At 37.6% G+C, this 58,835-nt stretch overlaps 1 protein-coding gene and 1 long non-coding RNA gene across 9 annotated transcripts; both read right to left on the bottom strand.

Annotated features, from left to right (window-relative positions):
- Positions 1-11,198: 11,198 nt before the first annotated feature.
- On the bottom strand, positions 11,199-46,609 carry LOC107318348. Of its 4 annotated transcripts, XR_004308339.1 has the most exons (6): positions 46,401-46,609; positions 35,216-35,282; positions 23,531-23,603; positions 18,183-18,274; positions 16,247-16,317; positions 11,199-15,031 (listed from the first exon to the last, which is right to left on the bottom strand). It is a non-coding gene; the product is annotated as an uncharacterized LOC107318348 (long non-coding RNA). The 4 variants fall into 4 exon arrangements; XR_001557324.2 differs by lacking the exons at positions 35,216-35,282; positions 46,401-46,609 and adding an exon at positions 27,155-27,366 and having other exon boundaries at positions 23,531-26,652; XR_004308341.1 differs by lacking the exons at positions 35,216-35,282; positions 46,401-46,609 and adding an exon at positions 27,155-27,366 and having other exon boundaries at positions 23,531-26,586.
- Positions 46,610-47,217: 608 nt separating this feature from the next.
- On the bottom strand, positions 47,218-58,555 carry ZBBX (zinc finger B-box domain containing). 5 transcript variants are annotated; one of them, XM_015872063.2, is made up of 17 exons: positions 58,400-58,555; positions 58,081-58,260; positions 57,466-57,553; positions 56,242-56,355; positions 55,850-55,937; positions 55,162-55,210; positions 54,916-55,025; positions 53,289-53,453; positions 52,850-53,009; positions 52,125-52,245; positions 51,863-51,957; positions 51,576-51,679; positions 50,998-51,253; positions 49,975-50,124; positions 49,108-49,344; positions 48,320-48,458; positions 47,218-47,442 (listed from the first exon to the last, which is right to left on the bottom strand). In XM_015872063.2, exons 3-17 carry the CDS (start codon positions 57,531-57,533, stop codon positions 47,367-47,369), a joined length of 1,932 nt encoding a protein of 643 aa, XP_015727549.1. In that variant the 5' UTR covers positions 57,534-57,553; positions 58,081-58,260; positions 58,400-58,555; the 3' UTR covers positions 47,218-47,366. The 5 variants fall into 5 exon arrangements, with proteins under 5 accessions (XP_015727549.1, XP_015727547.1, XP_015727548.1 ...); XM_015872061.2 differs by having other exon boundaries at positions 57,466-57,548; XM_015872062.2 differs by having other exon boundaries at positions 57,466-57,548; positions 58,406-58,555.
- Between the last annotated feature and the right edge of the window lie 280 nt (positions 58,556-58,835).

The following is a 58,835-nucleotide window of genomic DNA, read 5'->3' as shown; positions in this document are numbered from 1 at the left end:
GCATATGTATGGTAGTTCAAAAATAGCACTGCAGTGAAGGTAATTGAATGGAATTAGGGTGTTTTTCAACTTCAGTAACTGAAGTAGGCATAAAGGAAGCCCTCAGACTCCGTACGCTTTCCCGCATGGTGGCCTTTGGTTTGCTTCATGTCTTAGAAATTCTACAGGGAAGACAGCCAAAGCGAAAACGACAGTTACTCAGCTTTTACATTACAGTTCAGTTGGATTTAAGTCTTGCCCTTTATTTTTGTGGCAGGAAAATAAAAGGGATGACATGCAGGAGGATTCTCTATACTGTCATGAGTGTACTTGTGAGCTCGTTTTTATAGTGCTGGACTCAAAGGATGCAGTGTTCCTCCCCAGGAACAGAGCATATTGAATTGTGTAACAGCAGACACTGCTGTTTTAAATTGTTCTAAGGTCACTGAATGGAAACATACTGGCTGCAAATCTTGCTCTAGGTTTCATCTTGGCAACATCATGTCATGGTGTCAGAGTACACAAATGGGGAGGGAACCACCATCAACAAAGGGCATCTGATGCCTGCTCTGATAAAATGAACATCAACAAGTAAAACCATTAAAGTTTAAGCACCCCGATACTGACCTGTTTTCAATTTATAATCTCTTGGAATACAGTAGCTCTAAAAATCAGATGGCTAATAGAATATTTTCTGCCATTTTGCATATTTTGAAATACATATTAAATGTATTTATTAATTCTATAGTTGGCAAGTCAAAGCTGCTATTCCCACCAAAGAATTCATGTTAACAGAGCAAAATACACCACATATTTGCTTACATTTCTGAATGTCAGCACTACTCTCACAGAATACTGTTGATTAACTCTTAATTGCACACTATTAAAAATGCCACCGCTGGATGAAAATTTCTGAAAAATAAGATGTTATTGAATAGACGTGTTAGCGCTGCTCCAACTACAGTGGTTTGGTAATGATGCAAAAAATTGATAGCATTACAGAGAGAGGTTTCACTGTGGCTAAAAGCAGTAATTTGAAACAGAACCACAATCTGCCATTTTATGTATCAGTTCAAAGACTAAAAGTGGCCCCATTTAAAAATACCTTTTTTCTTAAAAAAAATTAAACGGTCCTCAAGGTATTTTGCCTTTAGCATTTGAAATCTTTATGTCCCTCTTTAATAAACAGGTAGATGAAAAGTTTTAACCTCTCTCTCCTTTATCCATAACAAGCACAAATGGACTTCCTGGTGATAGCCTTATTATAGATGAAGGGAAAACCATCCAAACAAGATCTGAAAGTAAACTCCAAAGGAAAGAACAGTGTATGCATGTACCTTTGATTGGAAAAAACTGCAATGTAAACTCATCATAACAAATAGATATTTGTACATCGAGTTAATGTGAACAGTACACACTACTCCTGCAAGCTGCATATTTCAATTCATTAGGTTAACTCAGTGCTGTTGGCATGATTACAAACTAAAATCCCAATGACAATAAAGGAACCAACCAAATCCAGCCTTTGGATTTGCAGTCCCTTGACACATTGAAGTTTCTGAACCTGCTTAACTTCATAAACTAACTCAAAATTTCTTCCTATTAATGAATTTTGATTCCATGCATGCCAGCCAATGGGCCTGCCACAAAAGTTAAGAAATTAGAAGAAAACTGGAGAGAAAAAAAGGCTTTTAAAAGTATTTCCATTAATATTTTTCAATGTTAAGTTCACAGAGCTCTTTCAGAACTCTGTATCTTCATCAGAACCACAAAAGAAAATAAAAAAACATTGGCGAGATATCACTGAATTTGTCTCAATTCTTCAAATTCTTTAAGGAACAGAGCCACTTAGAAGAGGTCTTAGTCAAGTATGTGCCTTGCTGCTTTCTATTACTGAAATTACTAAGTAGCTCATCTGGTAATGTCATCTGCACATTCACTGCACATAGAAACCACAGTAATTCTAGTTTTTGTTAAGATAAGGGTTTGCTTAAGATCATAGGGTGTCTTACTGGTAATTAGATATTGATAAACATTTAATTTTTTGAAATGAGCTATATTTGATATAGGTACCGTATTCATATTTTGTGAATTGTTGTAGGACCCATTCTACTATCTTGCTTCTCTGTGAAAGATTATAATTTTAATGTACTTCTCAAAGATATATCCTGCATGTATATGCACATCTGTACATAAATAAGAATACATAAATATACACAGATAATGTAGACTCACATATAAACACTTTGTCTTTGATCATCCCAAGAATCAATAGGACTGCAGATGGACAACTCTCCAGGTGAAAATAAAATAACAAAATGAGCAAGAATGGCAAAAATATTTTTGCACATCTGCAAAATACAGCATATAATATTCCTCAACACAAATAAATATACAGCTCTCAGGCGTTTTTATTCTTTTTTTCTTTTTTTTTCAAAGTTGGTTTTTCAGCTGAGCCCTGGAATTGTGCTCACCAAAGTTCCTGACAAACCAAGAAAGTGTAATTCCATTTTATTCCCTATCCAACAGAGCTTATATTCAATCTTCTTTTCTTATTTCAATACAACATAATTGGTTGTGCATGCATATGAACAGTTGCTATTTAAATGCTTGTGGAGAGCTCAATTTCTGGCTCTTTTAATTGCCTGAGGCCATTGGCTAAGAAGATCTAAGGAGTCGTGTATGAGTACATAATTTATTTTATCTGCCCAGAATGAACCCTCCGGTCTCCTTTGTGATAGTGGTGTTGTTTGTCATTGCTCCATAATTCACCAGCGTCATTAATTGTATACATGCACAGTACCCTCTGTGAGGCATGTGTTCGCATACCCTTGTCTCTCCTTTTATTAGCTGCATAATGCCGGGCCTCCTGGCATTAGGGATTAGGAAACATGTCTTACTGATGGATTGCTGGGTCCCACCTGTATATGCTCATCCATAGTTCATAATTCTGCCAAATGTGACTTCTGCTGTGCTGTAACTCACAAACCATTTAGCACAGTCCTTAATGACAATTTCAATATTCCCACACCAACATTACATCAGCCTATTTGTACAATTCCTTCTGCACAGCAGTGATGCTGTACATGCACTGACAGTGTGCATCAATTCCAGGGATTGTACTTAAAACACTCTTCCCACTGAGAACAACAAGTTAACCAAGGAGGATTCACAGGTGTTGGGACAGATTTCATTTCATGTTTTTCTCAGGGAAAGTTAAGGTAACCTACTTCATTATCCTTCACCTCACTCCAGTTCTTGCAATTATTGCCACAAGAATAACATTTCCAATTTGAAGTTTCAGTATATTCAGTGAAATATACCACTCTACTCTGAATGCATTAATCATTTCACATTGTGGCTTACAGTTTCCCCACAGAAAAGGAGGCTGTAATCAAGAGGCAAAGATAAAACAGAGCCAGAAATGAGACAAGGGATACCAGAAAAGGTCAGAGAAGCCCTGCACAAAAAGCTGCTTCATCTTTCTTACCTGGCTCTCACCTATACTCCCCATCACCACACTGGAGAAAGAAATTCATGGTTCTGATTAGGAAAAAAAAAAAAAAAAAAAAAAAAAAAAAGCACAAAACAGCCACGATGCTACAGCTGTCCATTGTTAGTCCTGTTAAAGCTGGTATCAAACCCCATCAGCTGTGAAGACTTTGCTATAGGGCTTCACAGGTTCCCAGATCATAAAGCAGCACAGCCACGAGAAGAGAGAAGTGAAGGGTTATCTTGTCATTCCTTGAAATTTAATCTTATCTAGGGATTTTCTGTTTTGATGATATAAGTTCAACATGGAAAACTCCATTATCTTCACAACATGTACTAAATTTAACTGTGTCTCCAAAAGATTAAAAGGAGACATCAGCTAAAGAGCATCTGCTTTTTATCTTTGTCTCTGAGTTTGTAACCTGAGACTCATGTTCATATATAAAGCTGCAGAAACAGCGACAAACTCCTTTTTCCCTTATTGAGGTAAATGGCTTTTTTTTCTGTGCTACAAGTACAATTAATACTGAATCCTACAGCACCCTGCCTATTGCATGCATGGTCAGTAGGCATTAAGGGACTGAAAAGTTAACAGATGGGGGTGTGGGAGGAAGACAGCTTAAAACTTTATCTCTTCTGGTCTCTCCACACAGACCACTCCAAACAGCATTTATATGTATGAAGTGTTTTTCTGCTACTTTTATTTCACCCTCTGCTCCTCTGGTTTAGGCAAAAGCAGTGAATTATATCTTTCGCTAATAACAAAATTCAGTTTCCAGCCAGCTGCAGCCCAAGCTCTCTGTCTTTGCTTCAGCTTGCTCTATGAGGTCCAGAAATTCAGAAAAGAATATAGACTACACATTGATCAAGAAGAAACAAAGCCAACAAGAAAATAACAAACCAAACCATGAGCAATGAGAACTTGAACAAAAAGATTTGGTTCTGAATGGAGGCGGTGTTCTCCTTCAAGGCTTGTTTTCATGATGTTTTTTGTTTTTTTTTAAGCAGAATTCACAGTACTCCTTTTTTCCATTTCTTCTTACAAAATATTTTAGGTTCCCAAAATTGAGCAACTGAAATAAAAATTAATTAAACACTGGAATGAAGTGAGGTTATTGGGCTTCATAAATCCCTTCCTCTGGGACAGAAGCTTCAGTCCAAAAACATCCAAGGGAAAAAAGCCTATCTCGACAATGTTTTTCTATTAAGCTACTTATCGTTAAATCTTTTCAGGGTGGAAGGAAATCATAACATTAAATGCAACTCTTGGGTATAGTTTAGTAATTTTATGGGAAATACGAGAAGAGCACATGCTCAGTCATGTGCAACAGACTTTGCAGTCTCTTCAAAACTATTGAAAGATTCTACAAATTTAAGAAATTAAGTCGCTTTTGGGAAAATGAAAAGAATTTTTGTGTTGGGGTTATTCATATTTTGTACTGTATTCATGATGGTACTCATGAGAGACTTTGTCCATTACAGATTATAGAACAAAAACGATGAGTTGTCAGCCAACCTGACCTCCAGCACTGACAAGATTTCCCTAAATTAACACATCATTTAATGCCATGTAACAATCTCTATAACAAAAGACATATTTGGGTCCAGGTCCAAGTGCACAACTGTTAAAAAGGACTTGTGCATTCCTGTATGTACTCACACATCATGGTCAATTAGTTTTACTCACTTAGCTGCCATTCCAGCACTTCTGACCCTAATCCTAGGATTAGGGGTAGGGTTAGGGAAGGGAAAGTTGTGGAGCCATCACTTTGACCCTAACTGTAGTCCCAACTCAATCTGGATCTGTACACACATCATATAAATCCTCCTCCACCTTGTGATGGGATCTATTCCAAAGTCACTCTATTAATTTCATTAAGATTTGAGTTACGACTCATCAGCTAGGCCTTGCTATCAATTTCAGAAAACACATAACAGCATATCTTTTTTACTCCCTGAACTACACTCACTATTTTAATCTAGAGTTCTAATTGATTCCACTTTTAATGGAGGTGATAAAGCATTCAGAATTGTCACAGTGCCACAAGATAAGCAGCCCTGCCAATATACAAGGGAAACAGCACAACCACTGGATGGGAAAATGATTACAGGTACATTAGAATGATCTTTTGCCACATTGATCTGTAATTTTATGTTATCTCTTAATCTCTGAAGCGTATGCTTTGAATTATATCCACATGAATACTATCCTGGGTGATTATTCTTCAAATTTCCTCTCAAGTTACAGTCGACATAGCAGCAAGCAATCCATTTTGTTACTGTAAGTATGATGGACAAAATTTGATACTGAAAAAGAAAGGGATGTAAGTGGAGGTGTGCTATCAGGGCTAATACTGTTTCCTGTTGTGTAAGAGGGAAGAACAGTTTCCATCCTTTTGCAGCAAGCGTCATGTTTGGCAACAACAAACAAAAATCCCTTTGAAAATATATACTCTTCTTCCAGGGCTTAAAGTTGTAGTGCAAGTCAAAAGTAACACTGACTTAGTGAGGCTCCATTCACTGCCATCTGAATTCAGAGACACTTCCATCAGTCGCTTGAAACTAGTGAGTTTTTATAACAATTGGCAAACGCAATTCCAGTAGGGCAGGAAAGTGAAATGAACAGAACATTCTCTAATCCTTCATTATCCATAATTGTGTCAGCTTCTGAAATGGGATGTTTCCACTTGCTTCAGCACCTGCTAGACTAGAAACCTGCCCTTTGCATCAGTCATAGAGTGTAACTTTGCTAACCTTTCCATTCATCTATTCCATGGATCATTTGAGAAGCACTCAAAAATTAACAAACATTTCAGTGTTTCAGAGAGAACTTACCTCTTCTCAGTGATTTGTGTCCTGTGAGGCAAAGATTAATTCCTCCAATGAATAAAATAATGTCCTAGTAAATTCACTACTGAATACCATCCAACAATCCAATACATACAGCGCACCCATTTCCTGGTTGAAATGAGAAGACCATCCTGGTCACGTGTGCTCCAGCTTTCAGTTATAGGATTTGAAGAAGCTTGGAAGGTAGAGTTGAATGAAAGGTACTCCTGTTTATACTTACATGCTTTTATGATCACTCACCACAATATTTCAGACTTCCACCAACAGACTTTGTTTTGCTTGTCTTCTGCCCAGTGGGCAAGTCAAGCATTATCTATTGGCAATTGAATCGCAAAAAGATGATGGGAAAAGATTAATTTACATCTTTCAAAATCTCTTCCTTTTCTATAATATCATCGACTTCTCTCCAACCAATCACAGCCCAGCAGTTTCTCAAAACTCCCAGAAACTCACAATTCTGTCATCTAAATAGCAAATGCTACTGACAGATTTGCTGATATGACAACAGTATTTAGAAATATACATCCAGTTATGCTCTCTTACCAACATCAGCACTAAACGCTGGTTTAAGTTTCAACCATAAGGAAGAACCCAGTAAATTTGCGTGGCCTTTTGTGGGTCTTGTTACAAGATACTGAGCAGAGGTGATGAAGACCTTAGAGATAAATGTACTCCTACCAAATGAGAGGAAAAAAGCAATTGCACAATTGATAGTACAAGTGTTCAGCTTAGAGTCTGCAATACACATCTTACTGAGTGTTAAGGAAGTTCCGTGGGAGAGCAAGCACACAAAATGTTATTATTGTGAAAAAGTATCAATTTGAGTTGATATCAATCAACTACAAGCTTGCAGATTTGTAGGAAATGTAGTTTAATTAACATTGGTTCTCCTGAATTTCCTTATTCCAGAACATTCCCAGCCACTATGGAAAATTAATTAAGTCTTAAATCTTGTGGTTCTTTCTTTAGCACTTGTTGCATGGCAACATTCATTTGTATGTATGAGCTTCTTTTTCCAAATGGCTTTATAATAGTCTTCCCCAAAAGATGAGCCTTAAGATGGATATTTGCACATTTTGGCTTAGCTTTGTTGGATTTTTCACTCATTGGATGTGAATTATTTATAGAAAAGAGTCTACAAAGCTCTGGTTGGTTCTAGGAATCAGAAAAATCAATCAGTCATGGCAGAGGATTTCACTCTTTCTCATGTAAGGAGGAATGGATTGACACACAGAAACAAACATACTTTGGAATAGCTCTCCTATCTTCCCTGCAAATGTTTATTGTTGAGGTTTAAAAATCTGACTGTAATAAAAGGAGAAACAACCTGCTCCTTATTTCATATGTAGATTATATCACAAGTTCATGTTCCCTGGATGATAAGATTTCTGACTGTGGATTGGTAAAAGCTGAAGGGATAACTCATAGAACAAAACCTGTTTCTTGACTAATGTGAGCTAAATTATATATACTGAGGATAAATAATAGTGAAGGATACTATAGGCTTTAGCCACTGAAATCTTTAAATTATGATTAGACATCATTGTAAGGTTCCATTCCATTTGCAAGATATGAAATTGATGCCTGAATCACTCAGTTTGGAGGGCTCCATTCCAGCAGCCCTTTAATAAAAAATAAAAATCCCACAACATTTTTGATCTACTAACCCTTCCTTAGCAGGAACTAGCTAAGAAAAAAAAAAAAAAAAAAAAAAAAAAAGCAGACTTGAGCTCTGATTAAAATCAGCGTGAAACCAAACTCCAGTTCTCATTATGCTGTGATTTATGATGGGTAAAAGTCAGTAGATTTCATTCTACTGATTATCGTTGAAGTACCACATTTAAAGACAACCACAGATTGATGGGGTATTCAGCTCTCCACTCTTCTCTCTAGTCTTCTTTTTGAGAAGCTTCTACATAAACAACAGTTTGGTGCTTGATTTTCAAAGAAGAAAAATGAAATAACCTGATAGTTCATAAGAAGTAAACTGAAATAATAAGGAAATAATTATTAATTTTTTAGGCTGAAAGGATATCACTAAATTCAGATGAAAGCAAGCTTTCCTAGCAGAGCACGTGAAAGTTTGGAGTTTTAATTCTGGCTTTGCAACAAAAATGCTGAGGAGTAACATCAACAGCATCCAAAAAGTTCTGTTCTCCTGCCACAGATTCATTTCAAACCCAATTTTTTCATGACATCACCTGGGGAAATGTTTAAATTCCACATAGTATCAAAAAGTTCAGAGTAACATTTGAAGTCTGTTTAGATTTTACACAAATAATTAATAAAGTGAGGATTAAGTAATTAAACGTGGGATTAAAATTAGGAACAACCACAAAATCAAACCAATAAACTATGAGAAATACACTGTACTCAAGCTCCTTTACCCAATTTTATATTAAAAAATACATTTTGATTTGGTTCGTTATTTTGCCATTTTGTAGTTGAAACAGTACCACCATTTTTGTCAACCAGTGTACTCATTAGACTCAGAACAGTTAGTTCTAATCTTTATTCCCCTTAGTAGACATTAATAAGAAGCACAGGACCTTTTCCATGTACTGTGAAGACGTTAACAACTGACCATAACACCCTTAAATTTTAAGCTATACAAAAGCTTCTTTTACAAAGACCAAAATACATTTCAGACTTCAAGAGAACATTACATTCCCACTGCCTGGAAACCCATGAGCATCAATACCAGAAATATGATTTTAGACATAAAAAATGTAGTATTTCAAGGCAAAATAGGTTTCATAAAGCAATGAAGAAATGCCAAATGATACACAGACAGAGCGGTGAACAAACCACCAGATCCTCACGTCTCATTTTTTGATACCAACTTCACCACCTCATTCCTTATACTGCATGTTCAAAAATATAATCTAATTTTTTAATTCAAACTATCAAGATTTCAGTTTAGTTTATAAACAGCAAAAATAATCATACCCTTCCTCAGCCCAGTAAACACCTGCAAGGTAATACTGTGCTTAAAAGCGGTGTTCTTTAGAGTGCACCTTTCTGTTTAGCTCTGGCCAAAAAGAAACCAGCTCGCACTCCAAGAGTGCTCCACAATGGTTAACCCATATCACAGTGTGTATGGCGGGCAGATTCATTTTACAAGTACTCTCCTGAAGGGAATCTGGGACTCTTGAATTGCACCCATGGTTTCCTCACTGATAAGAACCTGCTAGAACTCAGGGTAGATTAGACTAATCTCTCATGAAGGAAAAAAAATAATATTTTAAAAAGCAACCTTTTCAAATAAATTGCAAAAATAATAATTTTATTGTTTTCCTTTTATGGTCAAGTCTTTTTTTTCTAACGTTAATCTTTTTGCCTCAGTGAAAACAACAGGGATTATTACTTTGCATAATCATTATTTCCCTCTAAAATAATGTTTCCTTAGCATCTGAGTGAACAGAAATTGTTTGCACTAACAAAACTGCTGTATCCAGAGGACAAAGAAACCACTACACTCTCTCTTCTGCAAACATTTCTATTCAAAAAAGATAAATTATACACCAAAGTGCCATTGTAGCACTGCAATCTGGCAGCATACGTTCTTAGCAAGTAGCCCATTCCCAAAAGGAGCCAGGCTCAAAATGGAAAACTCTAATGGAGATGAAAATGCCTATTTTTCCAAGATCCAGGCTGCAAACCCAGTGTTCTCCTGCTCTCCTTAACATTGCTCAATCAAAGATTTCATATCAAATTCCAGTTTCATAAGAATACTTGAGGATGCTCAGGCAAAAAAATTCTGCTTTCATATGATTCACAACTATGCTTTCCCATTTCGTTTTTTGCATTATTCCAGAACAACCAAGACTTTCAAAAGTGCAGCAAAGAAAGCATGCCTAGTCATGTAATGCAACTGCTTTTTGTCTCAATGAAGCTCTCATCATCCAGGAACCTGCTCTTTTTGCTGGTCTCTGGTACAGAATTAATCACAGCACTGAGGAAACCCAAACACATTCATTCAAACAATTTTTACTTTTGTCCTTCCTGTCTAGAGTAATATATTCACACTGGAGATGAATTATATTTTGTTTAGTGTACAGAGAATACATACAACTGAAATATGAGCATAACCATATTCAAACACTCAAATCCAGTGTGAATGGGAATCGCTGCTGGGAACATCTTGCTTTTAAGTTTTCTTTGTATTTCAACCATTTCACCAATTCTGTAATACCTCCGTAGTTTTCAAAGTGACATGGAAACAAGCTCAGCAGTACTCAAGTGGCATCGCTCTCAAAATGAGAGAGCATCATACTCATATATCATTCATGGCAACATACTGAGAGCAGCTGGGAATGCCATGCTAACAGTTTGCTTTGGATGAAGTAGTGCAATTGGAGTGGCATACTCAGGATACATTACCCTCATAATCATAGATGGAGACAGAGCTATCTGGTATGCAAGTCATTTAGAGCATTGGTGACCAAAAGGGTGGCTGATGTAGATCATCCTGTGGCCAACAACTTGTCCAGTGCTTATGAAATTCATAGAACTGTATGGCATGTGCCAAAGCAATTACTTTGTGTTAATCAGTATGCTGAAAGCCAGAAAGGCACTGATTTGGAGACCATCAAAACCTGTTGTATTCTTTGTGAATTATTTATCTATTGAATGCAGCCATCAGCTACTGATAGCTTACAAAAGGAAAACATGAGACAGCCAATGAAGAAGTCCCCTATGCTCTTTGCTACTCCTAATGCTAAAGAGTCACGAAAGTCAAGTGCTTGTTTTGATATTCACTCATCCAAAACCATGGAACCTACTCACACTGGAGACGTTCACTTACCGAAGACCTTTCAATCTAAAGTTCCCTGAAAACATTCAAAGGAAAGCAACACAGATGCAAACATACAAAATTCACAAAGTGGGAGAATAAGATTCATTTCCTGTACTTAGAGAAAGTCTGTGATAATTTATGCTTCTCATTTCACACATTTGTGTGGCACAAACAGCTCCTGGAAAAGGTATAAGAATAAGGAGAGACCTCCTACCTAAACACAGGATACATATTCCATGACAAAATAAAAAGTTAGAATAGATTGCAACAAAAGAACAGGAGTTCTAAGAATTTGTAAGTGGGAAGGACAAAACAAAAGTCATGCAAGATAAGAACAGAGAATCAAGAAGAGTCAAACTTGGTAGATACAAAAAGGCAAAGACAAGTTATAGGTCCCCAGTGGCATAACAAATTACCAAGTAGCAGGTAAAAAACTAACGTTGAGAAATACTTATTCATCTCTATAATGGGAACAACTTCAGGCAAGGACAATAATCACAAAGCAGGGAAGTGCTCCTTAATTAAATGGAAGCAAATAAGAATTGTTCAAGGGAAGGCTTGCCAAGGTTGTTTGGCAGGAGGAGATATGCAATGCTCTTTGTACTGGGAATGTTTTTGTATGGTGAGCTTAAAAGAAGTTTGTCAAGGCTCCTGGCTGAACAGGTAACAGTTTGGCAATCATTTCAAATCTAGGTTATCCACACATATTAAGTTGTTATAAAGATAAAATACAAAGCAATAGCATACTGCAGGCAACTATAAGGCCCTTTGGTGTTTGCAAGCAGTTCCATGTTGTACCTCTCACCATGAGGTCATCACATCAGACTCTCTGCTTGCCTATCTCCTCCTGACCTCATCAACTCCCACGTACAGTACACAGCTGCAAGAATAGATACATATAGGGAACTTCCCAGTCCCTGTGTATATCCTAATAATTAAATTCTCTTCTAAAACATCAAGATAAATCCCATCTTCCTAGACAGGGAGACTGAAACCAGTTCTTGCCTTCATGAGAAAAAAAAATCCTTTCATTATCATTGGAAAGCTTTTCTCCATAGACATATTCTTGCAGATACATCCTTCTCCAAGCAGGACTGGGATCCAGCCCATCAGGGACACAGGAACCACCACCTTCAGACACATTCCTGCATGTTTCGAGAGCACAGACAGCTACCAAGGTAACAAAAGGGTCACCTCTGGAGACAGGCAGCATCCCAACTGGGGCACAGATCATAGTTTTGAATTCAATTGTTTGGAATTTAAAAACTTTTGTCAGGGTTGGGGATTCTTGTCACATACAGACTTATTAGATTTGACACTTTTGGGGTTTCTCCATCTCTGCAGTTTTAAAAGGCTTAATCAATTGAAGACACTAGAAACAAAATAAGGAAAAAAAAAAATAAGGAAGAAAAAAAAAACAATTTGCATTCAAATTGACAATTTATATGCCAAGTTTCAGCATGATTGAAATTAAACAGACTGAGTTATGAACTCCTGAATAACTCTGTGTACAGTGTAAACTACAATGAATCCTTAATGGCAACGCCATAAAGATGATTCAGTAAATACGACACTGGAAATGAGAGAAATAGGAGAATAGGAGAAATGCTTAAGAAATGGATGGAAACTATAAGTTAATTTGAAGCAAGCACTGAAAACTATAATGAAACTGCACTGCAAATTTATTATGCTCTTTTAATCATAACAGTAGGTATGCACACATATAAACATAATAAAATACAACAAAATCAGAAGACAAAAGAATTAAAGACTTCCATGGAAGTTAAACAATTCATCTTCCTGCATGAAAATTTCATTTTCTACTTTAAAATATACAGCCTACCAAAAAAATCCAGCAATGACTGGAAACAGACCAATTTCCAGAAATGAGTGTTTTACATTTTCAAGCATACTTCTGTTAATTAAAAAATTAATTGGCCTTGAAAATACCAAAAGTGAGTATCGTTTTTATTCCCCTTGCAAACTTATTGATATTTTTAATCAAACCATATTCCCTGCACTGAGAAAAAGCTGCGATAACATTGTTAGCAGCACCTCAATCTCCTTGTGAGAGAAGCAGAAGGGTGCTGGTGGAGACCCTCAGAAGACCTCACCCCCATGGTGGAAGATGTGCATGTATGTGATTAACAACAGTGTCACCATGTACTTTTTCACTCTGTAAACTTTTTAGGCCATTTTACCCATCCATTTTAATCACCTCCCGGATCATAGCACCTAAAAGGTCTGAGATGAACTTTGAGTACTCTTTTCTGAGCATCTTCATACAAAGGTGATTCTCTTGGAAAACCACTAAGTACAAGAGGGATTTTTGGACATTATCTCAATGTTATTCTTCCCAAAGTTATATTTTTAATTCCCATCTTGCCTCTTCTTCACAGCAGACAGGACATTTTCTCCCTCAGTTTAGAAATGCATGTAACCATCAGCCTCACCTCATTCATTCAAATCACGTGTTGCTTATGAGAAGTCATCTGGGTTGAATCTAACCTTTAGCAACCTGTAAGGTAAAGAACTTCAAACCTACAGTTCTAACAGTGAGAAAAATAACAACACATGCTCCCCATGCTTTTTCTATTCCCTTGCTCTCTCTCAAACACAAACTAGATCCTACAAATTTTGAACAACCTGAGATGCACGTCTGCTTAGAGAAGTTTATTTTCACGTATCTATGGCTCCTTTCAGAATTGGGGGAACTCAAACATCTGGTTATCTTGGCCAAGGTTCTCAGCATCCTGCTGCCAAGCTGTGCTCAAGTCAGTGGCCCATGGGTTTTCACCAGGCATTCTTCTGCTAGCATGGGAAAAAAAAAAAAAAAGCAGCCAAACTGCAGGTTATACTTCTGTACTGCTTTGTGCAAGCACTGGTTTCAGTGTTTTCCTGTGCTATTATTAGGTTGCCCTGCTTCACACTGCAAGTCCTCCCACCGCTCCCAGCAGGATGCCAGTTGCTGGCAAGCAACGAGAGCCTGAAGGCTGTGCATCTGTTCAGAGACTGACAAGTAGCACTGCGAGTTAAAAAGCCTATAAATTTGCAGCAGGAGGTTTAGCTGAGACAAATAAAACCCCTGCTTTCCTTTGTTTTCAAGCACCAGGTCATGTTATGCCTCTGCTTGGCTGCAGGGAGCTGCTCCCCATCCAAGCAGTGCCCCTCTGATGAACACAACTGTCAAAGAAGACTTTGGACATCCAGTTTTCTCACCCAGGCATAGATTCCTCTGGATACATCTTACTATTTCCTTGAATGTCTGCTGGCCAAACATACAGAATAGGGCTTGTATCAGTGCTTTTCCAGCAAATGAATGGGTCTGGCCCATAGGCCAGAGATTCCACTGGTACCAACAGACACAAATCAGCTGCTGAAGTTGCTGATGGGACCTGGCTGTGTTTTACAGACAAGCCCACACACAACTGAAGTAAGCCAATTGCAAGAGGGCCAGTGAACTATATCAGCACAAAATTGCAGTATCTTTAGGAAAAGGAATATGTTACACAGTGGCTTCTATTCCCTATGGCACAAAGTGACATGAATTTCACATTAAAAGAAATAGCTGATGGAAAGGCTCAAAAAATGTAAATGCGGTTACTGACTTCCTCCAAAGCAGCAGCTCGCAATTATGCCCAGATCTCCAGCCTTAGTGCTCGCTAGATGGGAAACAGAAGGTCCTTAATTTCTCTCCATGTCTTAAATAGCACATAAAGCCAGATGAAATCCTCAGCATAGCACTGAGGTCTCAATTCTGAAGGTAGAAGATAATTCAGTTATTGAAAGGCCCTTTCTTCAGTCCATGAGTTCTTGTATTTTTCTTCACAGTCTCCCTTGGTCCCACAGGAGGTAGGAGGTGAGCCAACAGCTGCGTGGTTCTGAGATGCCTGCCAAGTTAAAGCACAGCACCTACAAAGAACAAAGAAGAAGCTGAATACATTTTTGCCACCAATCTGAATAGTCTTCCATACAATGAACATATTACATTTTGGCTCCGCATAAACAGATGCTAGTGTTATAGAGCTGTCAGCATACAATTTAACTAACACTTTTTAAGCTCAAGTCACATTAGCTTCTTCATCAAGGAAGAAAATATGGATTCTATGGATTACAGACTCCTACCTGTGGAAACCATGTGTCCTACAGCCAAAATCAAGTTATGAAAAAGGAAATAAAGCTCAGCCAGAAACAAGAAACAGTCTCCAAGGACAGAAACTGAACAATTGAAAATACACGTCCTTAATATGTCAAAATTGAACCACCTTGTGTCACATCTATGTTCATTCTGAATGGTAAATAAGGGAAAACAGTACTTAGAAGAACTATCTAATTCTTTACTCTCTTGCCCTTTGCTGCTAAGTCTTTTCGGGGTAAGAGAGCAAAGGCTGTGAGCTTTAACACTAAATACAGATAATACAACCAAAATAACTGTCTCCAGCAAATTTATTTTTTTTATTACAGTTTTAATCTTTTTTTTCTTTGTCTAAAAGTTTTATGAACATTTCTTGTTCAAGACCATCTCTCAAGATCCTCATTTTAAACCAATCAAAAATAGACAAAGTCAAAGTCAGCACTTCAGAAATCAACATCCCTCTGAGACGAATGATGGCAATTCATATTTCTTTTGTAGAGCTATTATTTCTATCACATGTAGACTGTAATCTTGTCTGTATTAAGGAAATGCTTCCAAATCCCTTACTGGCATTGTTTTCTGTTCCATCTAATCTGATATTAGGGACACTTGGATGAGAAGTACCCACAAAGCTATTACCACCTGTGTTTAAAGCAGAGTCTCATTCTCTTTTCATAGACCAAACAAAGAGAGAGGTGAGAATGTAAGTGGTGGGTGACTGCCTTGTGATTAATGGGGTCAAAAATTAATGCAGCACAAAAGCAAAGACAAGGAATTTGTGCATATGAAGTACAACATCCAACTCAAACTCACACAAACTGTCAAAAACATATTAAGTGAAGGAAACAAGAGGAGGGGAGGGAATGGAAATAGCTAAGAAACCTCTTTCCTCTGCAGCATCATGGCCATCACTAAAGGCATAGGAAAATGCAATTAAGAACACAAACAGCCAGCTTCTGTGTGTAGCATAACTAACACAGTACAAATCTGACCTTTAACTGGTCCCATTCAGGCCAAGTCCTCCCACTCTGCAGAAGCCTGCAAGTAACCAATGGATTTCACTCTGTGTACAGAGAATATATAAGAAGGCTCTCGTGCCTCAAAAAAGTTATTACAAATAAAATCTTAAGTAATGACTAAATTCCAACCCACTATGATACAGTGAGAGACGCTGTTTTCTAGAGCGTTTTCAGACAGTTAAATATAGGCATTCATTTGCAGCATACACCTGCAAAACTTAGCAATGCACTCATGCCACCTATTGGCAAATTACACAAAACTCACAGCTGAGTTTTCTGATGAGTACAGACTATTTTGGCTATGAAGTACTGTGTTCATCACAGATAATAAATATTAAAAAAATAAAGCTACTTGCAATTACAGTAGTTCATTTCTGTGGGCAATGCACTTCTCCTTTGAATAAGTATATCACTGGCTATCGAAAAGATTCACGTAGAAATAAGTAATAAGATCATAGAGCATACCACTGTTGGTAAGCAACACTTTGCAGAGAACCTGATGCTAAACTTCATCTCCCCCCTCCTCCTACCCAGCTGCTGTGGAAGACTATGAGATGGTGAGGATTTAGAAAGCAATCTCCCAAGTAAATATTCCTGTGCTAGAACATTTATTCTCAGCCAAAAAAAAATATGGGTGCTTCATCTATGGATTAAAACGTCACTCAGGTGGCATTCAGGATGGTTTGCTTACTTCCAAATGCTTACATTGTCTAAAAGAGGATATGGATTCACATGTGCATTATAATAAGCTTGTCAAATACAGCAGGGCTCCTCAATCAATAGTTTACAAGAATAGTTTCTTGTAAAGTAAAACACAGCATCTCATCAGCTTTGTGAGTTCTGACATTAAAATGGCAATAAAGAGCACAACAGGAAATATTTACTGTTGTTAGCAGAGCAAGAGATAAGCTTTCATTACCTAATGTTAGAAACTGAGACCATTTTTCCCTTTTAAAGAACATGTTTCCAGTCTAAAAGGTTGATATAAGAATTCAATATATTTATCAGCATGCGTTTTATGAAAATATCACAGACCAGGAATGCATCAGGTTACTGGAGTTTTTGTTTTGTGTTTTTTTTCATTTCAACTGAAAACTGAAGTGAGGCTGGCTTAAAACCAAATGCTGTGTAGCTGGCTTCACTCTCAGTTCCTTTCATCTTTAATAGAAGCATTTCCTTCTGCATAGGATGGTCACCCATTTAATTATATGGTGGGGAAAAAAAAAAAAAAAGAAAAAAAAAAGAAAAAAAAAAAGCAAAGGAAAACTCAGCTGTGGAGATAAATCTCAATAGAAATGTAATGAGTACTCCTGCCAAGAATCATTTACAAAACTTCCTATTCAACACTAACCATCAGAAATGGGACATCCAAAAATCCATCTGTGAATCTGGAGATAAGAAGCTGTTATTCAGTACCCAAAGTATTCTGCTACTGGCCAGAAGTAAATCCACCACTTCAAATTAGCGTTAACAAGATCTACGATAGCATTTTGAACTGCAACAATTAGAGTCCCCTAAGCTGGTGAACTCACTGCCTTTGGGTCCTCAGATCTGCCCTCCTTTGTGAGCTTAATATCATTCATTAGGTTCTGAGTGGAGAAAGGCAGAAATGGGGGCACAAACTCAGCCATCCTGATGCTATTATTCAAACAACACAAAGAGTGTAAGCCCAATAGAGCTATAAAAATACTCAGTGAGATAAGCGTGCCAAGGCTCTCCCTCGTAGCTGGATTTTTCCCTTTTGTAAGCGATAAGCTAAAACAAGTCAGACCAAAAAGTCCGGAGAATCCAGACTGATAACCACATATTAAAATGTTTACAAGATGAAACCACAGCAGAGAATTCTAATGATGAACGCTGTGGAAAAGAACAGAAGTGTTAGCCTTTTAAATTCTATTTTAATACCTACTTTCCCAACTGCCAGATGCTTTGCTACAGGTCCACTGTAGACTGCAGAATGGTTATTCTCTGGTCTTTTCTAGAACTTGCAGGCCCCTAGGGCTCAAGGAAAGGGAGAAATCATTGTCTTTCCAGCTGAAGATATTTGGAAAAGACTCTTCAGTTTCTGTCAGCAAAGGTTCTAGGGGGAGAAAAGCCAGCATTCCCATCACTTCGGGATTATGAGCCTTTCCTGAGGACAGTGAGAGCCAAGCTGACTGTTGCAGGCTGGGAAGCACCCTCTGAGCCAGGCCCTGCTGCACCCTGGCTGCATGCAAACATTCATAGGCAGCACTGAAAGCACATTTTGTGGACTATTTTAGACAACACACTGCAGAGACCTAAGTGCACAGAGTTGTGTGTGAAATATTGATCTCATCCTCACAAGAGTGAAGGAAGCATGGGGATGGCTGAGGTAGATCCGCTCGCTGACTCTCTACCTGCTGCTATTTATGCAGTGAGGAAGCAAAAGGAAGCATAAACATTAAAAGGATAATAACAAGAAAATCACTCATCCAGTGTGCACATAAAAACACACAGCTTGAGAGAACGATTCGTTCATCCAGTTCTGACCCTCAGCACAAAATCACAGCAGCAGCCTTCAGCCTTCTGCCCAGAGGGCAGCACTGATGTATGTCAGCTGCAGCTGAAGACAAGCAAAGCAGCAGCCCCTACCACTTTTCAAGAAAGCAAGTACTTCCATTGACCCAAATGATCAGTGTATGTTATGATCCACCATGCAGCTCTGAAGCTAAACATTTTGGCATAGCAATGCTCAGAATCACCAAACAAATGTCTCCTTTCCCCACCCACACATCCCTCAAATGCTCTCTTGCTCTGTAATCCAAAAGACAGCTCAGTTCAGTCTCATCTCATATTATCCTATATCTAGAATAAACCCCTCTGAAACACAAGTCAAAATCACCAGGGATCACACATGGCTCTGTAACTTGCAGGAAAGCTTACATGCCAGGTAATGTGATGTGGATCAACGACAACTAAGCTGCAGACAAAATGAGATTTTTCTGCCTGATACACAGAACTCATGGTTGCCTTGGAAAGACACTCTATGAAATCTATGATCACATACATCAGGATTAAACTGAGGAGAAAAAGCTTGCTACCAGTGCAATGCTTTGTGTGTAGTTTAACAAATGACAGCTCTCTAATGGCAGATATAGGGTGCATCAGGTTCCCTAGCAGCACCATGTCTCACCTTCCACTGATATAAAACACAAGCAATATTACAAAACCAATCCAAGCAGGCTCTCAGGAGAACAAGTACTATTCAAATGTAATCAAGGCAATAAGAAATTGTCTCCGTGGTGCCTGTTGGCACATACTCATAACGCACCGCTCAAACACACTGACATATACACTGATTTGGTTCTTTTAGGCAGGTTAAGATGGTTGCTCTGAAAGTACAAGAGGGCCTTTAGGTTAATATGATTAAAATTAATTTTTACTGTGTTGGGTGAAGAAGTTGTGTGTGACAACGAAAAGCCATTCAAATCGCCATCCTCCAGAGTGGCATTTTAGAGGTAATATCGCTGAGCAAATGTATGCCCACTCATGCAGTGCTACCCACCATACTCCATAAATTAAAATTAATTAAGCTGAAGCACCATCTTTATCGGGAACTGAATTTGCATCTGTAAATTTAAGACGAGTAATTGTGCAATATTTTTGTCAAACAGTTCCATTACCCTTTAATTGACTTGTGGCACCTTTCACACCTCTCACACTTCTTTAAGGGAAAACTGAAAATGTATAAAAATGCTTTAAGAAGTCATGGTGGGGGAAGCTGCGTGTTTCTAATCAGATATGACTCAACACTGCAGAGATATTCAGGGGATTTCCTATTTTCTAGGAGTTCAATTTCTCTAAATTTAGTCGGTAAAAGTAAGATCAAATATCAGTAACATTCACCAGCCTTAGTATTCTACTGGCAAAAGTACTGACTGCAAGACATTTAAGGGATAATGACACAATAGAGTTGAAAAAATAGCAGCCTCTAAGCTAGATAATTCTGTATGTGGATAGACAGATGAAATAAGATTTCAGACCATTAAATGATCTGGAAAGTGACAGGAAAGGTTAAAGTAAAGAAAGCAATGATCTGTTTTCTTGCCAATAAAAAAAAAAAAAAAAAAAAGCAAAAAAAAAAAAGCACTGATTTCAGAAAGAATCACAGATTAATGTCCAGGAAAGGGGAATAAGGGAATGCCTGAAGGAAAACACTGAAAGGTTGAGTGTGTGGTCAGCAGGGATGCCACTACATCAACTGATCAACTGAACAGGTCCTCCTCCATTTCCAACTGCATTGTACTGTCCCACACTGTGCTGCATGGTGAGGAAGACCAGGAACCTATTTGGCTATAAAACAGGGAAAGAAAACACTTTACAAAGCATGGGAATAAATCATTTAGATACAGGAAGGAAATAAAGGAGAATGACAAAAATAGGAAGAAAGATTAAAGTTCTGTGTTTACAGCAACATGAATGTTAGCACAAAATTGATTAAAATATAAAACCTTAAGAAGAGGTAAAAACAAAATTCAAAGTTCTCCAGCAGTTTCTGTGGAAATCGTCCATTTTCTTCACATGTACAAGAGCAAAAGAGACTGACAGTGGGTGAGCAGAGTGCAGTGCACACAGCCTATGGCCCAGGGCAACAGATTTCCATGCAGCAGATGACCCCAGCATTCCTCTCACACTTGTAATACAGTAACACAGAGCACAAAACGTACCTAGGGGGCAAACAGTTTACTTTTTATTACCTTCTGTTTAAAGGCAGCAGGTGCGTTTCTTCCCTTCCACCTTTTATTAGACTATTGAATTTTATGTGATTACTTAATTGCAATTAAAAGGTACATTTCTCACCCCAGTGTAACCTCCACCTTGTTACATCCACTCCTCCAGCAGCCTTTAGTTTAAACATCATCTCACTCACCTTCTCAGGAAGAACAAACAGAGGACACAGTTCCTTTCTAGCCATGTTCTGAGCACTTAGTTTCACTGAACTGCTCTGATAGCAACAATTTTCTTAGCGGTTGCCGCACGGAGTGTACCTGTTTCATCACTTTTCAAATGCCACTTCCTGTCTGCAGTGCTATTTTCAGTTTCTTTTACACTGCAAGCCTTGATATTTATGAATAATGCCTCTAAAAATGCCTCAGGGTAACCAAAAGATTTCCATTAATTATCTCAGTAAGAACTGAAGAAAGAAGAGCAAATATATTAACTGAATGGAACCACACAATCAAAAAGGCCTTCCCACCACTGCAGCTTCAAAAGGTCTTACAAAAAGCCTATCAAAATTAATTTGAGATGGAATTTAAAAGAGGAATAGGGTAGATGGAAAAAGCAGAGAATAGCTTCTTTACTTCAGCATTTATACAACCTTATTCTTTTTTACTGGGAGTCTTTACACAGACATTTCTTTTCAATTTCCTGAAATAATTTTTGTATTATTTCAGAACGTAAAATTTGAAATAGAAAAATAAGGTTCTTGACTTCATAAGCCATTCCATAGAGCCCCCTTAGTTTATTGGGAAATAGCTTGTGACAACAATTCTATTAATTGAAAATAGAAGGAAAAAAAAAAGAATCAAAGTTAAACACTGAATCACCCTGTTTGAGTCATCCAGTTCCAGAGGTTCTGCCTTCTTTTGTATCACCTGTATGATCATTAGATCTGGTTGAAAAGTACACAGAACAACTCAGCGATGTACTGAAAATATTCAAGACACAAATTCTTCCTTAAATAGCATTGCCGTTTTGACCCATAGTGTAGAGCAGTGAAATGACAAGGCAAGTCCAACAGACAACTACTAAAGCAATGCCAGAAGACAGGCACCTCTCCTACTGAGGTCACCGACCATAAAGACTGAAGCTCAACTGGACTAAACATCTTAAATGGCTTAACAGATGTTGCAACATCATAGTCTTTGACAGAATTAAAGAAAATAATAATTCTGTGCATAAGTACTTATCTTCCACACAATATTTTCCATACAGCGATCTCTAAGAACTCTAGTGAAAATAGCAAAAAAAAAAGTTATTTCTTTTTAACTTAATACAATTAATATATCATTCCAGTTATTAAAATCATGTGAATTTTAGACTGCACAAGGGGTTCTAAAGCAATCATTAGAAATTATATAGTGTCACATGTTGGATAAAACCTTTTGCATTCTTCTGAAGAGAAAAAAGAATGTATTTAGTCTGAGTGCATAGATCTAATATCATAGAAAACTAACATTCCTTTTATCTTTCCAGCATTCCTCCCCCCTCCCCCCCCCCCCAACCCCCACTAATATGATTTATAAACAAAACAGATTTAAAATAAAGCAAGTACACATCCTAAAGATTACTTTGATAATGCTAATATGCCCTTTAAAATTGGGTCCAGCTGGGAAATTGAAAAGGTGACAAGTGGAACCAACTTGTATTAGGTTGGCACAATACCAGCCACTGGCATGGCCTAAATGACAGTTACAGCATCTGGAAAGGGCTTGATAAGGAAATCCTGTTAGAGTGCACTGCTAGATTTTTATTTTGTTTTTTTGCTTTTCCTTTTTAAATTACATCTTATATGATTTTAGTTTTGCCATCTCCTCATCTTATAAAAAAAGTGTTTGTTTCTTCCTAATTGAAATACTGTTTTGATTAAGCAAATGCTTATGAAATGGCTTCCAGCACTTCTTTTTGGTAGAAAGAAATTCTAATGTGAGCTAATCTGATCACTGGAAGATATTTGGCTGGGCATCCTTCCAGTCAGAAGTTTAAAATTGATTATGGCTGTTCACAAGTATTTTCCTACTGATGTAAGTTCCTTAAATGGCCTCTGACCTCAATCCCCTCGGTTTCACTGGAAGTATTCTATCATATCAACTGTGTCTGCTGATGTTTTAAAGAGAGTTTGTGTGTGAAAATATCCTTGTGAGCAAGGATATCCTTTCAAAGTGCAAGATGGGAAAGTGATGAGACAGGATTCAGAGGTGAAGAAAAAGAATGAAGAACCAGATTCAGAGTATTTTGTCAGAGCACTATATTCAGCTTATTAACTTCTATGATTTTCTCAAATACAGTTACGCCTTGGTCTTTGATTAAGCTGTCCTGTGAGTTTACAGGTTTCACGAACCTGGTGGGGCTGCCGCAGCTTAGTCAAAAGAGGTGGAACATTTAACGTAGTCCTCTTGCCAATTACAATTCTATTTCTGATGAATAAACTCAGCTTCTGACACCCATGACTCACAGGGTTTTCCTGATTGGGAATTATATTGTACTGTCAATAAAATATTCAGGATGGATTACCAGAGAAGAAAGTCACAGAATGCATCATTTTTTCAGCGTCCTGCAGGCTAATGACAAGAGTTATAATCCAAATCTGAAACAACAGAAACAGAACAGAAAGTTAAGCCCTTGCAACACACCTTAAAGTGCAAATTTTGTAGTTTACTTCATCACAACTGAGTTAAGGAGAAGCCAAAAGAATATATAGAAAATAATGTGAGCTATTACTGTGGCTGACTTTTCTCAGCAAACAAGGTCTGTGGGTTGCATGTGGGTTCCTAAGGAATTCTGAGAACTGTTAGCCAATTTCAGTCAAATATGTCAGATTAAATATATAGTGAGTGCAATTATGTGCTCATTTAAAAAATAAAAAAAATTAAAAAAAAAATTGATTAAAAAGCATATAAGAACATTGCAGAATGTTGATGAGAAGACACCATGTTTTGCATTAAAAGTTCCTGTGAGGTTGTGTAAGGAATCTGCACGCTAGAGAGCCCCAAATGGAGAAGGTGGCTGGAACTGAGACACTGTTCCAAAGCCAGGTAATTATTAGATGCAAGCCTACAGGAAGCCAAGCTTCATTAAATCAATGCAGATCTCTGTTACGCTGGAAAATTCTGACGCTAATATCAAGGCACACTACATGACAGTTGTCACTTTGGTAGGGTTTTCATCTCCTCAGCTTGCTATCGAGGCATCTTGGCATAAGGAGGATCTGCAGCCTCAGCCACCGCAGCTTCTCTGTACGCAGGCTTGAAGAAGGTCCTCACCTCCTCACAACATGATCTTTTCCTAACTGTGTTCTAGAAAAGCACTGCCCCTGCACCTCAGCAGCCTCCTTCAAGTGAGCCTTCCTGGCAATGGCTGGGTATTCATATGAACTGGTAGCCTTCTGGGGCTTTTGAGAAGCTTTCAAAACACAGGGTAAATGTCATAGCAAAATTCCAAAGACACTTTTAAAATAAATAAATTAGCAAAACTGGAAGTCCTCTTCTGCAAAAGATTTCACAATTTGATTAATGCAAAATACTTAAATTTTCTTAATTGTTTTTTTTCCCTTCCGTGTTATTTGAATTCATTTGTCAGAGAGACAGGGATAAAAATAGGGCTGTTTTGTTAGCTAGCTGCCATTCATCACAGGACACCAGAATTTATAAACAAGCAATCAAAAACCTGTCAAAATTGATGGGAAGAATGTGAGAAATTTCAAACGTTGTGGTTCTGAATTCTGACTCACTGTTGGATTTCTAATTTATCAGAGCACCTGTTACAGTGAGATGCATTTCGCATTTCAACTGGGAGATACTTCACCCAGCTTAGAACCTATTTGTTTCTGTAGTGCCTGCCAGGTGCAAATTAAGGTAAAGTATTAACCAGAGTTCAAAAGAGGCAGCATGGCTGGCTCTAAGTAACACTCTAGTATAGTTTCATGCAAATGTGCGTCCTAATGCACTGATTTAGCTAAATATTTGTACAGCACCCTACTATCATTAATTTATTAATATTCACTTCATTTTCCTACGAAGAAGAGAAGGTATTTTACTTAACTACAGAGAATAGATGACTGAGTTGCAGAAAACTAGTAATTCTGTGAAAAAGCAAAGAATAGAACCTACGTCTCCTGACTGACTCCTTCTCCCTCATACCATCAGTCAGTAACAAGATCAAGAATCCACATTCTAAAGTCATCCATCTCCAGAAATAACCTGGAATTACATATTTCTTTACCTGGGAAATCAGCATATTTTCATCGTTGCCTATCTACATATTTCATTCTGTTTATCACTTCAAAGAACAAAAGATTTTAGTTAGACATTTTATAAATCCATGCACAATTTATCTTACATTAAAGTAGACATCTTTGTCTTACATTAAAGTAGATTTGAAAACAGAGAAAATAAATTACAAAACAAGTTTAAAAGTTTAGATGACAGGACAGAGAATATTACAAAAATGCTTACAATTTTGCAATCCTTGTTTCTCAAATTAGAATAAAAGGAGGAAAAACTGTTCCAGCAACAACCATAACAATTAGATAGACTAACCATTTAATAAATTATTTTTGTATAATTTGAATAATTTTTTGTATAAATTGAAAAAAAACACCAAAACTTTCAATATATTCTTCCTGAAGATGAACATCACTGCACTACAGAGTTCAATCATACTAAAGACAAATAAATTGATTGCAATCATTTCCTCCCCATTCATTCTCATTTATCAAATCATTTTAAAAGTGACAAAGTAAACATGCAAAACTGGTAATGAATATGAAGCTTCACCAGCCCCATAAGCCCGATTAAAGGAAGTCATTCTCAAGCTAATGTCAATGGAAATATCATGGAAACATGACTGCTTGTGATATTTTCAATGGAAATACCAAACAAAGAACTATCCAAATATTACTTCTCCTGTAAATATCATAAGGATATTTGCTGCTCAGATCAAAGGTAGGAGGATAAAATGGAAAAGAGGAAGAAAAGAGCAGAAAAAAAAGAAAGCAAAATCGGAAAACCTGAGGAGCAGACGGTGGCAGAGAGGTACTTGAATCAGAAGACCTCCTGCAAGAGGTAACTTCAAAAAAAAATTGTTAGAAAAAAGGTAAGTTAGTATTTATGGAGACTCATTCTCTCGCCTTCTATTTTGCCAAAAAGAAAAACTCTCCAGAATTACCATTAATTAAATAAATCAACTTAGGAGGCAATAAAATAAAAGAGTGAGAGGGAAGAAGCATCCTGAGATTTGAGAGGAGAATAAGAGGTGAGAAGAAGCATTCACACATTTCAAGAGGTCACACACGTTTATACACACCTTCCTTATCTTAATCACATACATGCATAGTCCTCACTTTCAGCGCATGCAGGTAATAATTCTTACATACAAAAAAGTACACATTTTAACATGTTCAGGTACATTTTTCAGCATACATATTAATTTTCCTGACAGCTTTTTCTTGTCTATGTAAATATATTGCAACACTTATCTCGATATATCCTCTGAGTAAATCATCCCACAAGCCAAAACATATCAGCAAGAGACTTTACAGCCCAAACGTTTGTTGACTTTCTCAATCCATCCTACAGATGATAAAATTAGCAATGGACATCTTTAGATGCATATTTAAAAATTGCAGTTTTCAGCTTCTGTACAGAACCAAGAAAAAATACAAAGAACAGTCATTATATTTTTTACATGAACTCTGTAGAGATTATTAGTGTATTTTTTCCACTAAAACAATGATGATAACATGAAAACAAGTTTAAACTAAAATAAAGAAAAAAAAATCATTATGAGAAGAAACTCCACACAGAAGTGATTATTTGTATTCAACTGCTGTAAAATAAACTGAATGCTTCAATTTTATAGCAAGGATTAACAGAACATAACTGTACATAAACAATATATGAAGATACAGCCTTTTCAAATCTATCCTGATCAGTGAATGAACTGTAAATGGACAAGGAGAAATGATTCCAAACACCACTGAGTTTCCAGCCCTAAGTCTGCATTTTCAGCAAAGAATTCTGCCTCCCAGATGCTAACACAGGTATAAAGCTAAAAACACATTGCACCTTGCATCTTGACAAAATTAAATGCAAAGTTAATGATGCACAAAACCTAAATACATACAAAATCAGATCTTACCCTCTTTTCCAGCCTCTCTCACACGAAAACCAACAGATGATGCCATCCTGCTCTTAAAACACGTTCAGGTACATAATATCTTGTGTTTAATATCATGTGTTTAAGAGTCATTTTGATGTGGTGCTCAGGGATATGATTTAGCAGAGGGTTGTTAGAGTTAACATACTATGGTTAGGCTGTAGTTGGACTTGATGATCTTCGAGGTCTTTTCCAACTTGGGTAATTCTATGATTCCATGATCTTCAAAAATATTTCATTAATCAATCTGAATAAAACCAAATGTATTTGAATGACAATCTGTTGGTTTTTTTTGTTTTGTTTTAATACGTATATCTGTCTGCTCAATGCTGAGAAAACAAAACAGGTAGAAAGCAACTCAGGGAAATTCACTTATCTTAAGGATTCCTACTGCATAACTATTTTATTGATCCTCACGTTATGAGATGCCATTTAAGACAGAGCACATTTCATTGTAAAGCACATACTTTACTAGTTCAATAAACGTTTCTGTACTTTTATAAAAGAGCATAAGCTTTAAGATTACATACATTAAAGCAGTAGTTGCTGTGTCATATACCTTGGTAAAGGAGATTCATAATCCATTGACTGAACTGTCTGCTTCAGCCAAACTTTCTAATAAGATGCCTCTTCCCCAGACTGAGCTATGAAATCTAATAATATAATTCCCTTTGTTTGGCATGTTTTGTCGATGCCTCTCTATAGCTCAAACCACAATAATGTAGCACACAATTACTGCATGTTCAGATGCTGTTTCACAATAAGGAGAGGTTTAATGACACCTTCCAAGGGGGCCCAGGCAACAACTAATTTCTTCAGTTCAGCATAGGCTGATCAGCACACACAACCTTCCAATGTGGCTTTGGCAGCTAGATCACAGATTACCACTTGCACAATGTACCAGGCTTTATTCCTCATTACTACTTGTGAAACTCAGCAAAAACTGAAGTCTTTGTTTCAACTAAGCTTCACTACGCTTGTGGTTTTTTTCCATGTCATACCCCAAATTTGTTCTGCTGATACCTTGAGCAATTCTTTCTGCTCCCAGGCACGTCTCAACATCCCACATTCACATCATGCTTCTTCAGGCGTCTTAAGAAACTTGGCTTTCCTTTGAATTTAATGATTTCGCACTATTGAACTCATCAGGCTTCTCTTTGCAAGTATTTTGTTCACAGTAAGCACCTCAGGTCAAACTGAGCCTTTGGGAAAATGCTTTGGAATACCACCTTCATCAAGTCTGCTTTCTCTCTCCTTGCAGATCGACTCTCTTGCTCACAGTGCTTTAATCCCCCACAGACAGATTCAGGGTGAATTCAGAAACTGCTAGATTCAAGGGTCCCCTTTTCTAAACCCTGCCATAATATTCAACCAAGTCACAAATTTATTGAAGCTCCTCTCATATAGGATAAAGACAGCAGAGCTGACAAGTAATACATTATATAATTTGTAAGGTCTACTTCTGGATATCCATCATGTGAACAATAATTCAAAAGCATGAGGCATCTCACCATGTCAACAGTGCTTACACCAGTACAAGTTGGGCCCAGCTTGCACACCAATTAATATTAAGTCAAGGAATTAATAGATTAAAAGGAAAAATCTCTATTCTGATGCAAATCATACCCCACACATAAGCAGTGGACAGGACTGAATCCTAAATACCTTACCTGTTATTTCACGGCATGGAAGAATTAGGAAATAACTGTTCCGGTGTCCTTGTTGATACTGACAGGCAACCATGAGAATTTTTATTTACTTATTTAGTATTTACTTTAATTTAGTATTTACTTTAGTTCCTGCTTAGTATCAGTCTGATACCAAGCAGCTGCCCTGATGATAATCACTGAGATTTGCTGCAATAATACCCCCTGTAAGCTTAAGAAAATAATAGCTACTTTGGTTGTCTTCATCACTGCTCATAAGGGAAAACACACTTCAGTGATGTCAACTGGAGATGCGAATAGTTACCTCCCCTCTCCTCCCACTAAGTTTGCAGGGGAAAGAAGCAAGTTAAATTGGTGGGGGTACTACTGCCGGGGAGGGAACTACTGTCACTGTGATCCCAAAGCAACTCCTTGATGCTAGGCATTGTGTGGAGCTCCAGAGGTACTGAATCAGAAACTAGAGATTCAGTTATAGTCCCAAGGTGCTGTATCTTCCCTCAACCCAGTTCTCCCCTCCCCCTATTAAGGGAGGGAAAAATACAAGTCTCAGAGAGTCGTCCTTCAAACTCACTTCAAAAAACAAAACTTTAGTAAATATTGCAGTAAATAATACTGAATTTAATTTTTAGGAGTGCTGTTTTTGCGTTGTTTTTTTTTTTTAAATGGCAACTCAGTAAAAGAAACCACTAGGAATAGGGAAGCAGCCCAGTATTTCTCTGCTAAAGAAAGCTTTTCCAAAGCACAGATGGTGCTGTAAACTTTCCACATATAGAGCACGGCTTATTTTTACCATTTTGCACCTGCATGTTTCCCTCCTAACAATCCTGCAGAAGAGCAACAAAACTGAGTCCATTTCTCACGCAAAAAGCCCACTCCTAGCATTACTCATCCTCTCCATCCCCTCTCTAATATATTTGTGAATAGGGAGATGGACTGAGAAGTGAAAAACCAAGCACACAAGGCATTCCAGCTGAACCGCAAAATGAAATCATCTCCTCTTCCCAACTCCAGCTCTTAAGATGCTGCACAGGACCCCAGTAGACACAGTTCCTGCTTGGCACAGGGAGGAGGGTAGGACAGCAGCATGGCCCCCCAGCTGCATTACATTGGCTGGGGAAAGGCTGATGCCCTGGTTTCCTTTCTGTCTCTTCCCTGGTTGCTGATTGCTCAGAGATTCTGACCAGTCCCGGGCAATGGAATTTATGATAGCAGGTGCTTGATTGTATTTCTAATTCCTTGTGTACACAAACTTGATCTAGCTAATTTTAGTAGGCATACACTAGTGCAAAATCCTGTGAGAATGTTTGCAGTTTCAGTCCAGTTTAATGGATTATTATATTTTAAGCTAACATTCTTAGGTGATTTACACTACACTGAAATAAACTTATTTTAGTCTGAAGCAAGAGTGGCAATGCAGTTTATTGAATTGGTTTAATGACACTGATTTAAAATTACATCTTAATTTAAAGAGGTACAGGAATGCATATGAACAAGCCCTAATGTTATATAGCAAGGAGTGCTTTGAATACAAAGAGAACAAATATAAAAAGAGACAGACACTGCGAGACTATACATCTCAGCTCCTCAAAGCTCAGCTCCAAAGAACTCAACATCAAATCTGATCTGGTAGTTAGTCAGGGGGAATAAACTTAGCATAAGAAAGTAATTAATGTTCATTTCTGCATAGACTTGCTGTAAATTTTTATGCAAACTGAAAAACTCAGTACTTCTAAAAATCTCAGTAAAGCAAGGGGAAGACCACATACAGGAGACTGCATCTGTTTGGTGAAGCATGGCAAGGGGAGGTCATCAAGTCATCACTATGGGGCTGATTCTAATTCTCATAAAGTTTAAACTGAAATATCATCAATTTTCTACTGGAAAGCAATTGTAGAACAGAAGAAAGAGAGACTGGGGCCTAGATTGTAGTTCAAGTTATAAAATTCTATGTTTTATTAATTGTTTTTTCTTTGGAAAATAAATTGTGTAATGGTAAAAATAAAAAAAGGAAACTGAGTATTTACACATAGTTCTGCTCAGTTTACTTATGCTGTGTTTCAAACAAGAGTTGTTACTAGCTATTTCTGGAATTTCTACATCTCCCAAGATTTAGTTCATTATGCTGAAATAGAGTGCAAATAAAATATAATAGGGAGAAAGTGGCGGTATAAAACATAGTGTTGTACTTGGAAGAAGACCAGCCTTATCTTTCTTCTGCAAAGCATACTCCATTTTCTTCTTAGAATGGGTTCGTATATAATTTTAAGAGTTTAGAAATAAAGACTCCCATTTTAGTACCTGCTTAATGCCAGCTGCTCAACATTTCACGTTAGGCAATGTGATGGTCTAATATTACAACACAAGACACTCCTACTGCCTTTCTTATTAAGTCAAAGGTGGTAATCTCAGACCTTAAAAGTTGGCTTCAAATTCTTTGAGCTCTTTCTTTATGCCCTTTGACTGTAAGCAAATACAACTTTTTAAACAAATGAAAATAATGACTAGAAAACCTCTCACTCCTCTCCACAGAAGTGCTGCAAATGCTCAGTCTTGCTCTTGTTCTCTCATCTTCTCTGCTTCTGCAAAAAGATACAGAGCAAGACACACTCCTCTATCACAGTGAAGGGCAAATCCTTTACGACTATGAGTAATAACTAAGTAAAACAGATAAAGATCTACCACTCCGTACCATCCATATCTTCTCCGGGAAAATAAAATATAAAAGGATCATATTTTTGTTATATTCACTACACTTAGGAGAATTCAGCTGCACCAAATTAGAATGTTAGTAAATTGGACAACTAATATACATTAGATACAAGTCTCAGAGAAAACACCACAGCAAACTACAGTTGTCCTGTTTCTTTACTAAGTTTCCCTACTGCTCCAGTGCACTAATCCTGGTTTATAGCTGCTATGCATCACTGGAGCAGCACAAATTAGGCAAAGCATATCAATAAGGGTGGCCTAATACTTCCAGCAGAATGTTCTTAGGGTTTCTTAACCTGTTTTGGTGCCTGAAGAAGGAACTGTGCAGCTCAGCAGTGTATCCACTCAACACAGGTTGGATTAAAACTGGGTAACAGCAGGCAGAGGTTATTAACCTAAATTCTTCAGCACTATCAACCCAGGTGTTGCCAGAGAAAAACGTGCTAATTCTTTTATCAGTTTCCTTCTAACTCTCTAGTTTTAGTGTGGCACACGAACTTCTATATAAACTGTCTCAGTTCAGGGAGAATTGAAGCTCTGCTTCTCTTGGGAAGTCCATAGGGGAAGATAAAAACCATGATTCAATATTCAGCTCTGTGCTATGCCCACAGACACACACCACAAACTCTCCACTTCAAACATATTGGACCATATAAACAAACTGATATCAAACAACTGCACTCCAAGCTCCTTTGGCCAAAGAGAGAGGTACAAAAATCTACAAAGACTCTTCCAAAGACCTTTTCAGAAACTGTAGATGAAGTCACCTTTGTGTATAGCCAACAAAGCAGCTGAATTAACAAAGACACTTATTAATGAAGCAGCCCTTGTGACTAATTTAGTTGGGAGCCTAAAAAATACTGCAAGAGCAGCAAAAAGGAGACTGGAGAAAGCACAATTGAGATAAACCCGAGCTACCTACCCTAGCCTGACATTATTACATGGGCTTTCTCCAATGAGATAAATTCATAGACTCTCACTCAGAAAACACTGATACCAGAGTGGTGGACATAAGCCCTCCTTTATTTCCACAAACTGGGCACACAGTCACATTCATCTTCTCAACTAAACCATTCTTTTTACTTGCTAATTTCTGGAGGCCAAGAGAGTTCAGTCCCAGCCTATTTGTTTTGACTGCTTCCCTTCAACTGTTTTTACTGGTCAGATGCTCATTTGTCATTTACATTATTGCTCAGATAACAAGCATCTCTAGGAGGAAAATAATTAGGGCAGAAGGTAAACCATCTTCTGAGCACATTCTGCATTTGCAGCCTGCTCCTGTGGGAAAGCTGACATACTCTGCATTTGAATTTTGAAACAGATCCAGCAAGGTAAAATACTATCAGAAGTTCAAGGGTTTGAGCTGCAGCCAAGAAAAAGGAAAGTTAGCCAAGGTCTTATATGAGTGCATACACTGTCAGTGACTAAAAGCAATATCCTCCATTCATCTGAGGGAAGGCAAGAAGTAGATAAAAAAATCCCTGCTAGCTTCATGGTTTTGCCTAGACACAGCAGAACTCTAAACAGTGTGAAAAGAGCAGTATGCTTTTGTCTTCCTAAAGAGGTCTGACCTGAGACATTTGATTCTTACAAATGTGCATAATCCCACATGGAGCACAACACATTTTGCAATGCTGCCCAATACACCAAAACCAAGAAAAATCAGAGCAAAAGTAAAATAGCCAGGTGGTAAAAAAAACAGCCATTTTTAGCAATTGTTTACATGGAGAGTCAGTATAGGACTCCTGGGAGGTCTGGGATGTCTAGCTTTGAGCCTTCCCAAATCTCCTGTGTTTATCAAGATGTATTTATACACAGTTCTCAATAGGGTGATTTATGCTGCTTTTATCAGCCTGTCATCAGGAAATGCAAAAGCTGAGTCAGTTCCCAGCTGCAAAAGGACAGAGAGATTGACCTCTCTTGTTGCTGTTGGCAGTGAGGAAAGATCAAGGAAGGCCATGTAAAGTTCTACATTACAGGTTTTGCTGTAGAGATGTGAAATAATACCAATAACAAAGCAAAGAGAAAGTTGCCACAGCATGGTTTAAACCAGAGCCTGGAGGAGCATGAGAGCACTCCAGCAAAGCACCAAAGCACATAGCCTCAGAAAGAGATCCTTGGAAAGACCTGTTACCACAACAAGCACCTCTCAGAACTGCTTCTTATTCCTTAACTGCCTCTTCTTCCTTAACGAGGTGTCCCACTTCCATTTAGAGAACATAAAATCATTAGAAATTTGAGTTCTGCACTGCTTGCAGCCCAGGAGTTCTTCCATGCCCTCCAGAAATGAGACAGTAAAAGTTAAAATCATCTTTCTTAAAAGAAATGGTCTGAATTCTGAACTTTCCCAACTAGGTGATTTTTCCCATTTTGTACAAGAAAAATTTCTTATCATGACAGAGCCTTCCTGTGGCCCATGAGGTTCCAGAGTAGGAACTCTGTATTTGATTTGAACTTGAATTTTTGGTGAATGGTTATAACACTGAAAAAAAAATGTTTGGTAAACCCATGGAAAACTTTACAAAGAAGCACAGAAGACTTAAAATGTATAGATGATATCACAGCAAGTTTGGAGCAAGCCTGAAGAACAACTTACAACCACTCAATTTGGAAATAAGTTCTTCAGATAAGGGCACCTTTAGAAGTATAATCCACTGTTTTCAATGAAAAACCTGTATCTCATAAGTTTGGTTGGATGCAAGGCGTTACCCAGAGGACTCTCAACTGAGAAAAGATGAATGTAAGTAACATTGTTAAAGATAAAAATAGACTGTGTTCATGGATAAACAAATAGAGTATAGAGTAGCTGGATGGCTTTTTTTTTTTTTTTTTTTGTGTGTGTGTGTGTTCCTTTGTTTTCAGCTTACTTTGAACAGCAGAGTTGGATTTAGCTTTCAATCATTTATCCTTTACTATTAAAGAAGCAAAAGACACGAGCGATAAGAAAACAAAGTACATAAAAACACGTTGTATCCTGTTAGTAACACGTGAAAGGTGTGAAATCAACACGCCACGGTGTCGTATGCCACATGACAGAGCCAAGATTAGACAGCTGGTTTGCCTAAGCACGCTGCTGAAAAACAAATCACAGTCACAGCATTCACACAGGCAGCCATAGCCCCGTTTTTGGACAAGTTTTAATCTCACTGAGCAGACTGCCAGTCGAAGCTGGATCTGAGGGCCCTGTAACACATTATGCATTGTCACATATTAAACCCTTGTTGCTGTGTAATCTGTTTTGAAGGTGCCGTCTAAACAGGCAGAATTGATGTATGTTCCTTTATCTCTGAGAACAATAGGATCAAATGGGCCATGCGTTTCTAGATGTGCAAATAGCTCCAGGTTGACTGTGCATGCGTGTTTGTGCATACATGCACGACCTACCCCACTGCTAAGTATGATTTCCCTATCATCTGTATCAACATCAGTATTCACCAGCATCAATTAACATTATTTTGGGCTGGCAGCCCTTATTAACGTTTTATCACAGCATTTTATACGCATTTCAGACAGATAAGTAAGTATGCTAACAGGAGATTAAAACTGCTAGTTTATATCCCTATCAGAAACACCTGCATGGAACATTTGAAGAACTAAAAAAACCAATCCTACATATGACACACATCCATCAAAAATCTGATAAAGTGGAAAAAAGATCCTCATCTACCTTAATTGCACTCCAGGCTCTTCAGGTTTTGGTCTCTTGTAAAACACGTTGCACTGGCTTTCCAAACCTAAAAGAGTACATAAGATAATGTGGTTATTACTGTTTCTTACTAAATACTTTTTCTGCACCAAAAATTCTGCAAAAGCTGTACATAACTTATCTATAGGTGACCCATAAGTTCACCCAGCTAACACTAGATGGTGGTGTGATGCACTACATTGTTCTGACAGCAGACTAAGTCAAGGCTCAGACACGAAAGTAGTAACAAGTTTTCTATCCCAAGTACTCCAGCTGAAATAATTGGGATGGCTGACTACAGAGGGAGAAAAAAAATAATCCATAACTCAGCATTTAACGAATTTAACCTAAGGCAGTAGACTTACAATTGTGAAATTGGAAGTTAACAAAGCATTCCTTTTACATCTCTTTATCCTTTAAATGCCTTCCATCCAAAAAGAATTACCACTGACACTTCCAATTTTTGAAGGAAAAAAAAGACTCTGAAAAGTAAGGTTTAAAACTGGTTTTATTCCAAACTTTTATAAGATCTAAACAATGTGCAGGAAAAAAAAAATAAAAATTAACTCTTTCTATATAAAGAGCAGCTGAGAGCCAAACCATCTCTCTTCCCATAGTCTTCCCAGGATTACTCACATACCTGTCACTGGGAATGGAAAGGAGTGAGGTCACTTTCCTAACCATCAGCCTTAGCTACACAGTAATCTATGCATGAAAATTTAAATGCCGTTATAGAAAACAGTAAGAAATTAAAAATGAAATATCTACTGAATACTATTTTTTCCCACTTTCAAAAGATATGGGGGAGAAAGTTTCATTTGATTTGTTTTTTAGAAGTTCATTTGCATTTGTTCTACTTTCATCTTGAACAAGAAAAGTCTTAGGTTTCCATGACTGTCAGACCATTTTAATGAGACGAAGAAAGTGTTTTCTCATAAATTATTCATTTCTTTCCTCTCCTATTTTTTAGTTCCTTCTCTTCTTGCGATACGATATTAATATTCTACAACCTGTGTAACAAAATCCTTCCTTTAAGACTACTGCATTTGATTTTTCCACCAAATAATAAATATAATAAATTGAGTGCTGAATAGAATCCTGCATGCAATTTCAATGTATTGTGTACAGTTTCACTCTTTTTCATCAATCCTCCTGTTCAATTTCTTTCTTTATATCTGGTGTCGGACAGGGTAAGAACAATGAGGGTGGAATCAGAGACTGATGAAGGAGCCCAAGAGAGTGAGGGTTCTAGAAGTGCATAGTAGCTTAACCTGCTGGCCAGTGCTGTGCACATCACATGCATCCAACAAAATAAAATTATCAATAAATATCTAGATAGATAAATCACTGAATCAATCAAATCTGGTTACTATAGGTTCTGTGATTTTTCTTCCTATCTCATGATCTATCTCTATCCTGCAGCATGAGAACTAATAGCCTGATAATTTTTTCCCAGCTAATGGAACAACAGATTCTATTCTTGTATTCTTGATAAATGAATTTACCACACAAGTGATTTACAGTCTTAGTGGGACAAAGAGAGATGAAGGAGTCTTTGCCAACAATAAATGACTCCATTGCTTTTGGCTAAGTTGAACAGACTCTCAGAAACATGCTTCCTTCACATACTATTTATTATAAAGACATTCACAGATAGTGAAGCTTTAACACAAAATAAGCAGCCAAACAACTTCAGTAAATATTAATGCTATGTATTAGTCCTTCAAAAACATTCACATCTATCAAATACATTCTTCAAAAATTACTCTTTAGAGTAAAGTAATCATACAACTCCCAGAAGGAGATGCTGAGCTGAATTGCACAGACATATATCTTGGTTCCATGAAATGATCAGGACTTGTATAAAACTAACAACTAGTACTTTGACCTCAACATCTTCAGTCCTCTGCTACTACAGAGATTACTTATATCCACTGATTTATAGCCATTTATATTCTAGGGCTTGTTTCTTAAGAACAGAGGTTACTTACAGAGGATATCCTGGAATGTTACTACTATGCAATATAGTGACCAAGATCAAAAGATGCTAAAGATTAAACTGAAATATATATATATATATATAAAATACAGGGAACAGTTTTCAGAAGTGAGAAAAGCTGAATGACAAAATTGGCATATCCTGTGAATCAATTAATTACAATAGCAATGCTCGAGACTGAAGAGACACAAGAAGGAAACAAGCATTTGGAGCTCCAAAGAGCGTGCATACTATAAATCAGATAAATGAATTGCAATAGGTTTTATCATTATTTTACTCTCGGTAATGGAGTGATAATGATGATGATACCAAACAAATTCAGCCAACTTTCCATGAAGAAAAGTTTCATTTAGTGCTAGGCTGCCACAGAGTACCAAGAGCTAGAGCAAGTCACCATATAAGCTGGTAATAAACAAGTTTCCTTAAAATAAAAGAGATCAGGTTTATCATGGTACCACTTTCTGGATCAGCTCATGGTTACAACTTGCATCATATTCTCAGTGTACTGCAAAGGAACACACAGAAGTGCAGAAAAGCTGTCTGTAGTGAAACAGGCCTGCCCTTTCCAGCCTATTGGCATGTTAATTAAATGAGTACAAAATGATTGTCCTAATTCCATTTCCCTCAATAACAGTAGATCACAACAGCTTCAGAAAGGTTGGGAGGCAACTCTTCAAGGAAACACAGAGATCTCCAATCCCAAGAAGGACTACGTCACACCACTTTGTGAAAACAGCCCATTTCAAACCAGCATAACCCAGCAGACTCAGTGCCAATGCACTTAGAAGACTTTGTCCTAAGCAAATAAAAGCTCTGTTTTTATGCCCCATACAATTTAGTACACGCATTTCTATTAACCAGATTACATTTCCTTTGACTTTTTTGCTAAACACCTTTTCTTTTTCCTTTCCCAGGAGTGAAGACCTTTCCTTAGATACTGCACAACATACACAACCCCCCAGTTCTTAGCATGTAATTTCCCAGTTTCCTAATAAGTGCCCAAATGCCTGCTTGAGATGATCTCCTACTGCCAGACAATCAGTGTTGTTCTACTTTCTTCTGGGTTTCATATAGCCTCTCTACTTAATTAACTTCAAGTGCTCTATTCTCCAAGGAAGCAGAGGGAGAGTTTATGCAGAGGTGTGGTATAAATTACATAGAAATGTGAGCAGAGTAGAAATCCAAGGCAGTCTGCTTGCAGTAAATCATTTATTTATTTATTTTAACATCTATTTCTCTAAGGACCAGAACCAGGCTTTCAGATCTTAAATAAAAACCACATGGTAGCGTGACACTTCAGTATCTCTAGCAATTTGAACCATTAGGTATACACACAACGGCAAGTACCCAAATGCTTCTTAAGGATTTTTTAGAGCCAAAGTCAAAACTTCATCCAAAAAACCCCCACAACGGAATTCATACTGGTTGCCTAGGTGAGAAATTCATCAGATCTCCCCTATTGCCTGAAAGCTTTTAAAGCTGCATCTAGAAGGATCCAGCCCTTATGAGCCAGACACATAAACCTCAAGCCTGTAATTAAGTACATGGGCTCTGAACACCCTTGAGACTCTAAACTATTAAGCATGTTCGAAGTACAACTAATAGACAAGATCAACTTTATTGGTTTTAAATGATAGCCAGAGTCTCTCTTCTACTTTATTAGATAATAGCTTAAAAATTAGAACAGCCCTCGAGGGAAGTGAAAACAGGTCAATACAACCTTTCTCCAGAGAAGATTCAGCACCAAATCACTCACTGCTGGATGCAATACCCAAATGAGCACCAGGCTATGTAAAGCAACAAAGAAGCTGGCAAACATTTTGGCAAAACCATGCCAAATCAGTGAGCCACAAGAAAATAGTATAAAATTCATGGTGCTGCTTAGCCTTGTGATTCTGACACTATGCCAGAGGAACAGTGACCTGAGATCTGCTCTCATTCCTGCACATACAGATGATTAAGAAAAAAATAACCCATAGGTAGAATTCTTTTAGAATGCTAGGAGTACAGCTACAGTTTCAGCACTCCCTCCACAGCTGGGTCCTAACCACCAGACCGCCAGCCATTCCTTTGGAGATGCGTATTCATACCTAAGTCAAAGCATGTGTTAGACCTAGGTTTCTGACATTCCACAGGATGCTCCTGATGCCAGGCTCAAGGTACCTGCTTCCTTTAATCATTCTTCGTAACAGTTAGCCCTGATTCAACAGTTCTTTCAGAAAAGGAGCATGCAGATACTCTAAGAAACAGAGAAGACGCACTAATAGGAGCCAAATAAATTCTACATGTTGAAGGTTCTAAAATAACATCAAATTCATAAATCCTAGTGGTTTTTTCCTTCCCCTCTCAGCAAAATGGAAAGTTTCATAACATAACTATTTTGTGAGGGCAAAGCCTTCATTAATTCTATCAGCTTCAATTAGATTAACAAGATCCGTTTTAACTGTCAGTATTAACATGAAGACAAAGCGTAAATGATTTGAGAAGGCTTTCTTAATTGGCACATAATTGTAAGGGGAAAAAATATCTCTTGCATCAGATTCATTGTTAGAAAGGATAAGTAAATAAATCTATAAAACAATTTATTCTGTTAGTTGCTGGGAAACCTCTGTGTTGATATGACAACCATGGCACAATAAACCAGATTACAGCTTGCTTCTGATCTGCCTATGTTCTTCTACATTTTTATTAAGGGAAGTGTTTTCTGTCTGCTATGCTATAGTGACACCTACAGAGAAAAGAATAGTTAAAACAGAGGACTTGGGAAGAAATCAGCATAGAAACAATTCCTAAGAGCTGCCTAAACATGTTGCACATCTCTGCAACATGGATTGTTTTAAACCCAGTGAGAAGCTCTTGAATGCTGTATGCAAATCTCTTAGGACCCAATTTATAAGTGTTTGCACTAGACTCATATCACAAAATCACGCTAATAGCAAGTTTCCAAGCAAAGTTGGTTATTTAAATTGCTGAATGTGTTTTGCTAGCACTTATTCAGAAGCATTAATTTTAACAGTTTTCAAAAGATCAGCACTTTCTTTCCCATAGCACTGCTGAATTTACAAGCATCATCATCTCTGGAACTTTCTATTGACCCCATATTGTTGCAATGGTGTTGTACAATCTACTTTCCCTTGAAAATGTAATGAACATTTTGCTTTTGTGGAGAAAAGAAATATTCCTTTTTCCCCACTCCTCATTTTCTTTAGAAACTCTTTATGCTTTAATTATATTACATCTTCTGAGGACAATGTTGTCTTAATCATCAGAAACTACTTTCAGTACTCATCCTAATTCATTCTATATCATATTTTTGGACTCTCAGGGCCTGACACCTTAAATACTAATTTTACTTCCCTGACCTACAGAAATCCTGAGGCATGCAGCAGCTACCTCCTTTCCCCCAGGCTTCATGCATCCGACAACACAACATCTTCCTTTCTTCTTTCCAACAGGTCTTAACTTTTCTTGGTTTTTATGGTTAATGAAGAGTTAAGTAGCTGCACGACATCAAAGACCTGTATGAAGAGGGGTCCTCTTCAAAGGATTTGGTGGAAAATCTGAATCAATTAAGAAAAGCCTTCATTTCCCAATATAAAACTGCAATTAGTATCTCTTAAACATTAGCATCTGTTTCACCAGGAGAAACTTCAGTACCAAGGGTTTTGTGAGCCTTCCGGGAGAAAAGTTTAGCATTCTGAACATTCTGATAAATTCTGCAATAAGCGTGCAGAAAATATTTCAGCAACATCCAGCCTCAGCAGAACAGAATGATTACCCGCACAAGACTATTACTATTATACAGGCTCAGAGTTTTTCATTACAAGATTATAGTGGGAGACCACATTCCAGAGGTTTAACCTAAGAACCTACATTTCATTGATTTCTTCCAACAGCCTCAGACAATAGACATAAGATACTTTTCTTCCCAGCTGATAGACAGTTTCTCTGCTTGGGAATCCATTAGGATTTCTTTTCTCTCTTCGACATCTGGACATAATCAAGAGCAAAGACCTAGACATGCCAGCTTGAAGCTAAATAGAACAACAAGCAGATCTTGCAGTTGCCATAATTCACTCCTATTCATTTAACCTAACTAGTCCTATTCCCTCCAATTAAAATGTTAACATTGGAATTTACTGAATTAACTTGACTTTCAGTTGTGCCTGTCCAAGTTAAGACATGTATTTGTTCAATTCTGGAGATGGTGTTTATTTGCAAAGAGTAGCTACTTCCATTACACTGAGCAGACCATAAGAACTATCAGCAGTGCTTGACACCGGTCTTAGCACTGTGACTGTTTCAGGCTGAAAGCAGAAGGCCTCTGTAGAATTCCTTGTGGGTCTCTAAGTAAGCACACATCGTCACAAAGGAGTTAATGTTAATAAAACACTGTTTTATTACTCCCTGTCCTTAAACATTCATCTAGACTCACAGATGTTCTCCTTTCTAAAGCAAATGATAAATGAGAAAGCAACAAAGATGACATAGCTATCCCCAAAAAAGATGAGGATTACTTCTACCTCCCTCTCTCCCAAAACAAAATCAAAAAGTTGGAATAAAGGAACATGATGCATGTGAAATTTCATTTATTTATTTTATAGGCAGACATGGCCTGCAAAGGACAGGCAAGAACTTTTTGCTGTGTGCAGCAAGTGTTATAACTGACTCTGTTATCTCCTTTCTTAGAAACCCACTCAGATTCTACCTATGTTAAATTGTTCCCTGACTTAAGTAATCATCTCCTTCAAGCCCTTAAGCAATAACAACAGACTGCAGCAAGGGTGAACTGAAACCAAATAACATCACTATCAGTGGAGGTAACTCAGCAAATGCAGAGTTATTTCTGGAATCAGCAAGTGCATAAAACAATCACAGTTTGGAAAGAAAGGAGTCCTTTTACATATTACAGACACACTGCAACTAAATATTAAAAACTGGAGAGTTGCCTTAAGCATCCCAAAGCTTGTCACTAAATATAATTCATTTTAATAATTCTCTCAGACAAGGAAAGCAAAAATAAATATCAAGTCAGATAAACTTTTGTTTTTGGATGAAGTAAGCTGTGAGGATTCCACAGAGTGATGGCTCTTACCAAAACTCCTTGTTCTGATTTACTCTGCATTTCCTAAGGCAGCAAAGGCAGCTCTTGGAGTCCTTGATGTGGCAAAGAATGAAACAGCTCTTCCTTCTGCAGCTGCCTAGCACTTCTGTCCAGTATCTCCCTCACATCTAAATGCCCTGCAGGATCCATCTGGCTGTATGTCTATATAGCTCAATGCAGCTGTATCTCAGTATTCACAAAGTGCTGCAACACAGTGAAATAAAGGTATGGGTCAAGGATGCGGTCAAAGATTGAGGTACTTATGTCACTAGGTGTCCATCACACATCAGGCAATATTGCCTCTGCCAGTGGATGCTCCACTTGTTTCAAGTATCTGAAGTGTTGTGACTGATTTTGGATCAAATAGCAGAGTTTGAAGGCCCTACTTTGGGCTCAACTTTGATAAGAGTATTGCTGCCCCTGTTATCTTTACTGACTGCTTTAATTTTCTTCCATACATCTCATATTGGTAAAGGGGTGGATGTTAGTTTTTATCCTTTCCTAATCTTTCTCTGCAGCCAAAATAAAGACTGTACAGCATTTCCAAGCAGTATCACGCAGCAACAATAAAACAACTTTTTCCCACATGCCTCACATAGCTCTTTCATGAGAAAAAAAGATGCTACACATGGGTCTATTTACCACAATTCAGAAGGTTATGCAACACAACTTACATAATTCCATTCTCAGGTCTCTGTTGTTGTAAGATGAGGTTTAAACTTACTTTTATTTCCTTCCTTTTGCTCTTCATTTTGCAGGCTTTGGGCTGTGGATATATCAAGTCAGCATGCCTGGCATACTCTGAATTTCAAACACAGCTATCGCTACATCTGCAGTGCCAACTATACTGAACACTATCATATAAAACATCTACACGAGTTACAGACACAGTAGCCTGACATACACTCAGCTAACACTGTCAAGAAAATACAATGATTATTGCCCAGGTAGCAAATGCAAACCTTTCCCATTCCTCTAAGGTACTTTCCCACCCACAGACAGTACTTTGTTTATCAGTGTTCAGTTTACTCTGTCATCCAATCATTTTTGTACGCTTCCAAAGGCAAATTTAATGAGAATATCAGACCCTTTTTGTATCAACGAATTGTCACTTATTTGTCTTCTTACTCCAGACCACATTTGTTGCATAGTCTGATATTTTCACATTTTAATTCCCTTAGAAGTATTGGGTGAAAACAATCCAGTCCTGGCGATTTGTTAGTGCTCAGTTTATTGATTTGTTTCAAAACATGAGGATTGCTAAAGAGGACAGAGCTGGGCTAGAAAGTTCAACCCTGCACAGCAAACCCTACAGAAGGCTCACAACTTGCACTGTAATTACTTAGAAAAATTTAAGTACAGACACGAGATATCTCTTTTACTACAAGATATATCTTTTAAACCACAATTCTGGATGGGTTAAATGAGGTTAGTATGTAATAGAATATGACAAAAAAATAAACAAAAACAAATAACCACAGAACACCAAAGCTGGTATATATTCCACAAACTCCACAAGGAATTCTTTGCCTTTTTCAGATCATTTAAACTACTTCTGTGCACATACTGAAAACATACAAACACAAGAGCAGCAATGTGTTTATGTGTGCTCAACCTTCCAGCTAGCAATCTTAGTACGTTAGTCCTAGATCCCCCTTATCAAAACATGAAACAATGCCTTATCTCTATAGCCATGTAAATATACCAAATGCACTTATGCCACTAAATCTACTTTTAATCTCTCATCTTCTTTTGCCTATGCTCTTCATCTTCTAGAAATATATATATATCTGAACCCATACTGATTTTAATTGGATTTTGTTTATTTGATGCTATATTGCTAATGAACTAAGCTAAGTAAAATGTCCTCATTTGAGGAAAATCTGCACATCCTTTGAAGTTCAAATTTGTACTGGAAGAGCCAGATGGTGGGCATCTTGTGAGACTTTTAGTTAATCAATTGTCATATACACAAAAAAATAGCAATCTATTATTTTTAAGCCTAGTAACTAGTTGCCTGCCTGTAGCATTTAAATGGTACAAGCAACATCTCTGCTGAGGGCTGCCAAGCAAAGAGAAACACTGACAAACAAAACAAAGGCTGGAGCCAGAGAGTCTACTGAGAAACAGAGGCCACAACACTGACTGGCTACAAAGAACAACAAAAACCAGAGCCTTTCCTTGGCTTCAGTGTGAATGGAGAGAGAGAGAGACCAGGATACTTCAGTAGTAGAGTCCTGAGAGAAGAGAAATTTGAGCAGTCTCTTCCTGTAGCACACAAGCAAAATAGCAGACTTTCCATTAAAGTCCAAATCCACAGTCCCAGCAAATATCTTTTCCTACTCTCTTCTCTCCCCTGCCTCCACTTGTTGATTACCAGCAGTAATGTAGGATGGAAGAAATAAAAGGAAGAATAAGAACAAGATGCAAAGTTCAAGGACCAAGTACAAGGTTTACACAAAGACCTTTACTTATTTTACTCTGCAATATGTTGCATTTTGATTAACACGCCTGGAGTGAAAGAAAATAGAAGCAGCTGAAGAACCACAAAAGAAAGCAGGATGAAATGGATCTAGGCCTTTAAAAGTGTACAGAAGATACAGATTTCTTTACATTTTGAAATCAGAGTTTCTTCAGAAACCTAAATAAAAGTTCAGCCATTTACTACCAATTACTAAAAAGTCATTTACAGTACAAAGATACTTTCACACAAAACAAAACTACAACATTCCCCCCTTATCCTTTATATAAATTGAACCTAAAACTGGAACAGCTGCCACGTTTGGCTGACAACTCAGTTGACACTTTGACAGGTCATTCAAATACAAAGTATTTCACTTTCATCTAAAGCAAATGGATTTCACTTTAAATAGCCCACTTCATGCAGTGATATTTTCAGGCACAAATCCTCAGTTGTTGTTCATATAACAGCATTTAACTGACTTGTAAATTATGAGCAATTTACAAAAGTAGAGATTTTCACATTACAAGACAATAGATTTCAAATTAAAATGAAGCATCAGCTTCAGAATGGAGGTAATCAAGAGGAAAGGTTATGCTGTTCAGAACCTTATTTCAAATTAAGGTAGCAATAGCACACATCAGGATATGAGCAGTTCCCTTCCTGCTTCTCTTCAAACACTTGTTGAGCCCTTGAGCACAGACACTGACATGGAGCACTCCCCATCTGACCACTGAAGTGAACATCAAGCATACAATTCACAGTGCTCTGCAAAGAGAGCTGAAGAAGTGTTCTAGGGAGAGCCTGCAAACACTTGTAAACAAAACTGCTGTCAATGGAGATGCACCGATGCGTTCAAGAGTGTGAAAACAACTTTATATATAAAGTATTGACCGCTTCAAAACAGATTACAAAACCCAAACTGCTGCAGCAATTTGTAAGATTTGTGTTGTGTAAAATCACACATCTAACTAAAAGTCACTTCATACAGTTCAGGTGCTCTTTTTGATCATCTAGTTAGTCTATCAATCTTACCAATAGGTCTTGGAAAAAAACCAAACATATAAAGACATAAAGATATAAAGCTAGAATTACAAAACTGTGATATGTTTAAAGCATAACCAACCTGAAAGACGACTATCATTTTGAAGTAAGTTTTAGTCCAAAGTTCATTAGCCATATTATCGTAGCCATTTCTTTCAGATAAAAGGAATGTGATGGCACAGCTGGTAAATCCAGATGTTAAGACACACTGTCTTTCTACTTATTTCTTACAGTCACAAAGGATTAAAATCTGACTGCTGAGGTACACAAACACAGTAGAATGTGCTTAACTGGCTTCCTAGTTAAAAGAGCTGGGAACAGCATGAAAGAAGTCAGCCACTCTATTCAAGGGAAATGAGCATAACAGGAACATGCAGAAAAGTAACTCAAAAAGAAATAAGAGGTCACACTCAGAAAAGATGAGCAGACCTAATCAACAAAGCAGAAAACCTGCTTTCTGATTTTATTATTAGAGCTCCTGGCAAAGAACTACCATAATAAAACATCGATATACGGTAAACTTTGTAAAGAAAACTAAAGTGAACAAATATGCCCTCACCTTAAAGATGAGAAACATAGCAGGAAGTCAAATCAATGGTCTGTTCAGCCCAGTCACTCTAGTCTTTATGAGCTAGGAAATACTTCTTCCTGTAAAAGAAACTGATATAGTGTTCAGTGCACAACTGAGCGGGAGACAGAAAATAAATGCACACCACACTGAAGTTCTATAGCATTAAGGAAAACACCAGTGTGCGTTCAACTGTCCAAACCTACCTCATGTATTGGAGTGTTTCTTCTGTTACATTAAAGCAGATTATTTGCCACCTCTAAACACCCACCCACAAGGTCTTCAGGATGAGCACTCAAAGACTCCCTTAAACATTTGATGCTATGAACAGAACAAACTTAGTCAAGCTACCTGCATATGTTAATGTAGTGATAAAAAATCACAATCTTCATTAAAAAACATCTAATATTAAGTTACATGATTTACTGATCACGTAATCACTGTTGCTGTGATGAGTAATGATCAATACAGACACACAGTCCCTTCACTGAAAAATCAAATGGTTAATAACAACCAAAAACACATAGTGCGGATCTCTGAATCACATTCCATACAGACTCCCCACTTAAACCACTACAAGGTATTTTCAAAATCATCATAAAAACCACAGTGGAGAAAACAGGTATTGCCCCAAACACAAAAGCTTTAACCACATTTCATACATGGAAACAAACTAACGAAAAACACCACCCCTCCTTAAAGAAAGCTGAAACAGGATGTTGTGTCTGAGAATGCAGGAAATAACCCAACAGGATTTTAGGTTTTCTTTTATTCTGTTACTTCTCCACAGTAAGAAAAAGAATCCAAGTCACATTGTTCTTAAGGATTTTTATTATTATTATTCGTAGATTTACTTAGTAATCCTTAATAAATAATATCAGCAGCACTCAAGAATGACTCTTCATCTGCATGTTTTGTACAATACACAAAGATAGAAAGTCATTAAATTCTTCACTTTTACTGTAATGCGAGAACCTGCCGTTTATCCTCCAAAACTTCTTCCTCATCGTCTATTTGGTCTTCATCACAGGCCCTTAAAACAAACACCACACAGTAATTTTCAGCAGTTCAAGTTCCAATAGCTACTCAAGGCAAAGCCTCAAGGACATGTGTTCACACACAGGAATAAAGGTATGAAAATAGCTTTTACTGTATACTTTATATACACCAAAACCTACTCTATCCAGTTTTAGCCCCTCAGCTTATATCACATTTTATTCTGAAGAAGAAGGTTAACAACCTTGTCACTGTTATTCCTTAGTGGAGGAATCTCACACTCCAGAATGGTAGAGCTAGGAAAGTGAGCCTCATTGATAGCAATGGTACCATCTGTAAATATCATATAGATTTATTCTGAGCTATAATTTCAGTAATATCAACACAAGAAGATGAAATCAGCTATATTCACATAATATACAGTACCTCAGTATTATTTGCTACAAGATCATAATAAGAAAACAATGGCAGAACAGAACTTTGGGGAATATCCTTTTTTCTAAGTACCTCTTCAGTCTCCAAAGAATTGTAAATGATACATCTAATTAGTTAAATGTTATTGACTCACTTACTCACAACTATTTTGAAGGAATCTTTCAAGCAGAGAGCTCAGCTAACCGATAAATCTCAGTGCTGCATGTTAACATGATCTATTTGTTTATGGTTTTTAAACCTCTGCTTTTCTAATTTGGGGTCTCAAAATATATGTTGCTTTATTTTTGATCTGAGGATGCAAATACTGACTTAAAAAAAACAAAAACAAAAACAAACAAGATACAAAATAGGTCATGCTGACATTAATAGGTATACAAAGTAAAATCAGAAAGTTAAGACTGTTTTTCAGTTCTAGGAAGATGTTTGGCATATTAATATTTTACAGTACCATAAAAACATACTCGAGGAATTTAGCTTACCCAAGCATATCAGTTCTGTTATGGTCTTTCAGATTTAGGTTTTTATGGCAGTCTGTAGCATTTCCATCTATCCTTCTTGAGCATCTGCTGGAGGAGGTTCCACCTTCAGAAGTTAGGGTGTAAAGTTTTTCTTGGGGATCTGAAACATTTGCAGTTATTTCAGTAACTAATAAAATGAAGAAAATCCCACGTTATTTACACTATCAATTTTAATACTTTTGTTGATAATGTGAAACTCTAAGTGCTTAAATAATTGTAGCTGGTGAAGGACGTCATTAGAAGCCCTCAAATAAATTATGACTTATTATATAACTCCTAAATCATTAGAAATAATGGAGGGAATTCACTTCTGAAATGCTTATACCAGCACAACATGAAACACCGTAGGCAGGGTCCAGTTTGCAACCTCAATAATCAGCAGCAAAGGCAAATAGCTAGTAATAGAATGCATTTAAAACAGTAATGGATATACCAACAAGCACTAATCTAGAGAGAAAATCAGCTAGTGCCACAGTCTATTGTTGTTAGGTAACACACATGCAAGCACACTATTTCCCTTTCCTGCTAGCCTTGTATCACAAACCCAGCTTCTAACAACACTTAAGGCATCCATTTTGAAGGTAAGGATACATACTAAAGGAAAGGATACTTGTTTGAAAGTAAATCATTATCTGAAAGTGTTAATTAGTTCAATATTATTAGATCTAACTGATATTAAGGCAAAAATAATAAGGAAGTAGCTACATGCTTTCATTACATTACCTCTAAGGGGCAATATTACCACTTACCTGTATAAGTTTGTAATTCTCTTTCCAGACAGAGTAAGGCTTCTTGGTCAGCAATATCTTCCCAAGAATGCTCATCTTGTTTAAGTACATCAACATACTTGTGCCTTGATGTCTCAGTATCAGCTTTAAATGTATGCATAGGTGAACTCTTTGGTCTTGGACGAGTGTCTTTGGCACTATTTATGGCCTGGTTATGTTGTAGCGCATCCATTGACCTAGGTCTGGTAGAATCATTCCCTGAAATCACACGAGGTAACAACTTGAAGCAAACTCAAGATTTCATAAAGATAGTACAGTTTCAAATAATGTAATTTAAACTACAGATTATATCATTTAAGATAATCCAAATGGATTAGTTATAATGAATTATTAAGACAAACACTACGAACAATTACTACTCATACAGACAAATCTTCAACTCTATGCCTTCTAGATGCAATAAGGCATCCTGACTGAAAGACTGCATATATTCTGCTCATCTAAATCAATCCAAGCTGTCAGGAACATTTGTAAAAGAACAAAAAAAAAAGCTGTGTAAGTGTTGGTTATTGATTGTCCTTCTATAAGCAGCTGAAACTATTACTGTCATTTAAATACCTATCAAAATTCCAAAAGTGTTTAATATTAATGTTTTGATGGTTGGTTGTTTCTTCTGTTTTTACTCTGTATTTGGAACAAAAAACAAACCAAAACCATTTCCTAGTTCCACATATTTCAACACAGAAACAAGGGACCTACAGCAAATAGATCTCTAAAACACATTCTCTGCTTTAAAGAAACAAGCATGTTCTTTAAAGAAACATGCTTGAAAATAAATACTAGGCAAAATAACCTATTAAATTAGGATCTCAAAACTATCATTCTTACCTGAGTATGACCTGCCTGTTACCAGAGGAGAAATTCTACGAGTCTTGAGACCACTTGTAGATCCACTCATTTGACTTTTTAAGACAGCCTGAACTACAGACTCATCAGCATGTTCACTTAGGCTTGTTTCAGTAACCCAATTCCCACCTCCTGAAATTAAGGATTAAAGGAAAATCTTTGTTGAGTTTGTGGTAATGCCTATTTGCTGTTACTATACTTGCTGCATTTCTTCATATCACGCTGTGTTAAATCTATTAAGTTTTCTGTACTTAGTATAAAACAAGTATAAACTGCAGCTCATTAGTCAGCTCTCAGACCCCTCACATTTGAGGACTCAAGAAGTTTCTTGAACCAAGTACAAAAAGAATACACTTTAGGTGCTGAAGCAAACATTTGGTACTTGCAAGGTTAAGAAACAAAATATCCTTACAGACTAACATATTAAGTGACCTATTCTGTATTTAAGACACAGAATAAAAACCTGAGAACCACTGAGGTGCATACGAATTCATCGTGACTACAATGAATGCAACAGGCACTGGAACACTTACACACCAAAGCCTACCTTTCACACAGAAAATATTATAACTTATGCTTTCCTTCAGCTTATCAATATAAAATCATTTTTTCCTACATGAAAAGAATCATGGAATTGTTTGAGTTGTAAGGGATCTTTAAAGATCATTCAGTTCCAGGCCTCCTGCAATGAGCAAGGATAAAAACCATGCGCCACATTTTAAATCTGATACTGTACACTGAAACAGATTTGTAACATCACATTCTGCTTAACAATGGATTTCTTTTCAGTCTACAACTCACATTAGAGTAGCTACAGCTCATATAAAAGCTCACAGACATGAGCATACCTACCATGCAAGTTGCGTTCATGGCATTTGCATAGCTCAACAAATGGTAAATAAAAAAAAAATACTATTATCAATAGCTGATTATCACAAGAACGATGAAACAGTATATAAAGCTTACATAAACAACAACAACACCAAAAAGCATGTGAAGATTTACCGCGCAAAATTTCTTTAGAGGAAACAAGGTTTCCATCAGGAGGAGAAGGTAAGGGATTCTTAGTGTCAGTCCTGAAAGCTGAGTGACAAGATGACTTCCTCATTATGGCTGCAGTCTCTTTTGGGAATAGGTCCAGTAACATGTTCTTCTGGTCTGCAACTGCAGACGGTTCAGTATTTCTCTGGTTATTCACTCCTGTAGCCTCAGCTTCCAACACCAAGAAGTTACACGATTCTTCCAACTCCACATCATAAGACTAATTAAAAAAAAACCAAACAAACACAAATATTCAGCAATAGAATAAGTACAAAGACCACAAACTCAAGTGACAAAAAACCTGCAGACTCAGTCTCTGTGTAAATCCCATACACTGAGGGTCCATGGACACCATAGGAGAAAACTACTGTGAAAGGAAAGCTAAAATTCCCATATTTTTATGAAGATAATAAGAAGATCAAATAAATACAGATTTTAATTATAAAGTACTACATCGCTGCTAGTTCAGATTTAAACAGGTCAATACTTAAGCCATATAAGATGACTGTGAAGGTTTATGAAGTTCTTCAGCATATACTCACATCATCAAGAAACTCCATTTTCAGAGCAGGCTCCACACTTTCTGCAACACTCTTGGGTACTTCCTCTCTAAAAACAGAAGTCCAGTATCTCCTCACCTCTTCAACTACAAAAAATAATTAATATAATGTGTTGGTTTTTTTTTTAATGTTCATGATATATTTCTATAACCACAAACTATTGTTACTTTCTCGGTTATAGTTACTTTTTTCAGGCAGAAACTGCCATAGAAAAAAAAATCTGACTCCCAAATACATAATAATTAGCGCCAATAACAAATCTATTGCACCTGTTAAATCATCTGCATCACCAGGATCTCCTTTCTCCTCTCCTCCAGTCACAGCTTTGTGTAATGCAGTTGGTTTATACTCATCAACAGATGTCCTAATATAAAAGATAAAAAGGAAAAGCAAACAACTGCCACCAAAATAATAATAATAATAATAATAATCAGGCTTTAAAAATGTTTTAGCTTACCTGCATCACAATTTATTGTTGCTAAAAAGCAGAGTTTTGTTCAGTCTTACTTACGCTAGTGACTGCAACAATACCTTCTGTATTTCTTAAGCATGAGTTTCTCCATGTAGCTCAGGCCACTCTCCTTGAACTCAATTTGGACGCATTCTTTCATTACAGAAAGACTGGTCTGCACTTCTTGATTTCCCACAGATTCTATTAGTAAAAAACAACAACACAAATGCAGATATTCACATTTATAAGCATGCTATTTAGATTCTATTTAGTCTATGCTCAGCTAAGCCTTTGCATACATAATTCTAACATTTAGAATGTCAGGATAATCCTATTAGATGAAAAGATAAAGGGAGATATGAGTTATTTGAAGCATAATTTACAACTTGTTTCCATTTACTGGATTCAGCCAGGATGAATTTGTGCTGTCAGAACTTGTGGAAAAGACTGGTTTTATATAGGTTTAGATAGGTTCATACATCCAATGGTTACTTAGCTGCTCTTCTAGTAATAGAAGCTTCTCTTCTAGAAATAACTAGAAGTAAATTTTAAAGTAATCTCAGTAGGGTGCATGAGATCTTAAAACCGATCATTGCACAATACTTTCAGCAGTGGGGGTAGCCATAAAACTTCATAGGTTGTTGCTAATTTACAGTAGAATGTAGAGGAAAGGATAAACGTTTATTATTCTAGCAGAATACCTATGCTTGCTACCTAAAATAGCTGCTAACTTATCCAAATGGCTGCTAATGTTCTTAGAATGCAATTCAAACAATAACAAAGAAATTGTAGAGGTAGAACTCACCAGCATGCCGTTCTTGTCTGTGATCATGATTACCGTTTCTCCATTGAATCAAAGCTTCCTGAAAAGACTTTGCAGATTCTTCCTCATTAAATACACCATTTAGTAATATCCCTTTGTCCTGATTGCCAAGGCCTGTCCCGTCTGATTCTGAAGAGAGCTCCTAAATCAGTTCCAAAGCATCATTAATACAGCACTTCTGATGATAATCCTCTTCCTGGTTACATACATAATAGCAACAACTTTTTTACTCTCAGCTACGGAAATGCAGAACCCTGTTTTCTGTGATGCCCTGGTAATCAAACCCACTCAATTGTTAAGTGATCGTGCCCACAAATAAAATGAAGTGCTCTGTCAAGAGCAAAACGAAGGGGACCTCAGGTCACTCAACTGAATGTATCACTAACGTTTAGAAGGATTTTGGCTTTGAACTTCACAGTACCTCAGCAGTGCTCGCTGATGCTGGTGGGGATGGCGACTTATTTGCAGTGACCCCATGCTTGCTGTTCACCTTCTCCTCATGATTAATTTTTCTTTCATTCGTCAATGAAGTCAATCTGAAGCGATCGACACCTTGCAGTTTTCCAGCACGTGTACCGGCTTCTGCCTGTTTATGAAACATTATGAAACCTTTCGCTCGTTATGAATAAACTTCCCTCCAAACGTCACTAAAGAACCACACAGAAAGCAGAGAGATGGTGACAAACACACGCTAATGTTAAAAATCAACAGAAAGCAAGAGTGTTAACAAAAGAATCCAATAACCCATAGTCACAAAGGCTCGCAGAGCAGCAGCCGATGAACGCCGGCCCGGCGACGTGGAGCCCCAGCGCCCCCTGGCGGTGTGTCGGGGAACAACCCGTGTCAGCGCACAGCCGGAGCTCCCATTGTACAGGTGGAGAATGAATTAATTCTTAGCTGAGCACTAAGGGAAGCAAAACACAGGTGGTTCTGATGCCAGGTGATCTTCAGAGGAGTTTTGGAGGGTAGGTTTCCTGCTTGCCCTTGCTAAAAGACGCACGCAAATCAACTCATCATTCACAGTGACTGTTTCTACTGTTACTTAGCTAGCAAGCCTGAGTTCAGAAAGAACACAGTTATCAACCATCCTGCTTATCAAAGCATTTAAGTGCCGAAGTACTTAGAAGTACAAAATATGCACAGACTTGAATATGCGCTATTCACCTGCAACTATACAGCTTGCTTCCATCACAGCAATCTCAAGTCTCCCTCAGCCACATGCACAGCTGGGCCAATGAATGAAAGCACAGCCTGAGGAAGCTCCCTGTTAAAGACCTGATAAGAGAGCTATTTATCTTTGCCACTCCTGGAGATCATCATGTAAAGCCTTCCTTTACTTAAGTCGTTATCACTGGAAGCAATCATAGAATTGAAGGGGATGTAATCGTGTAGAACATTACCAACAAATTTGTGCAAACAGGTAGAAAAACCTTATTGCAATAAAAATTCCATTCCAGTTAAAGTCAGATTATTTAAACTCAGTTCAAAATTGTCTCATGCATATATATATGTGTGTATATATATATTTCTGTTAGTACATTGCTTTGTACCTAATAGTTTTAACTTGGCATCTCATGGGGACCATCTCAGTGAAGCAAGCATCTTCCTAAACGACTTACTATTCCCAGCAACTGAAAAACAATAATAATAATTGCAAAACATGTATAAAAACCTTGAATTTGCCAGAAAAGCTAAGGCTGAAAGCTCAGTTCAGTTCCTTGACATGATCATTTCCCAGTGGCAAAGGCGTTATTAAAATATATTCCCCTTTCCTCTCCAAACAGGAGGCAGAGGGAACACGCTTCTATTGACTATAATACAGGAGCATGGCACAGAAAAGCTAGCATAAGACAATAACTAACCTTCAGGTTTAAACTGGTGTTTTCAGAGTACACATTTATCTCCACCTCTGGAGCTCACGGAAGGGATCTATGCCAGTTGAAATCCTGTCACCACACACTGTTGCTACATACTATACCATATAATCACATCTAGATACTGTTTCAAAGCTTCTATGTACACATATTCTGTTGATACCGTCCACTTACCAGGCCTGCATTCTTAGCACGTGGACGATGGGAAACTATCTTCTCTGCTTCAGATTTTTCATGAGCTCCATAATCTGGCATTTCATGCTTAAATGGTCCTTTCTCCGGCACTGGGGGAAAATAAAATCAAATAATCTGCTACCACAATCCCTAATTTCCTCTTTATTGTTTAATTACAACAACTTTCAAGAACCTGATACTCTTCCAGAAGTTTATGGGGTTTTAATTAAGATAATAAACTCTTACCTTGAAGTGGTTCTTTCAGTAGCTGCAACTTCACTTTTCCTGAAGAAACCTGTGTGAAAAAGTATTTACACACATATTTACATACTAATGTATTATGGTATGAATATTAAAAGGAACCTTACGATGCTAATGAAAATGAATACGCAGACAGCAGGCACATAGCAAGAATGCACACAAACCTGTAGAACCTTCATAACCATACTGACTGCAATTGAAAATTCAACCAATGCAATCTACTGAACAGGCACACATATAAAGTTTGTTGAGGGGAGTGGCAGTGAGAGGTGAGAAATGGCAAGTCTTTCAAGTACTAACAAATCCAAGCCTCTTGACTCAGGCAAGGGGAGGAAGAAAGAAGTGGGTTAAAGAAAACTCTCACTCTGATCCTCTCTTTTCCACTGTCTTTCTTGTACTGAGGGCTCCATACCTGAACACAGTACTCCAGATGGAGTATGAGTATTGAGATGGGGCCTCACAAGAGCAGAGTAGAGAGGGACAATCAGCTCCCTATCCCTGCTGGCCACCCCTCTCCTGATGGAGCCCAGGATACCATTTGCTTTCCAAGCTGCAAGAGCACACTGCTGGCTCGTGTTAAGTTTCTCATCCATCAGGACCCCCAGGTCCTTCTCTGCTGAGCTATCATTCATTTTAAATAGCTTTATCTGTACATACCCTGGTAGCATATTACCTTACTGTTTTTTCCTTTGTTTTGTGACCAAAATCGGGCTTGGGTTGGTCCCGCTTGTCCAGACTTCCAATGATAAGCACTTGATTTCCTATGAACCAAGGCAAGAGCTTACTAAACATGTAACTCCAACAGAACAGATCACTTTAAAGAGGAAAAATAAAACAAATCAAGAAGGAAGATGGAAAAGGAAAGGGAAAACTCTCTCTGAGGACCAGCTGAGAACAGCAGCAACAGGTTCCCCAGAAGAAAAGGTCAAGAGCACACTGAATGTTTCACTATGTTTTTTCTTACTGCCATTGACTTTTCATCATTTCTGTTCGTACTGCTATTAGTATGGACTGTGGTATGTTAATTAATTGACTGCAAGGTCAGCCCTCAGAAATTTCACCTACTTTCTCTCCTCTTTTTCTCTGCTCATGTTGGACTGCAATTGTCGTAATTTCTTCTCCACCTCTTTGTTTTCCATTTCCAGCCGCACTTTTTCCAGCCGCATTTCTCTGACAGATCTAGAAAGGTTAAAGCAGTAAAATATACAACAGGAACTACATAAAATGCACTGAGACAGCTGAAAGACACTAAAGCAGCAAGACAAAATAAATAAATAAATAGATAAAATTGAAAATAATTGCCATTAAAGGCAGGTTGCCCTTCTGTCTACCAGTAAGACTGAAGACAGCTCTCCAAAATTAACTGCAGGTCAAGAACAACTTCCTTACACTCAAGACTGCCCTATCACAGTGGGCTTTACTAGAAGAAGTATTCTGAGGATGCAGAGATTCCAGTCTCCTCAGTAAACTGCAGGTTTTTAATCTCATAAGATTTGAGAGACCTTTGATCAGAAGAAAACATAAAGATTTATGTTATTAATTTAAGGTTTCTTGACATTGTTTGTTTTTGTCGTGATATGGCTGCCCAAGTATAAGCTTATTTTGCTATTCTAAAACTAATCCAGCTGTGTCTGAGTTCAGAAAGGTTTGTTGCTTAATTATATTGCAATAAACTGTCCCAGTGAATGCTTTATTACCATTTGTTCACAAATATGTATATGTTAGTGTAAAGGTGGTAACAGAGGATGGTGATAAATAGTCAAAGGTTACAAGTAAAGAAAACTCATCAACGTTGATGCCTGGACCAGATAGCTGAGACAGTCTCCACCGGGGAGCAATCTCCAAGAGATGCTGCCTCAGTGGTGGTCAGCCCTTAAATGAGGTCTTAGAGTGGGTAGAGTCGAAGTCCACCCCTTCTGGGAACACAGCTAGATCACTCTCACCTGTGCTCCCACAGCTGACCCAACACTTGCCTCAGCTGATTAATCAGAGGTTCAAGCTGTGATTTCCCATACAGTTAGTTACACAGAGTCATAAGACATGAAAGTAATTTGAAGTCAAAGAATGAAGAAAGGCTAAAGAGTAAAAGCATAGGAAAAATACTAGAAGAAAAACACACATAAGTGAAGTTTGTGAAGGCTGTGTGATCAAACATACATTTTAATGATGTTTAAAATATCTTTAAAACCCTGTTTGTGCACAAATAATTTGTTTCACCTAATAGTTCATGACAGCTTAATAAAAATGCTGATACAACATGTCTGTCACAGTCAGATAAAATGCACTTACTTTGCTTTTAATCTCACAGAGGTTCCACTTTTTGAACCTGGGAGTATCACAAAATTTTTGCTGTTCATGATTCCCAGTATTGTCTGCTCTTAAAAATAAAAGAGAGAGAATTTGTGTCATCTGGAGTGAGAAACCTCATGAGATGTTAATTTGATTGAAATTAAAACAGTAAAAAATATGGTTAGAAAGCCTAGAAGTACCAATGCATGGAAAGAGAAAGGCAGAGTGGAAGTGCTTTATATTATACTAAAACAACTCTAGACTATATTTAGCTGAAAGAAAAGCTTGTTACTACGTTCACGATACCAGGGAAAAGATTGACTTTCCTATTTCATTTGGGCAATTCCCTGAAGTTCAAAGAAAGAAGCTTAATACTATAGTATAATTATTATTAAAATGCATCCTACCCAAACCGTTTCACAATGGAAATGTAACTTGCAGAGCAGATAGTTACTCCCTACTCTCAAAACAGGGGTAAAGATATAATTAAAATAATAAAGTAAAATGAGCATCCCCCTTTTTTTTCCCATAGATCCCCTATATGCATAAGACACTCCTCTCAGTGAGGCAAAAAGTAAAGCAAGTCAGTATCAGAGGCATTAATTACCCCCTTACCCTCTGCCTGCTCCTGCACACCTCCAGCATCCACACTGCCCTGTTCTGGAATGTTCCTCTGTGCTGTGAATGGACAAACAGCGCTATGGAAGGATCAGAACTCCACAACCGGCTGGAATTTCTTCCTCATCAATTGAAGGATAAGCTTAATGGCTTCAAAACAGGTGAAACGGCTGTAGTCTGTGCAGCATAACAAGGAATGGATGAAACGAATGCAGTTAGTTTCAAACCACAGGAGTTTAACGGGAGCAGACTGCAGCCCTACAGCTTTCACACATTAATAAACGCATAGAATTCAAAGAGCGACTACAACACGCACCACAACCTGCATCGAACGGCCACGAACGCGGGTTTTACATCGGGGTCTCGGCACGAGATGGGACCCCCGGCACCTGCCTCAACGATCCCAACGACCCCGCTCTGCGTTTCCACGGCGGCGACGCCACAGCCGTTCCCGTGGCAGCAGAGACGCGCAACGTCACCAGGAGGCGGAGGCGGGGGGGACAACAGTGTGGGGAGAGACCACTCCTTGATGCTGGAGGGGGGGTCGGTGGATAAAGCAATGGGTATCTGTGATGCCAAGGCTGGCTGGATGCTCCCCGCAGCCTCCGTGCCCCCAGGGATGTCTACAATGAGTGACGGGATAATCGTGTTTTAATCCATCATGTCTTTCAATTTGTTTGCTCTGAGTCTAGCCATTCCGGTATCAGTGGCCAAACTCCTACTTGTAATGGATGGGGATAAAAACAGTCTTT

The sequence above is a fragment of the Coturnix japonica genome, chromosome 9 (assembly GCF_001577835.2).
Source record: "Coturnix japonica isolate 7356 chromosome 9, Coturnix japonica 2.1, whole genome shotgun sequence".
Taxonomy (NCBI): Eukaryota; Metazoa; Chordata; class Aves; order Galliformes; family Phasianidae; genus Coturnix; species Coturnix japonica.
This window is presented reverse-complemented; position numbering and strand designations above follow the sequence as displayed.

Coding starts and splice junctions, on each gene's coding strand:
- ZBBX (XM_015872061.2), bottom strand. CDS start 58,110: ATGCTGGAGGTGTGCAGGAGCAGGCAGAGG. Junction 55,211..55,849: donor ACAAAGGAAAAAACAGTAAG/GTAATATGCTAC, acceptor TTTTTCACACAG/GTTTCTTCAGGAAAAGTGAA. Junction 51,680..51,862: donor TGATGCAGATGATTTAACAG/GTGCAATAGATT, acceptor TATTTTTTGTAG/TTGAAGAGGTGAGGAGATAC.